The sequence below is a fragment of the Oncorhynchus mykiss genome, chromosome 12 (genome assembly GCF_013265735.2).
Source record: "Oncorhynchus mykiss isolate Arlee chromosome 12, USDA_OmykA_1.1, whole genome shotgun sequence".
In the NCBI taxonomy this organism is placed as follows: domain Eukaryota; kingdom Metazoa; phylum Chordata; class Actinopteri; order Salmoniformes; family Salmonidae; genus Oncorhynchus; species Oncorhynchus mykiss.
This window is the reverse complement of record NC_048576.1, coordinates 28,181,396-28,242,753: the sequence shown is the minus strand read 5'-3', so window position 1 is coordinate 28,242,753 and position 61,358 is coordinate 28,181,396. Positions and strand designations below refer to the sequence as shown.

Below are 61,358 nucleotides of genomic sequence, written 5' to 3'. Positions count from 1 at the left end.
TGCCTTTTACTGAGGAGTAGCTTCCGTCTGGCCACTACCTTAAAGGTGGAGTGCTGCAGAGATGGTTATCCTTCTGGAAGGTTCTCCAATCTCCACAGAGGAACTCTGGAGCTCTGTCAGAATGACCAACGGGTTCTTGGTCACCTCCCTGACTAAGGCCCTTCTCCTCCGATTGGTCAGTTTGGCCGGGTGGACAGTTCTTGGAAGAGTCTTGGTGGTTCCAAACTTCTTCCATTTAAGAATGATGGAGGCCACTGTGTTCTTAAGGACCTTCAATGCTGCAGAAATATTTTGGTACCCTTCCCCAGCACTGTGCCTTGACACAATCCTGTCTGGGAGCTCTACGGACAATTCCTCTGACCTCATGGCTTGGTTTTTGCTCTGACATGCACTGTCAACTGTGGGAGCTTATTTAGACAGGACATGAATTGGAAAGGCACACACCTATCGATTGAATATACCACAGGTGGACTCCAATCAAGTTGTAGAAACATTTCAAGGATAATCAATGGAAACAGGATGCACCTGAGCTCATTTTTGAGTCTCCAAGCAAAGGGTCTGAATATTTATGTAAATAAGGTATGTTTTTTTTTATTTTTTATGAATAAGTAAAAATGTCTAAAAACCTGTTTTAGCTTTGTCATTATGGGGTATTGTGTGAAGATTGATGAGGGAATTTTTTTTTTTAAATTTAAGAATAAGACTGTAACGTAAGAAAATGTGGGAAATGTCAAGGGGCCTGAATACTTTTCGAATGCACTGTATATATATTTTTTGATGTTGTTGGGGGAAACAAACTCAATATAATTTAAAATGACTAAAACCAAATTGAAACTGTGTAGAAATTATAATGGACCAACATGCATACCGTTCATTGACTGTGTCCAGCTCGCTAATAATCACGCAATGAAAGCTAGATAGTCAGGGAGCATCGAGATTATTTTTTTTTAAACAATAGAGAACTATTTTTTGCAAGTTTTGACAGCAAGGAAATGTTTTATAAATTCAGTGCAGCCCTCCGGACGTCGTTGAAGAACGAATGTGGCACCCTGGGCAAAATTTGTTTGATACCCCTGCTGTATATGGATCTAACAAATATTGTTTATCATGACGTCCAACACTAGGGCATGTTTAGTGATATTGAATATATCCAGTTACATACGTAAAGTACGTCAGTATTAATGTATACCATTTATGTACTAAGATTTTGCGTGTCAGAAACAACACATAGATAAGTGTCATCTGCCGTTCCAGAAAAATGTTAATACTTTGACATTCAAAGGATTGATAGTAACTCAATTTGCCTAAAACCACTAATCCAGGATCTGGTCCTAGATCTGTCCTAGATCTGATCTGTTCCTAGATATATCCTAGATCTGATTTGGTCCTAGGTCTGTTGTTAGGGGCAAGATCTGTGGCAACTTCTACCTCTACAGGGAATGGGGGGGAGTAGTCAGGGGTGAGGCATGCTCCTGTCTATTGAGATGGGGTCAGATCAAGATGTCACTTGCTGGGCCAAGCAGAGAGATTGGGCACTCATTTGAGTGGAACTGGAACTGCAGGAGAGGAGGGGGAGTGCATGGGTTCATGTGCGTGTGTGCAGGGAGACATAGTTGACGGTGTGGAGAAGTGAAAGAGAGAGCAACAACAATACTTCCAGAGACATCGTACATGCTGTAGCAGCAACAGAGGATAGAGAGAGATCCGACACCTGCACAAGCTGTATAGAGGGGCTAATGGCAAACATGCATAGACTCTGAGAGACACACACACAGACACTGTATTAGACTTTAAAATGTCAGCTTTGCCAATTGTTATGTAAATTAGATTCCTACTTGGGCACAGCTTAACAACACAGTAATAAACACTCCTATATATTCCCTCTGAGAAATCTGTTTGAGTTGGCTCCATATGCCCCAGTCTAAACCAACAGCCCTTTAAAAGCTCTAAACCGCCATCCGAGTACCAACTGTAATCTTCTCTCCTCCCTCCCTCACTCTGTGCCTTGACACACAAAACGGTGAAGTCCAGCTATCCTCCCATACCTGCCTTCTGCCCCACACACACACACACACACACACACACACACACACACACACACACACACACACACACACACACACATTGGCTTTCTCTCCCTTTCTTACACATAGGAAACTACTCTCCTACAGACTCCAATACCTGCTTACTCTGTCTCTCGCCTACTCTTCATTCTGTCCCTATTTTGTCTCGTTGTGTGTAGTATACAGAACTCCGATCCATCCCAGTCCACACTACCACCTGCCTCCTAACATATGACATTGTCGCAGGACGTCTTAAACAGTTGCATCATGATAAAGCTACTGACATGGAATTACATAGATTTAATAGTCTACTACCACACTAAAACCCAACCACAGGTCACAATCCTGTTTTGTCTCTTCCTGGTGCAGTTGAACTGAAGTGGTTTCTGAGGTCCTCTTGCTCTCATGTTACTAGCTACTGTCTTTAAGGAAATGTAGCTTCTTTTTTTTACAACCAAATCTCTGTTTTGATGTCAATGGCAAATTTATAGAAGGGTTCAAAGACTTTTTGTTTTTGTTTTGTGTGATTTCACTTGTTTTTGAGAAACTTACCCCAGCCATCATTTCCTCGTCCTCGTTGTGCAGTACTGGGGCTCTGAACAAATGTATATTTCATTTTGTGCGACTCAAGCCGTCAAGCCCCTATCCAGCTGTTCCATTTTCTATGTAGCCTGCTGCTAGAATGGGCGGAGAGATATCACTCGAGTTGTCTGTTTCATGTGTACAACATCTAAAGACCTGCATCACTATACTGAGAGCTTTTCTGTTTTTAAAAGGATGTATTTGGGTTTTTCGGAGCCCCCGTACTGCACATCGAGGATAACGAAAATGAATCGCTCTTTGGGGTAAGTTTCTCAAAAACAAGTGAAATCACCAAGTGTCTGGACATGCCATATACATTTTTTTTTAATGATTTGGTTGTAAAAAGCTAAATTGTCTTTTAAGCTCTACACATATTCTTCTTGTGGTGTGTGTGTGTGTGTGTGTGTGTGTGTGTGTGGTGTGTGTGTGTGTGTGTGTGTGTGTGTGTGTGTGTGTGTGTGTGTGTGTGAACCTTCAACACTGGCTTGGGTGAGAAGTGTGTACAGTATGTGTCACTTATGGTTGATTGTATGACTGTTTAGAAGTGACCCATTTGTATATAATACATATATGTGAAGCTTGGATAGATGGCCTTGTGTTGCGGATGTGGTAGTGTTTGTAAGATAATTAACGATAGCGAGTATCTGTATTTGGTGCAAACTACGCTATATTCTCACATGCTTAAGTGTTCCAATAAAGGACCATGAATGTACATAATTTGTGGTGTTGCTTCATTTCACTTGATTTTAAGGTGTAAGTGTGAAAAGTTATTTTATCATCAAGGTTTGTGATTAGCTAGCCTATCTGCAATTCAGTCACTGCATTACTAACTTGCGGGATTCCCATTTAACCTCTAGAGCGTTTCGTTTCTAAATGTCTGCGCAAGAGTGAATGTTTCATAGAGTTGTGAGATAGTACTTTTGCACATATAACACACTGTGGCTGAGGAATGGCACTACTCCCGATATAAGTGAACCCCAAACTAATGTAGTTCTCATCATATTTGCGCATTTCTGATGGTCAAACGTCCCTGTCTGTTGTTCGGGGCTTTCCCGGGTAAGGGGGCAGTAGCTCTTCGGCTGCATTAGATTCACAACTGTCAATGTCCATGCTAGCTGGGCCAGCAACAAATGTAGAATTACTCATGCTAGCATTGGATGTGCTCGTGGAAGCAGAACAACTTGTGTCGTCGACAGGTGCAGGTGTAGTACTGCTGGTCGAAGCAGTACTACCAGTAGAGCTGATGTGTGCTGGTTATCAAGAGGCAAAGTATTGACACATTTTTTAAATTGAGAGACGGGCTTAAAGTTAACTTGCTAGTTAAATAAAGGTTACATTTAATTATCACTTGTCTGACTGCTTGCATGATGACGAGTGTCTCACACGACTGGCCTATCTGGGTGACTGCCTGAATGATCTGAATCTAGGATTACAGGGACTCTGCAACCATATTCAATTTGCGGGACACTGTCTGCAATAACGAGAACAACACACAAGTCTTTCCATCATTGAACTCAAACTTACAGATAATGTCATGTGATATAGCAAAGCACCTGCGTGAGCTGGGTTTGCAATTACGCATGTACTTTCCCAAAACGGACGACACTAACAACTGGATTCGTTATCCCTTTCATGCCCTGCCTCCAGTCCCCTTACCGATATCTGAACAAGAAAGCCTCATTGAAATTGTAACAAGCGGTTCTATGAAAATGTCATTTAATCAGAAGCAACTGCCAGATTTCTGGATAGGGCTGCGCTCAGAGTATCCTGCCTTGGCAAATTGCGCTGTTAAGACACTGATGCCCTTTGCAACCATGTACCTATGTGAGAATGGATTCTCGGCCCTCCCTAGCATGAAAACTAAATACAGGCACCGACTGTGTGGAAAATGAATTAAGACTGAGACTCTCCCCAATACAACCCAATATTGCAGAGTTACGTGCATCCTTTCAAGCACACCCTTCTCATTAACCTTCGCCCCAGTCTGAGGGCCTGAGCACTCTTGCTCCGTTCGTCTTTCCCTTGATCCTGACTAGTCTCCCAGTCCCTGCCGCTGAAAAACTTCCCCACAGCATGATGCTGCCACCACCATGCTTCACCGTAGGGATGGTGCCAGGTTTCCTCCAGATGTAACGCTTGGCATTCAGGCCAAAGAGTTCAATCTTGGTTTCATCAGACCAGAGAATCTTGTTTCTCATGGTCTGAGTCCTTTAGGTGTCCTTTTTTCAAACTCCAAGCAGGCTGTCATGTGCCTTTTACTGAGGAGTAGCTTCCGTCTGGCCACTACCTTAAAGGTGGAGTGCTGCAGAGATGGTTATCCTTCTGGAAGGTTCTCCAATCTCCACAGAGGAACTCTGGAGCTCTGTCAGAATGACCAACGGGTTCTTGGTCACCTCCCTGACTAAGGCCCTTCTCCTCCGATTGGTCAGTTTGGCCGGGTGGACAGTTCTTGGAAGAGTCTTGGTGGTTCCAAACTTCTTCCATTTAAGAATGATGGAGGCCACTGTGTTCTTAAGGACCTTCAATGCTGCAGAAATATTTTGGTACCCTTCCCCAGCACTGTGCCTTGACACAATCCTGTCTGGGAGCTCTACGGACAATTCCTCTGACCTCATGGCTTGGTTTTTGCTCTGACATGCACTGTCAACTGTGGGAGCTTATTTAGACAGGACATGAATTGGAAAGGCACACACCTATCGATTGAATATACCACAGGTGGACTCCAATCAAGTTGTAGAAACATTTCAAGGATAATCAATGGAAACAGGATGCACCTGAGCTCATTTTTGAGTCTCCAAGCAAAGGGTCTGAATATTTATGTAAATAAGGTATGTTTTTTTTTATTTTTTATGAATAAGTAAAAATGTCTAAAAACCTGTTTTAGCTTTGTCATTATGGGGTATTGTGTGAAGATTGATGAGGGAATTTTTTTTTTTAAATTTAAGAATAAGACTGTAACGTAAGAAAATGTGGGAAATGTCAAGGGGCCTGAATACTTTTCGAATGCACTGTATATATATTTTTTGATGTTGTTGGGGGAAACAAACTCAATATAATTTAAAATGACTAAAACCAAATTGAAACTGTGTAGAAATTATAATGGACCAACATGCATACCGTTCATTGACTGTGTCCAGCTCGCTAATAATCACGCAATGAAAGCTAGATAGTCAGGGAGCATCGAGATTATTTTTTTTAAACAATAGAGAACTATTTTTTGCAAGTTTTGACAGCAAGGAAATGTTTTATAAATTCAGTGCAGCCCTCCGGACGTCGTTGAAGAACGAATGTGGCACCCTGGGCAAAATTTGTTTGATACCCCTGCTGTATATGGATCTAACAAATATTGTTTATCATGACGTCCAACACTAGGGCATGTTTAGTGATATTGAATATATCCAGTTACATACGTAAAGTACGTCAGTATTAATGTATACCATTTATGTACTAAGATTTTGCGTGTCAGAAACAACACATAGATAAGTGTCATCTGCCGTTCCAGAAAAATGTTAATACTTTGACATTCAAAGGATTGATAGTAACCCCAGTACATAACATCAGGCAAACCCAGTAACCCATGCATGTACAGTACCAGTCAAAAGTTTGGGCACACCTACTCATTCAAGGGTTTTTCTTTATTTGTACTATTTTCTACATTGTAAAATAATAGTAAAGACATCAAAACTATGAAATAACACATAGGGAATTATGTACTAACCAAAAAAGTATTGAACAAATCAAAATATATTTATTTATTCTTCAAAGACAGCTTTGCACACTCTTAACAAGCTTTTTTAAAAAACCTTTATTTAACTAGGCAAGTCAGTTAAGAACAAATTCTTATTTTCAATGACGGCCTAGGAACAGTGGGTTAACTGCCTGTTCAGGGGCAGAACGACAGATTTGTACCTAGCTCGAGGGTTTGAACTTGCAACCTTCTGGTTAGTAGTCCAACACTCTAACCACTAGGCTACCCTGCCGCCCGCTTCATGAGGGAGTCACCTGGAATGCATTTCAAATAACAGGTGTGCCTTGTTAAAAGTTAATGTGTGGAATTTCTTTCCTTCTTAATGCATTTGAGACTATCAGTTGTGTTGTGACATGGTTGCTACTGTTTGAGGAGAGTGCACAGTTTTGAACATGAAAAGTTATTAATAAACAAATTAGGCATATTTGGGCAGTCTTAATACCAAATTCTGAACAGCAATGCAATGGTTCATTGGATCAGTCTAAAACTTTGCACATACACTGCGGACATCTAGTGGCCAAAATCTAAATTGCAACTGGGCTGGAATAATACATTATGGCCTTTCTCTTGCATTTCAAAGATGATGGTACAAAAAAATACCTAAACATTGTTTGTTTTTTTCTTTGTATTATCTTTTAACAGATCTAATGTGTTATATTCTCCTACATTCCTTTCACATGTCCACTAACTTCCAAGTGTTTGCTTTCAAATGGTACCAAGAATATGCATATCCTTGCTTCAGGGCCTGAGCTACAGGCAGTTAGATTTGGGTATGTCATTTTAGGAGAAAATTGAAAAAAAAAGGGGCCGATCCTTATTAAGACATGGTCAGTCAATATGGAACATTTTGAAAGTACAGTCGCAAAAACCATCAAGCGCTATAAAGACACTGGCTCTCATGAGGACTGCTACAGGAAATGAAGACCCAGAGTTATCTCTGCTGCAGAGGATGAGTTCATTAGATTTACCAGCCTCAGAAATTGCATCACAAATAAATGCTTTACAGAGTTCAAGTAACAGACACATCTCACCATAAACTGTTTAGAGGAGATGTGAATCAGGCCTTCATGGTCGAATTGCTGCAAAAAAAACAACTAAAAGAACACCAATCAGAAGAAGAGACTTGCTTTGGCCAAGAAACACGAGCAATGGACATTAGACCAGTGGAAATCTGTCCTTTGGTCTGATGAGTCCAAAATTAGATTTTTGTGTCTTTGTGAGACACGGAGTAGGTGAATGGATGATCTCAGTATGTGTAGTCCTCACCGTGAAGCATGGTGGTGTGATGGTGTGGGAGTGCTTTGCTGGTGACACTGTCAGTGATTTATTTAGAATTCAAGGTACACTTAACCATCATGGCTACCACAGTATTCTGCAGCTATACAGTCGTGTCCAAAAGTTTTGAAAATGACACAAATATTAATTTTACAAAAGTCTGCTGCCTCAGTGTCTTTAGATATTTTTGTCAGATGTTACTATGGAATACTGAAGTATAATTACAAGCATTTCATAAGTGTCAAATGCTTTTATTGGCAATTACATGAAGTTGATGCAAAGAGTCAATATTTGCAGTGTTGACCTTTCTTTTTCAAGACCTCGGCAATCCGCCTTGGCATGCTGTTAATTAACTTCTGGGTCACATCCTGACTGATGCCAGCCCATTCTTGCATAATCAATGCTTGGAGTTTGCCCACCTGCCTCTTGAGGATTGACCACAAGTTCTCAATGGGATTAAGGTCTGGGGAGTTTCCTGGCCATGGACCCAAAATATTGATGTTTTGTTCCCCGAGGCATTTAGGTATCACTTTTGCCTTATGGCAAGGTGCTCCATCATGCTGGAAAAGGCATTGTTCATCACCAAACTGTTCCTGGATGGTTGAGAGAAGTGACTCTTGGTACCATTCTTTATTTATGGCTGTGTTCTTGGGCAAAATTGTGAGTGAGCCCACTCCCTTGGCTGAGAAGCAATCCCAGACATGAATGGTCTCAGGATGCTTTACTGTTGGCATGACAGAGGACTGATGGTAGCGCTCACCTTGTCTTTTCTGGACAAGCTTTTTTCCGGGTGCCCCAAACAATCAGAAAGGGGATTCATCAGAGAAAATTACTTTACCCCAGTCCTCAGCAGTCCAATCCCTGTACCTTTTGCAGAATATCAGTCTGTCCCTGATGTTTTTCCTGGAGAGAAGTGGCTTCTTTGCTTCCCTTCTTGACACCAGGCCATCCTCCAAAAGTCTTCACCTCACTGTGCGTGCAGATGCACTCACAACTGCCTGCTGCCATTCTTGAGTAAGCTCTGTACTGGTGGTGGCCAGATCATGCAGCTGAATCAACTTTAGGAGACGGTCCTGGCGCTTGCTGGACTTTCTTGGGCGCCCTGAAGCCTTCTTCACAACAATTGAACCGCTCTCCTTGAAGTTCTTGATGATCTGATAAATGGTTGATTTAGGTGCAATCTTATTGGCAGCAATATCCTTGCATGTGAAGCCCTTTTTGTGCAAAGCAATGATGATGGCACGTGTTTCCTTGCAGGTAACCATGGCTGACAGAGGAAGAACAATGATTCCAAGCACCACCCTCCTTTTGAAGCTTCCAGTCTGTTATTCAAACTCAATCACCATGACAGAGTGATCTCCAGCCTTGTCCTCGTCAACACTCATACCTGTGTTAACGAGAGAATCACTGTCATGATGTCAGCTGGTCCTTTTGTGGCATGTCTGAAATGCAGTGTAAATGTTTTTGGGGGATTCAGTTCATTTGCATGGCAAAAAGGGACTTTACAATTAATTGCAATTCATCTGATCACTCTTCATAACATTCTGGAGTATATTCAAATTGCCATCATTCAAACTGAGGCAGCAGACTTTGTGAAAACTCATATTTGTGTCATTCTCAAAACTTTTGGCCACGACTATATACCATCCCATCTGGTTTGCGATTAGTGGGACTATCATTTGTTTTTCAACAGGACAATGATCCAACACACCTCCAGGCTGACCAAAAAGGAGAGTGATGGAGTGCTGCATCAGATGACCTGGCTTCCACAATCACCTGAACTCAACCCAATTGAGATGAGTTGGACCGCAGTATGAAGGAAAAGCAGCCAACAAGTGCTCAGCATATATGGGAACTCCTTTAAGACTGTTGGAAAAGCATTCCAAGTGAAGCTGGTTGAGAGAATTCCAAGAGTGTGCAAAGCTGTCATCAAGGCAAAGGGTGGCTACTTTAAAGAATCCAAAATATATATTTTTTGGTTACCACATGATTCCATGTGTTATTTCATAGTTTGTCTTCACTATTATTCTACAATGTAGAAAATAGTAAAAATAAAGAAAAACCCTTGAATGAGTAGGTGTTTCTAAACTTTTGACTGGTACTGTATATTAACTGAATATGCTAGTCAACAACAACCATTGTTGATTTTTTGAATTTGTTTTACCTGTAGCCTAATCTGACTACTGTTATCATCAATCAAATGCATTCTAACAACTGATCGGCAATTGCAATAGAGCTTTGAGAATTTCCAATTGAATTTACTAAACATGGCCGTTAATAATTGCATAGTAACACAAGGCTACTACAACAATAAACTTATAGGCTATTTAATAAATTGGTTTGCCAGCTCCAGGTAAGCTACACAAGTGGCACAAATTGATTTGCAATAACTCCAGTGATATCGTCATTTCAACATCTTTATTGTATTAAATGGCAGTCTACAATGGCATATACAGCGCATTCAGAAAGTAGTCAGACCCCTCGATTTGTTCCACATTTTGTTACATTACAGCTTTATTCTAAAATTGATTCAATGTTTTTTACCTCATCAGTCTACTACACACAATATCTCATAATGACAAAGTGAATACCGCTTTTTAGAAATGTTTGCAAATTTATATATTTTTAAGTAGGTGTGTAGGTGTGTCCAAACTTTTGACTGGTACTGTACATGTAGGTATATTTGTCTGTTTGCTCATCTAACTGTACTTCGTTTAAAAAAAAAATTTTGTTTCTGACCCTTGAACTTGCTCCTCCAGTTGAGTTGTAAGGGGTGGAGGTCCATGTCTGAGACAGCACGCACACACCTGCTCAGAGACCTATAAAAGCTTCCTGGTGCTGTGCATCGGCCTCACTTAAAGAGCAGCACCACCCCAGGTAACAGACATCCAGCCTCACTGAAACTCTCGAAGGGAGGCATGGGGCATATAAAGAAAGCACAGGATATAGCCAACATTGGAAAATGGAGGAATTGAATGAATTGAATGTAAAGTTGCTGAAAGACAGCAGATATTATTTATTGGAAAGAAATTTAAGAATGAAATGTTTGCCATTTGAAATATGGATCATATTCATCAAAAGTAATTTAAAGGTTATTAATGTCTAACAGTGGCATTTTGTACTCTAAAGTTTGAGGATGAATGTTTGGTGTTAGATTCAAATGTGTTTGGTTGTGTGAAACATTGAATGTTAAGTTGCTTGCTTCTCAATATTTTTATCTGACACATCCCCCTCTCCCTTTTTATCTCATCTCCTCTCTCAGTCCCTCACCATAAAGTTTGTCGCTCTTGCACTGACTCTCTTGTTGGCAGTAGGTCAGTATTAGCGTAGTGGCCACCTTCACTGTGTGATTCCATCCACATGAACATGGCCTGTCTCAGTTTCATGCTTGCTATTGCTTGGTGAAAGAAACTTGGTGTACCTGGGGTGTAATCATTACTCCAAATGAAAACTAGCATTTCTATTGGAGAGATTCAGGTTGGTCCTTCCCTGTTTGCTGAACCTGTCCAATAGAAATGCTAGCTTTGCAAATATTTGGAGTAATGATTACACCTCATAGGACCCTGTCTTTCAAAGATAATTCGTAAAAATCCAAATAACGCCTAAGACAGCGCTACAGGGAGACAGGATGGACAGTTGATCGTCCTCGCAGTGGCAGACCACGTGTAACAACATCTGCACAGGATCGGTACATCCGAACATCACACCTGCAGGACAGGTACAGGATGGCAACAACAACTGCCCGAGTTACACCAGGAACGCACAATTCCTCCATCAGTGCTCAGACTGTCCACAATAGGCTGAGAGATGCTGGACTGAGGGCTTGTAGTCCTGTTGTAAGGCAGGTCCTCACCAGACATCACTGGCAACAACATTGCCTATGGGCACAAACCCACCGTCGCTGGATCAGACAGGACTGGCAAAAAGTGCTCTTCACTGACGAGTCACGGTTTTGTCTCACCGGGGGTTATGCTCTGATTCGTGTTTATCGTAGAAGGAATGAGCGTTACACTGAGGCCTGTACTCTGGAGTGAGATCGATTTGGAGGTGGGGGGGGGTCCGTCATGGTCTGGGGTGGTGTGTCATAGCATCATCGGACTGAGCTTGTCGTCATTGCAGGCAATCTCAACGCTGTGCGTTACAGGGAAGACATCCTCCTCCCTCATGTGGTACTCTTCCTGCAGGCTCATCCTGACATGACCCTCCAGCATGACAATGCCACCAGCCATACTGCTCGTTCTGTGGGTGATTTTCTGCAAGACATGTATGTCAGTGTTCAGCCATGGCCAGCGAAGAGCCCGGATCTCAATCCCATTGAGCACGTCTGGGACCTGTTGGATCGGAGGGTGAGGGCTAGGGCCATTCCCCCCAGAAATGTCTGTGAACTTGCAGGTGCCTTGGTGGAAGGACACATTATTCCGTTTCTGTTCGTCACGTCTGTGGAACTTGTTCAGTTTATGTCTCAGTTGTTGAATCTTATGTTCATACAAATATTTACATGTTAAGTTTGCTCACAATAAACGCAGTTGACAGTGAGAGGATGTTTCTTTTTTTGCTGAGTTCCTAACATCTTGCGCTCTACTCCAGAGATGACATCCTGTCAGTAAAATGCATAAGGTCTCCAAAATACTGGGGTGATGGTTTTCTTTGATCGTTTATCACAGATGGTAATTAAACATGTTTATTGTCAGGTTAATACAACAGTCCAAATAGTTAATGCCATCTCACTTCTCTATACAGTTGAAGTTGGAAGTTTACATACACTTAGGTTGGAGTCATTAAAACTTGTTTTTCAACCACTCCACAAATTTCTTGTTAACAAACTATAGTTTTGGCAAGTCAGTTAGGACATCTACTTTGTGCATGACACAAGTCATTTTTCCAACAATTGTTTACAGACAGATTTCACATATAATTCACTGTATCACAATTCCAGTGGGTCAGAAGTTTACATACACTAAATTGACTGTGCCTTTAAACAGCTTGGGAAATTCCAGAAAATGATGTCATGACTTTAGAAGCTTCTGATAGACTAATTGACATTAGTCAATTAGAGGTGTACCTGTGGATGTATTTCAAGGCCTACCTTCAAACTCACTGCCTCTTTGCTTGACATCATGGGAAAATCAAAAGAAATCAGCCAAGAACTCAGAAAACAATTTGTAGACCTCCACAAGTCTGGTTCATCCTTGGGAGCAATTTCCAAACGCCTGAAGGTACCAGGTTCACCTGTACAAACAATAGTACGCAAGCATAAACACCATGGGACCATGCAGCCGTCATACTGCTCAGGAAGGAGATGCGTTCTGTCTCCTAGAGATGAGCGTACTTTGGTGCGAAAAGTGCAAAACAATCCCAGAACAACACCAAAGGACCTTGTGAAGATGCTGGAGGAAACAGGTACAAAGGTATTTATATCCACAGTAAAAACGAGTCCTATATCGACATAACATGAAAGGCCGCTCAGCAAAGAAGAAGCCACTGCTCCAAAACCGCCATAAAAAAAGCCAGACTACGGTTTGCAACTAACTGCACATGGGGACAAAGATCATACTTTTTGGAGAAATGTCCTCTGGTCTGATGAAACAAAAATAGAACTCTTTGGCCACAATGACCATTGTTATGTTTGGAGGAAAAAGCGGGATGCTTGCAGACGAAGAACACCATCCCAACCGTGAAGCACGGGGGTGGCAGCATCATGTTGTGGGGGTGCTTTGCTGCAGGAGGGACTGGTGCACTTCATAAAATAGATGGCATCATGAGGGAGGAAAATTATGTGGATATATTGAAGCAACATCTCAAGACATCAGTCAGGAAGTTGAAGCTTGGTGGCAAATGGGTCTTCCAAATGGACAATGACCCCAAGCGTACTTCCAAAGTTGTGTAAAAAAACGGCTTAAGGACAACAAAGGCAAGGTATTGGAGTGGCCATCACAAAGCCCTGACCTAAGTTCTAAAGAAAATTTGTGGGCAGAACTGAAAAAGTGTGTGCAAGCAAGGAGGCCTACAGACCTGACTCAGTTACACCAGCTCTGTCAGGAGGAATGGGCCAAAATTCACCTAACTCATTGTGGGAAGCTTGTGGAAGGCTACCCGAAACATTTGACCCAAGTTCAACAATTTAAAGGCAATGTTACCAAATACTAATTGAGTGTAAACTTCTGACCCACTGGGAATCTGAAGAAAGAAAAAAAAGCTGAAATCACTCTACTATTATTCTGACATTTCACATTCTTAAAATAAAAGTGGTGATCCTAACTGACCTAAGACAGGGAATTTTTACTAGGATTAAATGTCAGGAATTGTGAAAAACTGTGTTTAAATGTATTTGGCTAAGGTGTATGTAAACTTCCAACTTCAACTGTAAGTATTTCAACATTCTGCTCATTCAAATTGGGCAGTTTTAAGTTCAATGAGTCATACTTCAGTGTGACTTTTAATAAGGCACTTAACATAACACTAGTGTATTTTTTTTGCCATTCAAATTATAAAATGTTCAACATAGAATCATGAAAATTAGAAATGAACATACTATAACATACTTACAAAATAACATGTCAAAGTTGTTATAATGATGTCAAAAGGGTATGAGAAGTATATTTTACAATAAATAAAAAGGCATACATAACAAACATGATATCCCTATGGGTTAACACACAACAGTAATGTGAAAACAAAAAATAAGTTATGGTGCCAGATTATCATTGCAGTTAACAACAGATGCGCTTTTGGTCAGCCTTTAAAAAGGTATTAAAGTATTTAGTCAGCTGTATAAATATAGGGATGCATAATATGAAAGACTTCTGTTTATTGTGTCACATACAGTGCATTCGGAAAGGTCAGACCCCTTGACTTCTTCAACATTTTGTTATGTTACAACCTTATTCTAAAACGGATAAAATAGTTTTCTCCTCATCAATCTACACACTACCCCACAATGACAAAAGCAAATTGATTATTTTTGCACAAAAATATTAAAATAAACTGATATATATTACATTTACATATGTATTCAGACCCTTTACTCAGTACTTTGTTGAAGCACCTTTGGCAGCGATTACAGCCTCAAGTCTTCTTGGTATGAAGCTACAAGTTTGGCACACCTGTGTTTTGAGAGTTTCTCCCATTCATCTTTCAAGCTCTGTCAGGTTGGATGGAGAGTGTCACTGCACAGCTATTTTCAGGTCTCTCCAGAGATGTTCAATTGGGTTCAAGTCTGGCCTCTGGCTGGGCCCCTCAAGGACATTCAGAGACTTGTCCCGTAGGCACTCCTGCGTTGTCTTGGCTGTGTGCTTAGGGTCGTTGTCCTGTTGGAAGGTGAACCTTTGCCCCAGTCTGAGGTCCTGAGCGTTCAGGAGCAGGTTTTCATCAAGGATCTCTCAAAACTTTGCACCGTTCATCTTTCCCTCGATCCTGACTAGTCTCTGCCATGCTTCCCCGTAGGGATGTTGCCAGGTTTCCTCCAGAGGTGACGCTTGGCATTCAGGCCAAAGAGTTCAGTCTTGGTTTCATTAGACCAGAGAATCTTGTTTCTCATGGTCTGAGAGTCCTTTAGGTGCCTTTTGTCAAACTCCAAGCGGGGTGTCAAGTGCCTTTTACTGAGGAGTGGCTTCCGTCTGGCCACTCTACCATAAAGGCCTGATTGTTGGAGTGCTGCAGAGATGGTTGTCCTTCTGGAAGGTTCTCTCAAATCTGGAGCTCTTTCACAGTGACCATCGGGTTCTTTGCCGGGCGGCCAGCTCTAGGAAGCCTTGGTAGTTCCAAACGTCTTCTATTTAAGAATGATGGAGGCCACTGTGTTCTTGGGGACCTTCAATGCTGCATACATGTTTTGGTACCTGAGCTCAATTTCGAGTCTCATAGCAAAGGGTCTGAATACTTAAATAACCTGTTTTCACTTTGTCATCATGGTGTGTGTCAATTGATGAGGAAACTTGTTTAATTGAATCTATTTTAGCATAGGGCTGTAACGTAACAAAATGCTGAAAAAGTCAAGGGATCTGAATACTTTCTGAATGCACTGTAGGTGAATAGTAATACGTCACCATGTCTGCTCTGTGTATATAGTTGATGTGAATCATATACCACCATCTCCTTCTTCCATTATGTGACGCTGAACAGAACACTATCAGTGTTCAGCTCCTCTTTCCCTTCATGTCTTCTCCTTTGTGTTTTTTGCTACTCCTTTCACTTGGCTGGGCAGAAGGGGCAGGTGTTGTTCTTGCTGGACTGTAGCCATACACTGATGCACTGAAACAGGCAAATCATCAGCTTTACATCAGCTAACGGTGCCTAACTACTTTAAGCATAGTTAGGGTTATAGCAAAGTATCATCTGATAGTGTCAATTTAGCAGACGCTATTATCCAAAGCGACTTAGTCATGCGTGTATACATATTACGTATGGGTGGCCCAGAGAATTTAACTCACAGTCCTGGCGTTGTAAGCCCTATTCTCTACCAACTGAGCCATACAGTTTTCAGTAATCTATACATTTTTAATTCAGTGTAGGACTTACATCCTTATGAACAGTGTGGGCGCAGCTCATGGGGTGCTGGCTGTCTACTTCCACGTGGTTCTGGCACATCAAGCACAGCTTACGATTAATGGGAGCCACAGGCTGGAGAGAGAGAGAAGCAGCACCTCAGAAATACATTAATTATGTACATAGTCACCCAAGCCTAAAATTCTCAATTGTGCCTTCTGCGGGTTGGTAGTGGTTTGTACCTGTGGGGGCCTTGTCTGGAAGACTTGAGTTACTGCAGGTCTCTGGGAGGGATTTGTGGGTCTCTGGATGGGGCCAGGAGGCCTCTGGATTGGGCCTGGAGGACGATGGATTGGGCCTGGAAGACCAGGAATGCCCCTGGCAGCAGAAAGAGGCCTGATGGGCCCTGGAGCCTGTGGAGGATAAAGGTTAGATTAAGGTTTAGACTGTGTTGGTGTGTGTGCACACTTAGTGTGTATGTGTCTCAGTGTGAGTTTGTGTGATTGTTTTACCGGTTTCTCACTCTGTGCCAGTCTCTGTGCCACCTGCTGTGTGACCTCGTCCATAGACATGCCAGCCATGGTGCCACGGGAATTCTTAATCTGCTGCAGCACTGACATGAGTTGAGTTCTGGAGAGAGAGAGAGAGAGAGGGACGGAGAGTAGAAAGAGACGAAGGTAAATGGAAAGAATGAGACTAGAATCATTATTTATTGATTGTAGTCTGCAAGATCTTTTACTGACTAGTAAATTCAGAGTAAGTGACAGACAGCTCACCTGTTGCACTGTGGAAATATGTCCCCCAGTCGCTTCAGCAGGTTGTCCAGTTTGCCAGCAGCAGGAGGGTTACTGAAAGGCAGGGGCTGGGCGGAGGCCACGGTGGTGGGCAGGGAAACAGGTGGGGTGGCTGGGTGGAGCGGTAAAGCAGAGGTAGGGGGAGTAGAGGAGGGGACAGGTGGGGGAGTTAATCTGGCTGGGGCTATGAAGGCAGCTGGGTGGTGCTGCTGGGGTTGGAAGGGCATCCCCACGGCGTTAGGAGGGCCCATCTGGAAATTTTGAAAAGGGGGGAGGGGTGGAGCGTACATCATCGGACTCATCACCAAGTCCACCTGCAGAGGAATGGTTCCATTAACAACAGATACTGTATCCACATTAATCACTGGCATCGACTCTCTTCGTCAGAATCAACTACACACATGTATCACACACAGACCGTGGGGACTTGGGGTAAGTGTGGTAATGTGACTCCAGGGAGGCTTTCCATCGGTTGGCCCTTTTGCAGCAGGTGAAGGTGCTCCTTGAACTGATTCTGAGAGAGAGAGAGAGAGAGAGAGAGACAATAATAAAGTCCCCACTAGTCATGTTCTTAAAGCCTACATTTATCCAGTGAGAAGCAGTGTTCTACCATCTATCTTGTCCCTCACCTGCAGTCCCGCCAAACTGCTGTGAACAACAGCCACATTGTTCTCCCACTCCAGCCTTTGTTGCATGTGCTGCTGAGAGGGGTCAAATCTGCAGACAGAGGAAACACCAATCACTGAAGCACAGCCTTTATGGAAGAAGCTACAATATGTAGGCTACATCCAGCTTCAGTCATAGGGTCATGCTCAGTATAGTACCTAAGTGTGTTGATGTATTGGTCAGCCTCTTTCAGCCAGTCGTCCACCTCAGACATGGTCACATCTCTCTGCATTTCCAGAGCTGCAATCTGTTGAACATAAATCAGAATACAAATCAGGGTTAATCCCTGACTGTCTTCAAATCAAACTCCATGGCGCCATGTGGATAGGTGAATCAGAGTGAACATTCAGTGTCATAGGGTTGTGATGGTTGACTGATGTAGAGATGATAAATATGGACAGAGACTGACCTCATCCCGTAGAGCTGTCTGGGTGGCCTCCTCTGACTCTTTCTGTAGCCGCTCCATCTCAGTGTTCAAGTCTGCTAGCTCCCGCTCCCACATAAGCCTATAGATGAGCACAGTAGGTGTGTTGTATAGCATTATATTGTGGACAAGATGTGTTGTGTAGCATGATAATGTATATGATACGTTGTTTATGGTTAGGTGAAGTGTAGGAGTGTGGCTCAGTAGTCTTACTTCTCCAGGTTCTGCTCCTCTATCAGCAAAGCCAGCTTCCTGGTGGTCTCCTTCAGCTCCTGAGACAGTCTGGTAGAGGGACAGACAGAGGAACATGGCTGACTGACAGGATATTTTGTCACAGTTCTGTTGGTGGCCACCACCTAGCCTACCGTCTGTACCACACCTCAAAGGGTTTTCCCCAATTTCTCATTTTCCACCTTCTTTTCAATATCTCTACCTGTTCCTCTCCTCCTCCATTTTGATTTTCTCCGCGCTGAGGTCTTGCTTCTTGACTGCAAAGTTCTTGCGGGTGGTCTTGCAGCAGTTCAGCTGAAGCTTCACACGCAGAGACTCAATTTTGTCCAGCAGCATCTGAAAATATTGTCACTAGCAGTTAATTAGACCAAAGATGTACAACATCTCAAGCTGATGAAAAGACAAGTAGGCCTATACGTAGCCTACAGCAGAGATGTGTGTTTGAACACAGACCTGCTGCTGGTGGATTCCTTCATCTTTTTTCTGAACCAGGCTGTCTACGAGGTTGCCATGATCAGCCTCCTCCTCCTGCTGCTGCTTCATCAGCTCCTCATATTGCAGGGCCAGGTGAGTGCTGTACTCATCCACTGACCGCTAGAGAGAGAGAGAGAGAGAGAGAGAGAGAGAGAGAGAGAGAGAAAGAGAGAGTGAAAGAAAGAAATAGGAAGGGAAGGAGGAAATGTTGGAGAAAGAGGGGAAAATGTAACCACAGAATAAGAATGAAAGAGGTTAACTTGTGTCATGCGCATGAACAGATATACATATATATATATATATTGTGTGTGAGTTACTACACTGATTCACCATACCCCAGTCATGCCCCCAGAGTGAACACATTACCATCAGTGACTCCCAATCCTGATCTGTGTTAACATCTTTGTCTGCTGTCCAGGCATCCGTCTGCAAGAGACAACACATAAGATGACTTTCTGTCACATGCCCACAATTGTCTGGGAAATTACTGCTGTCCTATACAAACTCATTCTACCTGGACGCCTTGCTTCTTCGAGTGAGTGCCATGATGTCCATCCCCTGAGGCCAGCTTTTCCAGCTCCCCTATAGATCCCGAGGTGCAGCCTGGATCTGACCATGGGTTGGACTGGTTGGACCAGGGGTTGTATTGCTGCTCAGTGTTTCCCGTGGCGGAGGTTTCGCTGGGGGGGGGGGACATAATTGTTTTTGCTAGGGTAAATAATTCGTTAGGTAGGCGTACTCAACTAATATAACAGCGTGTAATCACCCACTCCACATAACAAACATAAGCTCCCAAGATAACAGTCACCGGTCTTACCGCGCCATGTCCTCCTCGAGCGCCAATCCCCAGTCCATAACGTTAGTTAGCTAGTTTCTATGACTATAAATTGGAATTAAACAGCGGTAAACGTGTTGGGAAACTGAAGCTTAAATGACAAGGTGCATTATTAGTAATCAAAAACGGTAAATGAAGATGTTGAGTTGTGTGTTACCTCATCGACAAACCACGTTAGAAAATTATAAACATTACACGTTTGCTGACATACACTTCCGGGTAAGCTCACGAAGCGCAGCAGTGTTGCCATGTTCGTGATTTTCCTGTCTTTGGACAACTTTGAAAACAATGTCGCGGGTTAAAATGTATTGGTCGCGGGTTTTTGGACTATTTTAAAGTTGCACCGCGGCCGCCAAGGCATTTCTCTTAAAAATATATATAAATGTCACGTAAAACACAAATACTGCACGCAGAGAAGAATTAGGCCCGCTAATTATCAAAATCCAGAAAAGAGCCGTTAAATTATACAACCACCTTAAGGGAAGCAATTCCCAAACCTTCCTTAACAAAGCCATCACACACAGAGAAATAAACCTGGAGAGTAGCCCCCTAAGCAAGCTGGTCCTGGGCTCTGTTCACAAACACAAAAAAGACCCCACAGAGCCCCAGGACAGCAACCCAATTTGACCCAACCAAATCATGAGAAAACAAAAAGATAATTACTTGAGACATTGGAAATAATTTACAAAAAAACGGAGCTATTTGGCCCTGAACAGAGAGTACACAGTGGCAGAATACCTGACCACTGTGACTGATCCAAAATGAAGGAAATCTTTGACTACTGAGAAAGGCCACCGAAGGTAAATCAAATCAAATTGTATTTGTTACATGTGCCGAATACAACAGGTGTACTGTAGACCTTACCATGAAATGCTTACTTACAAGCCCTTAACCAACAATACAGTTCAATAAATAGAGTTAATAAAATATTAACAATAAATGTACATAACAATATCGATATATACAGCTATATACAGGGGGTACCGGTACCGAGTCAATGTTCGGGGGTACAGGTTAGTCAAGGTAATGTGTAAAGTGACTATGCATAGATAATAAACAGTGTGTAGCAGCAGTGTAAAAACAAAGTGGGGGGGGGGGGGGGCTTCCTAACCTCCTGCCAAATGTATGACCATATTAGAGACACATATTTCCCTCAGATTACAGACCCAGAAAGAATTTGAAAACAAATCCAATTTTGATAAACTTGCATATCTATTGTGTGAAATATCACCGTGTGCAATCACAGCAGAAAGATTTGTGACCTGTTGCCAAAAGAAAAGGGCAACCAGTGAAGAACAAACACCATTGTAAATACAACCTATATTTATCTTGATTTATCTTCCCTTTTGTACTTTTCCCCTTTCATACTACTATCTGCACATCATTACAACACTGTATAGAGACATAATATGAGATTTGAAATGTATTCATTATTTTGGAATTTTTGCAAGTGTAATGTTTACTGTAAATGTTTCATTGTTTATTTCACTTTTGTTTATTACCTATTTCACTTACTTTGGCAATGTAAACATATGTTTCCCATGCCAATAAAGCCCCTTAAATTGAATTGAGGGTGTGGAGTGGGAGGGAGGGCCGGAGTATGTGTGTGTGTGTGTGTGTGTGTGTGTGTGTGTTCTACAGTTATTGGCTGAGTCACGTGAGCGAGAAGAAAGAGAGCAGCAAGCACGCACGTTGACTACTTTTTACCAGTTGTAGGTAGGCTATTTACATTGTCATTATGGAGACACCTATTTCCTAAAACATTTATATTACACATATTAATACTCTAGAACTGATGCAGAGTTGGGGCGGCAGCGTAGCCTAGTGGTTAGAGCGTTGGACTAGTAACCGAAAGGTAACGGAGCTGACAAGGTACAACATCTGTCGTTCTGCCCCTGAACAAGGCAGTTAACCCACTGTTCCTAGGCCGTCATTGAAAATAAGAATTTGTTCTTAACTGACTTGTTAAGATAAAATAAAACATCAATAAATAATGTAGACAAAGCAGTGGAAATCGACTTTGAGCGCACCACCAGAGCACATTACATAAATCCGCTCATGGGGGTTTAAACTGCATTCTAATGTTGACCGCTTAAAGAAAACGGTATCAAGCTCGCGTCTAGGGCTTTCGAGTGGACATTTTTAATGGAAATTATGGAACTCCCTGGCGTGGTTATTTTTAAGTCCTCAATGACACTGGCATTAGGCTAAATGTGGAGTATTTTACATTTGTCTCGGTTGGTGATCAAGTAGCCTATTAATGTATATGTAGGCTACCATTTGATACAATAAATATGTTGAAATGATATCACTGGAGTCATAGCAAATCAATTTGTGCCACTTGCGTAGCCTACCGGGAGCTGGCAAACTAATTGAATAAATAGCCTATAACTTCAGTTTATTGTTGTTGTAGCCTTATTGCTTAAACAAGTTAAATCGACATCAATTGAATGCTCTGGCGAGTTTAATAAGGGCGCAATAGCTTGCAATAATTATTATTTTGAGGAAACTCGAATTTAGCTTCTAACGTCGTTACTATGATTTTCCTTCTTAATTGGCTCGATAACGTTATGGAAAAAGGCTTTATTGGATATATACGGCAACTCTTCTCTTGCTGTGACAAAAACAAATTGGGCTAGTTTTCAGGCCTTTTGGGCGGGTTTTGAATGGTCATTGGGCACATTTTATTTAGCTTGACCTGGCAACCCTGCTCTGCATTGTTACAACATTTGGGAGGCACATGGCGATGTGGTACAGAGCTAGATTTGTCCTCTACACGTTACTGGAGGCGTCCCACCCTTCATATGGAGCCTCCGACCACATTCTAGTCTACGCCTCCGCAATGGATTAGTTTACTGAGATGGGCGCAAATATACAGTACCAGTCAAAAGTTTGGACACACCTACTCATATTTAAGGTCGAGAGCCATGCGTCCCCAAAACACAACCCATCCAAGCCGCACTGCTACTTGACACAAGGGCTACTTAACCCGGAAGCCAGCCGTACCAATGTGTCGGAAGAAACACTGTGCACCTGGCGACCGTGTCAGCATGCACTGCGCCCGGGCGCCCGGCCCGCCACAGGAGTCGCTAGTGCGCGATGGGACAAGGACATCCCTACCTGCCAAACCCTCCCCTAACCCGGACGACGCTGGGTCAATTGTGTGCCGCCCCATGGGTCTCCCAGTCGCGGTCAGCTGCGACAGAGCCTGGACTCGAACCCAGAATCTCTAGTACTGCAAATAAAACAATCTCGGTCGATCAACAGCAAACAAATCGAATAATTGGGGTCTGCCCTAACACTTTTCAAAGCGCTGGTAGTGTGTTCAGATTTCGATCACCCGAAGCAAGCGCGGGTAAATACGTGCACAATCTCGGCATGTTTTTTAAATCTTGTGCGCATGCTTCAGGTGATATAAATCTGAACGCACTACCATCGTTTTGAAAAGTGAATGTAATTATACTTTCCTGTAAATATTCTCACATTACTACCACCAAAATGACCATCTGCACAGACAGACAACTGGTAAATACTGTTTTGCCACAGAAGCAGTATGTCCTGCCTCCTTTAATCCCTACATGACTGACAGCTGTATGTTCCAATTGTCATGATGTTGTAAATTATGTTTTTTTTGTCTGTTGGTTTGTCAGTTCTCTTGTATGGCCCCTGTATGGACACCTACATGTGATCTGTACTGGAGATAAACAACAACTAAAGTGTTTTATAAACTGGGTGGTTCGAACCCTGAATGCTGATTGGCTGACTGATATGACAAAACATGTATTTTTATTGCTCTAATTACGTTGGTAACCAGTTTATAATAGCAATAAGGCACCTTGGGGGTTTGTGGTATATGGTCAATATATCCTTGCTAAGGGCTGTATCCAGGCACTCCGTGATGCGTCGTGCATAAGAACAGCCCGTAGCCGTGGTATATTGGCTATATACCACATCCGCTTGGGTATTATTGCTTAAATACAATAAACATCCTGAAGAGAGAAGATTGTCGTGGACCTTCTCGCTTTAGCACCAGTTGATTTTGGCAGGCTTTTAAGACTGCTCCTAGAACATGACAACATAATATAGTGACTAGCTGGAATTCTCAGTGTATTTTACCGGACTAATTAGGCTGTCAATATTTCGGGACAGTGGATTTGAGTTGAATAGTCTGCTGTAGTTTGGGACCTGCTTCAAGTAATATCAGACAAGTTGTGGTCATGATCCAATATTTTCATAATATACTTTGAAATTAGCATTGCAGGAAGGAGTATTGGTGAAAATGTTTGTAGTCATCCTTATATAATGTGTCATGATTGAAATACAAACGTAATGCTTTTTCATCCATGTTGGCCTTATCTCCTACCATTAACTGCTTTCAGACCTCGTCATGCTGATCAGGGTGAAATTCAATGGTGAACGAAAATATGAGAAGATCATTGACCTGACACTTGAAAATCTTTTGATTGGAGGTATACTTTTAATTTGTGATTGGAAATAAATGTATTGTTTTCATACCAGTCGGTCTGATTACGCTTGCCATTACGATTGCAGTTCTATTTGTAGGTTGTTTTAATGTTTGTCACAGCTTTCCTGAAATTTGAGATCCCATTTACTAGTTTCAGAGGCAAATCTGTGTGATGGGTCTGGAACGGAAGTTGATTATATTATATATTATATTATGAGGAGGTGGTGACACGACCAGACCTTGGTGTTTTCAAGCTCACGCTGACCAATGATGCTAAAGGTATATGCTGGTTTTCAAGTCTTGGTTACTTGTGGCATCACTTTCAATATAACCATACATTTGACATGCCTGTATTGACATCTTTGTGTATTTGAGATGTCTCTGGCAGTACTGTGATGGGTGGTTCAGACCATGAGTCAGTTGATACGATCATATTGAGCGAGGATGGAAGCCCCTCACGAAAGCGTCAAAGATATGATGACGAAGCAAAACATTTACGTTTGTAATTCATTCTTCAATTCAAGTGGCATCAAATGGATTTTTCACTGCTGTTTTTTTTTTTTTTACAACTAATAGAGAGCATACTGAAGAAAAAGCCTGGTGGAGAGGTTGTCATCAAGGAATACTCCAAAACTAACTGACTGCACCAGACTAAAGGTATCTGCTGAATGTTAAAAATGACTACTGTATTAGTGTCTCAGTCACATAATTAGTTAGGCTACTGCTGACCATCCACTGCTATTGGTAGAAGATTTTTCTTGTATCAAACTTGATGGGCATGATACTGATTAAAAAAATCACTCCTAATATTAAGCTGACTGGGGACCAATGCTGCTTGTGGAGATTCTGATTGCCGCCTAAACATAACATTATATTCTTGTCAGGACATCACCACCGCATGAGAGAAACATTTGCACAAGGCATCATCTCCTTGTTCCTATACCTGAAGGATTCCTACACGACAAATGGATATGTAAGTATACATTACAACTGATAAAGGGCATCTGCTTTTCATTCTTCTATCTGAGCAAATGGGACTTGATTATTAGTTTTTTCTTTCAAGATTAGTAACCATGTTAATTTTCTTAAGGAACATTACTACGACCCTAATAGTGGAGAAGGGTACCTCTCGTATAGAATCAAAACCATTCAGATGAATTTGGCTTCATCAGAGAAACGGCCCACTCAACTATACTCTGGAGGGCCAACTGCTTAGAGGGAGTCCAGTCCATCCACTTTGGCTACCCTGAGGGAAGACCAGTGCAGAGAGGCCATTTATCTTATGAAGCATTCTTCTGATGAAGAAACAGTCAAACAGAAGATGAAATTGACCTTTGAGTACAGGAAGATGACCTACGACCCGAGTAAATGCTCCACCATCCTAACCGAATTTCCACGCTTTCTTGATGTGAAGGGTTTGATGTGTTTAATGTCCAGATGCCAGTTCAAGTTGACCAGTAATAGTAGTTCAATGAATGTGTAGGCTGGGGATTTACTCAAACTCTGTTTTGGAGGTTAAAGTGGAATGTTTTTGTCTTATTTGTTTCAGATTGAACCTGATTTTGTGCTGCTGTTTGGAGAGGGAACATCATTCAAGTTTTTGGAGAGGTGGCCAACTACATTCAAGCAAAATATCATCCTTCTAAGCAAGACCCTAAGCAAAGCAGAATCTGCAGTTGATGAGGGAGCTGAGGGATGAGGGAGCTGACACGAATGCTGATGGTTACCGAAACACCACTTCATGATACATTATCCTCGTTGTATGCGCTACGAGGCAAAACATAATTTCTTTAAAAAGCAACTGAAGAGTTTTAAGAATTTCACTATGACCTTAGCCAAGAAACAACAAAATTACATAGCATATAATTGGGAAGCGTTCAGCCAGGGTAGACTAGCTATAGGTCCAGGATGGACTAGCTATATGTCCAGGGTAGACTAGCTATAGGTCCAGGAAAGATGTCAAGGCTCAATCACCTGAAAGAAGGCCATGAGATTGCTACCAAGTTGAATGTCTCAGTGCACACACACACGTTTTGTCAGTTAAATGGGTAAAGCACCATGGTACAGAATATCCTCTTGATTTGGCCATATGTGGTGAAGTAGTCATTGAAGTGCCAGTATTGTACAAAATTAAGGCTATTGTTCTGAAAGAGGAACATTTTTTTTTTGGTTAGGTCAGCTCTTGAAATCTTATGTTTTGTTGATCATTTGCATGCATTTGAAGTTGTTTTGAAGCCAAGTCCACCATGCAAGGTATTTCATGTAAATGACATCATGTACCACAAACCTTTTGATTTGTCAAATGGAGCAAGGGATTTTTTTGACTACATTGCCCCCACCTGTCACTTGATAACAGTTTAAGCCAGGGCTGATACTTATGGTTAGGTTGTGAAAAACATATTTGTTTTTAATGTAAATGTCAGCATTTTCCAACAAACCTATTGATTTGCTCATGTCATATGGAGCAAGGGATTCTTTTGACTAGATTCTACTCTCACTTGATAACAGTTTAAGCCAGGGCTGGGACTTATGGTTTGGTCATAATGAACATATTTGAATCTTGAAACAGCTTTGATTGAGTTTATTGTGAAATTCCTAGTGCCTTTATAAAATCTAATTTCCATTTACATGGGGGAAGAGTAAATACATTAACACTGAATAAAGTAAACACATTTTTACTCTAATACTCAAATAGTGTCACTACAACACTTAAAGTGTTGAATACCTCAGTGTTCATTTTGATCAACACCGGCCAGTGTAGTGCAGTGTTAACTTTTTGCACTCCTCTGTGTTAAAACACTAGAAATGTAACACTTTGATCAGTGTACTTTTTACTCTGTGTAGAGTGGGACCATATATACTCGCTGACAGTGTTACATTTAACACTTAAAGTGTTGATTTAACACTTTCAAATTTACTGTGTAGGTAGACACCAACACCATAATAGGGAGGAGACGACTGGTTCATAAATGTGACCTGAACAACATTTGAAAACCATACCCCTTCAATACAATGGTTTAAAATACATGGGGGGTTCATAGGTGCTCTGCTGTGATAGGCTAAAATAAATGTTGTTTAGTGATCACCAGAGAGGAGAAAGGAAGGAGGGAAGGCAGGAACGAAGATATGAGATGTAGAGGAGCTGACACTGACTGCTTTGCTTTCTGTTGTTTCCTGTTTCCCTGGTGACCAAGCCATATCTGATGATGTCATGGCTGCGAGGGTGTGTGAGAGACACTGATATCGTAACTACTGTCCTTTTACTAGGTCATAATATAAGCTTCCTACACCCCACCCAGACCCCTCCCTCTTCAAGTATAGACTTAACATACACTTCCCACCTTTTTAAAATCCTAACTCCTCCTTACAGCTGTACAGGACCCCACCTCCATCCCACCTCTCCTAATATCTTCCCAGGACCCCACCATAGTGCCCTCCGTATGAACTGTGAGGCAGGAGCGTGAAGCCAGTGTAAATGTTGCTGACTTGACAGAGCCAGGAGAAGCCAAACAGTCTTCAGAACTTTGCCGCAGTCAGAGAGAGCATCAGGACATGTTTCCGTTTTTCAGGAATACACTATTTTCAAACTAGCTTGTTTACCATTAAAAACAAATGTGGGGAGTCCATTCAGGTGTCTTTTTACCCCTGCTCCGTTAGTTCACAAACATTACATTCAACCACAGCTAGAGGGAAATCAGTCAGACCGTTATGCCTCGTGTTCCTATGGTAAACATGTCAAAACATGTTAGTGTATATTTTGGCTGAAAACAAGGTGTTTACGAGGGCATAGTGTCATTCTATTCAGGGGTTACATGGTTTTAGTGGGTAGGCGGTCATTGTAAATAAGAACGTTCTTGACTGACTTGCCTAGTTAAAGGTGAAATAAAATAAAAATCCTTTATTGTATTGTGATTAATGGATTATTAGTTTAGTCAGACAGCTCCCCCATTTTTAGCTGCAAGTTGATCCAGTTACGGTTTGTGGGTCTCCAGCCATGTCAGAGTTGATGACTCCCTTGTTTAGCTGGTCAGAGTAGGTGAGACCATTCCCCTCACTTGAGTTACTGTCTGTATGCCATCTAAGAATGAAAAGTGATACCTCTCCCTGGTGTGAGCAGTCCTATTCAGGTAATGTTCTGATTCCAGACACTGTAACCCAGTGGTGAGAGCACTATCACACTCCTACATCTCACCTTAGAAGTCTCCTCATAGTTATTGCCCCCTCCCCCCCAGCCAGTTACTGCCTAAGCTCATATTGAGCAGTTCAGTGGGCACTCAAGCTGAACAAACCGTTGGCAGGCGAGAGAGGTGTCACACCTCCACTGGATCCCTCGGGAGGTTTCTTGTTCTGTCCCTGCCTGTTAAACTAACCTTATACTGGCACTCAATATCAATAAGACATTAAACGCAGAAAATGTTAAAATTAAACTGAACTTTATTTCATAATCAAAATATACAAAAATACTGAGCTCTGGAAAGGACATCTTACTGCATCTTTCCCATTATCGCAGCATATTCTAGCAACATCTTTTCCCAACGTATTACCAAACGGAGTGTAGTTTAAGCAGTATCTAAATGGACCGTTTCCCATTGCTATGTCACCATGTCCATTGTTCAAATTTTTAACAAAACATGATTGTACAGACTTTGGTCACCATGTTTCGTTATGATTGTGTGCATCTGTGCAGTGAGTAGGAGTTCTTTGGTCCAGTTCGGTCTTGGAAGTTCAGGTCGCTCCTGTTTGTTCAAGTTAAGACATAGCGTTTCAGTCTTAAGTGATTGGCTGAGAAAGGGAGCGTACTCAGGTGTAGGGTGACTGAGCATTGTCATGTTTTAGGGGTTGTTGTTCAGGATCTGCCTAGGTCGCCCGTATCCAGTCATGCCAGCCTGAGATGCCCCCTTGTTGGTGCCCATCTGCAGGCCAATGACACTCCTTCCCTCATTCAGCTGGTCCTCTGAGAACTCGCGTTTGTTCTCCACTGACTTCCTGCACAGACAAAGTCATGTCCATTTTTTTAATCAAAATGTTATCCTTTACCTAAATGGGAGTATGCAGAGAACTACGAGCTCCGTAACGACAGTACTGTTTCTACAGAGAAAAGGACAGAGGCGCCAACTTACTTATGGAACCAGTTGGGGTCGCCGCGGTAAGTCCCATCGTCCCTGGTGACAGCCAGACTTCCCAGGGTCATCAGGGTCCTCTGGACAGCAGCCAGGTCTTTCCCTACAGACAATTAATACACAGTACTGCACATCAGATATGTTTAATAAGTTCAGCTACTGTATAGCAGAACAGTGAATGTAGCCATCATGACTAGACAGGGTGACTAAGCAACAATAATTTTTAAAAACATATCCATCTGTATAGCATGCTAGTTGAGCCGAGAAGAGAAGTGATGTGTATGACGTGTGTGTGCACAGCTGATCGCAGCTGGCTGGACGTACCCTCCCAGAGGTCAACTGTCTGGAACATGTCAGTCTTGGTGATGCCATACTTCTCAGCCGCATTGAGGAATTGTGAGATCTGCTCCATCTGTTTGAAGGCCATGCCTGAGCTCTGGATCTTCCTGATGGGCTTGTTCCCACTGGACAAGCTGTTGATCAGTTCACACAGCACCTGAAGAGAGCGAGAGGTGTGAGAAATGTACTACCTGTTCAAGACTGTCTTAGATTTTGTCTCCCAGTCACACAGGCACTCACACATCCGTCCTTGAGCCAGTTCTGCCAGCCGGTCTTGCCTGCCTCAGGTTGGCCCACTCCAGCGCCACACTGGGCAATGATCCACTCAGTCAACCTCTCTTCCAGATCCTGGTCATACTTTTTATCAATTTTACTCTGTACCTCACGGCTCAGACCGTAGGAGGGACCTTTGTTTGCCATTGCTGTTCCTACAGGGAGAGTGATATCGTTTCAGATAAGGCAAGCAAACATTGGTTTGTTCTGTTGCATATTGTATTGACATTTAAAGTTACATAGAAGCTAACCAAAGTATAGAAAACAGTGAAAGATCTGGCTTAACCCTTAAGGCTTTAAAAACAAATATTAAAAAACAATTCAAAAGGCATCATATTTATTTTATCCATAACTACATTGGCAGCTTAAAACTGTGGCTCACCTAGGTTAAAAGACATCCTACTGACAAATATTTGGGCACACCTATTTAAAATGGCAGGCGACCTAATTACCAGGGTTAAAAATCAGCTGTCAATTAGCCACATAATTAGAGTTTGGCTAAGAGAAACAATTAAAACACAGGTGTGGTCATTAGTCCAAGAGTTTCTAATGGACAAATTCAGGTAGGTCCCGCCCAGTTTAGTTCAATTTGCTTCTGTTTAAGAAACGTTTAGCAACATAATTGACATAATGAATACACCCCACATAAACACAATTTACTGTAGAGGTTTGAGATGATGTATAAGTAAACTTAGAACCGTTGGGCGGTGTTTACTCAGGCAGCTCAATTCTGATCTTTTCTTTTTTGTAATTGGGTTAGGCAGATCACATCCAACTTTTAAGGTGAATTCACCGCCACCTGCTATACTGGAGTGTGAGGCCAGTCATAGCCTACGTACATGAAATTCTCTTCATTTCTCCTGTTCGTTTAAGTAAGTAAAATAGAACACTAGACACCACTTCCCTCCCCCCACTACACCACCCCAGCCAGCTTCTCTAACCCTTTTACACAATCTCTCCCTATCTTCATCATACAGCTCACAAAATATCAAGACATGCTCCACCGTTTCCTCCGCTAAACACTCATCACACAGACCTGTTTCATGCCTCACTATCAACCACAATGTGGATTCTGATATTTCTTCCACTAATTGGTCTTTTGACCAATCAGATCAGCTCTAATCTGATTTGAAATGATTTGATGTGATTGGTCAAAAGACCAGTTAGGCTGCATTTACACAGGCAGGCTCAAATCAGATCAGCTCTGAAAAATATCTGATGTGATTGGTCAAAATTGGGCTGCCTGTGTAAATGCAGCCTTAGTGGAAAAAATATCAGAATTGGGCTGATTGAATTAATAAATAGACAAAACACAAACAAATCTATACTTTGAGTTAATATGATGAACCAGAATGTCTGTAGGTGAGGAGCCTCTTCCTCACATAGAAAATTCCATGAATACTGTGATAGATTGTCTATATGTGTAACAGCGGCAGCTTAACTCTTTCGCGTTTTGTCTTGGCTCAACAGACCCACTTAATAGACGGAACAGTGCTCACATTCATGTCCCTGGCCTGTCCAAGCCCTCCAAACTGGCAATACGTCAACACAAGTACAGTAGGTCCGCAAATGTGACTGCAGTCCTATGATATAGATCTGAACTCTGATCTGATCTTGAGTTCGGGGTTCAGAACTTATAACAGAGAGCCTAAATGCCTCCTAACTTGAAGAATACTATGCCAGGGGGCAGTGGTGTAAAGTACTTAAATATAAATACTTTAAGTACTACTTAAGTCATTTTTTGCGGTATCTGTACTTTACTATTTATATTTTTGCCAACCTTTCCTTCACTACATGTCTGGGATAGGGTTTGGCCTGGGGTAGGCTGTCATTGTAAAAAATGATTTGTTCTTAACTGACTTGCCTAGTTAAATAATGGTTAAATAAAGAAAACAATGTACTTTTTACTCCATACATTTTCCCTGACACCCAAAAGAACTCGTTACATTTTGACAGGAAAATGGTCCAATTCACACACTTATCAAGAGAACATCACTGGTCATTGCTACTGGCTCTGATCTGGCAGACTCACTAAACACAAATGCTTTGTTTGTAAATTATGTCTGAGTGTTGGAGTGTGCCCCTGGCTATCCGTTAAACTGTTTGGTTTGCATAATATGAGACATTTGAAATGATTTATACTTTTACTTTTGTACTTATGTATATTTAAAACCAAATACTTTTAGACTTTTACTCAAGTAGTATATTACTGGGTGACATTCACTTTTACTTGAGTCATTTTATATTAAGGTATCTTTACTTTTGCTCAAGCATGACAATTTAGTATTTTTTCCACCACTGCCAGGGGGGCACATGTAGATCAGAGCATGCAAATGGCCAAATGGACCACCAGATGGAGACTTCAAATTTAGACCCAATTCTTGCACAGTATAATCAAAAAGTCTCAACACCTGTGCTGCGATCTAGAACCATAACTATCACAGAACCTCTCAGAGCTGGGGGTCAAATGTTGATGTCATCTCTCTGTGAGCCTGCTGCTCTCATTGACATTCTAGCTGCTTCCTGTCCTCCTCCACAGCCACACTCTGCTGTCTACATCCTGTTTGGCATAGTCCTCCCAGCTGGCTCTCCTCTGTCACGTCCTTCCTTTCTCACTGAGGTAGCTGTTAGAGTAAACTTTCACAGACCTGCTCACACTCTTCGGTATATTAGAGCCCATCAAAGTCCCCTGCAAGTGGAAAACCATATGGCCCAATGTATAATATGCAATGTAAGTAAATGCACAGGGAATTATGCTAGCTAGATGAGATTGTTGGAACAAATGTATACATCCAAAATTACCTTATGATCTTACTGTATGAGTCAAAGTCTGGCATAGTGAATATTTCCCCCTAACAGGACATTGCTCAGAAGCCACTCAACATGTACCGCACTGACTGTTTATTTGAGCAATATGAGATGGAAGGAAGTTCCATGCAATAAGGGCTCTATATAATACTGTAAGTTTTCTTGAATTTGTTCTTGATTTGGGGACTGTGAAAGACCCCTGGTGGCATGTCCGGCGGGACAAGTGTGTGTGTCAGAGCTGTGTGTAAGTTGACTATGCAAACAATTTGGGATTTTCAACACAGGGTTTCTTATAAAAAAGTAGAAGTGATGCAGTCAGTCTCTCCTCAACTCTTAGCCAAGAGAGACTGGCATGCAAAGTATTTATGTCAGCCCTCTGATTACAATTAAGAGCAAACAAACAACAAACAAAGAAAATTAGAATTAAAAACAGGTTCAGCCCCTGGTTCGACCATGATCTTGCAGTTACACTCCACCTCAGGAATTGCATTTGACGAAAGGCTCGGCACACGGATACTCAGGTTGACTGGCTATTGTTCAGGTAAATGAGAAATAAGTGCACTCAGGCTATCCAGAAGGCCAAAGTTAGTTAATTTAAGGAGCAGTTCTCTCTCTGTGGGTCTAACTGCAAGACATTCTGGAAAACGGTTAAAGACCAGGAGAATAAACCTTCTTCCTCACAGCTGCCCATGTCTCTTAATGTTTAGGATGTGGTTGTTACTGACAAGAAGCACATGGCTGAGCTCTTTAATCACCACTTCATTAAGTCAGGATTCCTATTTGACTCAGCCATGCCTCCCTGCCCGTCCAACATTTCCTCATCTCCCACCCCTTCTAATGTGACTATCCCCAATGCTTCTCCCTCTTTTTCTCCAGCCCCGCTGCAAAGTTTCTCCCTGCAGGCAGTCACTGAGTTGCGAAAGGAGCTCCTTAAACCTGACCCCAAAAAACTCTGGGTGAGATGGTTTAGACCCTTTCTACTTTAAGGTTGCTGCCCCTAACATTGCCAAGCCTGTCTTTCCTTTCTGGGGAGGTTCCCATTGCTTGGAAGGCAGCCACGGTTCGTCCTTTATTTAAAAGGGGAGTTTAAGCTGATCCTAACTGTTTTGGGCCTATTTCTATTTTGCCCTGTTTATCAAAAGTGTTGGAAAAACCTGTCAATAATCAACTGTCTGGCTTTCTTGATCTGATATAGTATTCTCTCGGGTATGCAATCTGGTTTCCGCTTAGGTTATGAATGTGTCACTGCAACCTTAAAGGTCACCATTGCAACCTTAAAGGTCACCAAGGTCACCAATGATGTCACCATTGCCCTTGATTCTAAGCAATATTGTGCTGCTATTTTTATTTACTTCGCCAAAGCTTTTGATACAGTAGACCATTCCATTCTTGTGGGTCGGCTAAGGAGTATTGGTGTCTCTAAGAGGTCTTTGGGCTGGTTTTCTAACTACCTCTCTCAAAGAGTGCAGTGTATAAAGTCAGAAAATCTGCTGTCTCAGCCACTGCCTGTCACCAAGGGAGTACCCCAAGTCTCAATCCCCACGCTCTTCTCAATTTACATCAACAACATAGCTCAGGCAGTAGGAAGCTCTCTCATCCATTTATATGCAGATGATACACTCTTATACTCAGCTGGCCCCTTCTCAGATTTTGTGTTAAATGCTCTACAACAAAGCTTTCTTAGTGTCCAACAAGCTTTCTCTACTCTTAACCTTGTTCTGAACACCTCCAAAACAAAGGTAATGTGGTTTGGTAAGATGAATGTCCTTCATCCCACAGGTGTGATTACTACCTCTGAGGGTTTAGAGCTTGAGGTAGTCACCTCATACAAGTACTTGGGAGTATGGCCATACGGTGCACTGTCCTTCTCTCAGCACGTATCAAAGCTGCAGGCTAAAGTTAAATCTCGACTTGGTTTCTCTATCGTAATCGCTCCTCTTTCACCCCAGCTGCCAAACTAACCCTGATTCAGATGACCATCTTACCCAAGCTAGATTACGGAGACATCATTTATAGATTGGCAGGTAAGGGTGCTCTCGAGCGGCTAGATGTTCTTTACCATTCAGCCATCAGATTTGCCACCAATGCTACTTATAGGAAACATCACTGCACTCTATACTCTGTAAACTGGTCATCTCTGTATACCCGTCACAAGACCTACTGGTTGATGCTTATTTATAAAACCCTCTTAGACCTCACTCCCCCCTCTCTGAGATATTTACTGCAGCCCTCATTCTCCACATACAACAGTCACATTCTGTTAAAGGTCCCCAAAGTACACATATCCCTGGGTCGCTCCTCTTTTCAGTTCACTGCAGCTAGTGACAGGAACGAGCTGCAAAAAACACTCAAACTGGACAGTTTTATCTCCATCTCTTCATTCAAAGACTCAACCATGAACACTGTTACTGACGGTTGTGGCTGCTTTGTGTGATGTATTGTTGTCTCTACCTTCTTGCCCTTTGTGCTGTTGTCTGTGCCCAATAATGTTTGTACACTTTTGTGCTGCTGCCATGTTCTGTGCTACCATGTTGTTGTTATGTTGCTACCATGCTGTGTTGTCATATGTTGCTGCCTTGCTATGTTGTTGTCTTAGGTCTCTCTTTATGTAGTGTTGTCTCTCTTATCGTGATGTGTGTTTTGTCCTATATTTACATTGTATTTATTTTTTATAATCATAGCCCCTCAGGAGGCCTTTTGCCTTTTGGTAGGCCATCACTGTAAATAAGAATTTTTTCTTAACTGACTTGCCTAGTTAAATAAAGATAAACATAAAAATAAAAAAAGCCATTGAATGTCATTGAGAAAATAGAAAGGTCTCAATGTTTTTTTTCACTAACATCCTTTCTGAATCGAGAAGTAATCCAAGAAGTAATAATGATCAAGTTTTTCAAAAGTCTCGTGTCGGATTACAATAATTTAGCTGGTAACGTTACGTAACTGATTACATTTAAAGTCATCAGATTACATGTAATCAGTTACTTCCCAACCTTGCGCGTGCGACACACACACACAAACAGATAGATTGTGTCTAGAGATGGAGATTCAGATTTGGCATGCTTGCATAGTATTTTTGCGATCCATTGTGTTATAATTCTGTTTTGGCCCAGCAACACGTATTTCAATTCTTTCTCAGAGGGTTTTTGTCAATGTTTCTCAATATGCATGGTTGCGTGCACTGCTATGTTTGTGTCAGTTGTTAGCACTTGTTTATGTTGTTCAGCTCTAACACGGAGAAAGCTTTACTTCCTAAACCTAATACATCAACTGTCATCCAGTAGTTAATGACTCCTAGACCAGAGCTATTAGAGCTACTGTAATACATCATAGTTCCATGTCAGTATCTTTCCTCACCCACAGTAGAGCAGACTACGGTTCTTACTACATATGTTATATGGAATGTGGCGGAGGGACCTGTTGTTCTCTATCTACCAGCCAAGTTATTGTAGGGGAGAGTGGGGTAAGTTGAGCCAAAGAGGTAAGTTGAGCCACCCGTGTTTCTAGGAAATCAAACACAAAATTAATAATTTGACCAAATATTTAGGAAGAGGTCATCATTTCATGGAGTCTGTGAACTAAGAAACCACATGGAAAAAGCAAGTTAAGTCCAAAAAACCAGATTTTCAAGTCAAATGAATTTATTATGCTAAAAGGTTTCATGATGCTTGTATCTAAACCAAAGTAGATAATTTTAAGATTGTTCAATATATCAGTTGGGGTCTCTATAAGCTTCAATATGAGGTACTAAACCTAGAATGAATGTGCATCCTTATAGCTGTATGGGTTAATATAGTCAAAATGTTTGCCTTGGGATAAGTTGAGCAATGGTTGAGCCAATGGCAATTTGATCAAATGTAAGTGTTTTCTTCCCAGTTGCAATGCAAGGCATTATCGCTGTGATATGAGGTAACAACAGGGCCTAGCCTTTTAACCTTTTAATGGCATCAGACCGAGGCTTTGCATCTGTCCTCATGCTCCTAGACCTTAGTGCTGCTTTTGATACCATCGATCACCACATTCTTTTGGAGAGATTGGAAACCCAAATTGGTCTACACGGACAAGTTCTCGCCTGGTTTAGATATTAACTGTCGGAAAGATATCAGTTTGTCTCTGTGAATGGTTTGTCCTCTGACAAATCAACTATAAATTTCGGTGTTCCTCAAGGTTCCGTTTTAGGACCACTATTGTTTTCACTATATATTTTACCTCTTGGGGATGTCATTCGAAAACATAATGTTAACTTTCACTGCTATGCGGATGACACACAGCTGTACATTTCAATGAAACATGGTGAAGCCCCAAAATTGCCCTCGCTAGAAGTCTGTGTTTCAGACATAAGGAAGTGGATGGCGGCAAACGTTCTACTTTTAAACTTTTAAAACAAAGATGCTTGTTCTAGGTCCCAAGAAATAAAGAGATCTTCTGTTGAATCTGACAATTAATCTTAATGGTTGTACAGTCGTCTCAAAATAAACTGTGAAGGACCTCGGCGTTACTCTGGACCCCGATCTCTCTTTTGACGAACATATCAAGACTGTTTCAAGGACAGCTTTTTTCCATCTACGTAACATTGCAAAAATCTGAAACTTTTTGTCCGAAAATAATGTACCTTGTCAGCTCGGGGATATGAACTTGCAACCTTTCGGTTACTAGTCCAACGCTCTAACCACTAGGCTACCCTGGCTTACTGGGGTTCTTTCATGCCGTCCCTAGGAGGGGGTGTCACTTGAGTGGGTTGAGTCACTGATGTGATCTTCCTGTCGGGGTTGGCTTGTGCTGTGGCGGAGATCTTTGTGGGCTATACTCGGCCTTGTTTCAGGATGGTCAGTTGGTGGTTGAATATATCCCTCTAGTGGTGTGGGGGCTGTGCTTTGGCAAAGTGGGTGGGGTTATATCCTTCCTGTTTGGCCCTGTCTGGGGGTATCATCGGATGGGGCCACAGTGTCTCCTGACCCCTCCTGTCTCAGCCTCCAGTATTTATGCTGCAGTAGTTTATGTGTCGGGGGGCTAGGGTCAGTTTGTTATATCTGGAGTACTTCTCCTGTCTTATCCGGTGTCCTGTGTGAATTTAAGTATGCTCTCTCTAATTCTCTTTCTGTCTTTCTTTCTCTCTCTCGGAGGACCTGAGCCCTAGGACCATGCCTCAGGACTACCTGGCATGATGACTCCTTGCTGTCCCCAGTCCACCTGGCCATGCTGCTGCTCCAGTTTCAACTGTTCTGCCTGCGGCTATGGAATCCTGACCTGTTCACCGGACGTGCTACCTGTCCCAGACTTGCTGTTTTCAACTCTCTAGAGACAGCAGGAGTGGTACAGATACTCTTAATGATCGGCTATGAAAAGCCAACTGACATTTACTCCTGAGGTGCTGACTTGCTGCACCCTCGACAACTACTGTGATTATTATTATTTGACCATGCTGGTCATTTATGAACATTTGAACATCTTGGCCATGTTCTGTTATAATCTCCACCCGGCACAGCCAGAAGAGGACTGGCCACCCCTCATAGCCTGGTTCCTCTCGGTTTCTTCCTAGGTTGTCCTTTCTAGGGAGTTTTTCCTAGCCACCGTGCTTCTACACCTGCATTGCTTGCTGTTTGGGGTTTTAGGCTGGGTTTCTGTACAGCACTTTGAAATATCAGCTGATGTACGAAGGGCTATGTAAATTAATTTGATTTGATTTGATTTAGCCTATTTGAAAAGTGTTTTAAAAAGTACAAAGTGTTTGTTAGGTGTGTTAAAATATGCTTAAAATGATAAACAGACAAAAAAGCGATTGGGATTGAGTTGAATTGTCTTTGGGAAATAAAGATATACATGGTTTTAAAAAGGTAGCGATAACATTTAATTCAGTACAGAAATTTGTAAGCGGCATAACTTACCCTGTCCTGCAGTTCAACTTAACTTACCCTGTCCTGCAGTTCAACTTACCCCATACCGGTCGGTGTAAGTTGTGCCAAGTGACCCGTTTTTTGGGGACAAACTATGTTTTCAAAATTGTAATGTTTACATGAATTCTCATTATTTCCAGGGCTACACAACATCCTGAAATATATGTAGATATCTTGGTTAGAAAAAAATACTATATTTCCCTTGAAGGCGTGATGCTGAATGTAAAAAAATGGCTCAGCTTACCCCCCTCTCTCCTCTATGTCACAACCAGAAACAGTTTGTAACAACAACCCTTGTAAATACCATCATAAATACCAGATTTTGCTCTAACCAATCTGAAGGGCTGTTTTATAATCTGAGGATCTGCCTCCAAGCACTGTGTTAGCATGCCCAGAGAGAATCCCCCCCTCAGTACAGAGCACATCACTCGCTGGATCAGGCCTTATCTGAACATGGAGGCTCTTGATTGGGTATATGAGGACTGTTATGGGTCAGCAAGGGACAGGGGCCATAAGATCACTACGTATATTACACTAACCTTTCCCAACCTCACTCTAGCCTTATATCAAGTGTCTAACAGGCTCGATAACCTGTGAAAAAAACTTAGGTTAAACCTGTCTGTGTGCTGCGTCACAGAACCTGAATACATCCATGTGTGATTGAGAGTTTATAGATCTGTTTACTGCCCTTTTCCCCAGGAATGGAACAAAGGAAGGAGAGGGGGGGGGATAAGCATAGTCTACTATTGTTTTTAAATGTTTTATTAAGCTTGTATTTATTCAGGGGAACCCACTGAGACCAGGGTCTCATTTACAATGGTGCGCTGAGGAATACAAATAAAATAAACTGCAAGTTCCAGAATCAACACTTCAGCTTCAAATACAATTATTTTTATTCAATCCGAACAGTTGCAATTCTCCTTAAATTTCATTCAACATTAAAGTCCTAAACTGCCCTAGGGGCAGTTAACCATCCCTTGGTATGTCATATTTTTGTATTTCAACAGTGAAGTGAGGAAGGTCGGAAGCTTGTGTAGTAGAGCTTTGTAAACAAAAAGGGAGTAGTGAAGGGATCTACGGGACATCAACGAGGACCAGCCAACTGTTTGATACAGGAGGCAGTGATGCGTATTAAAACTGTCACCTGTGATAAAGCAAAGGGCGCTTTGGTAGACGATATCCAAAGGTTTAAGAGTAGTGGCTGCTGCATTCCGATAAATTATGTCACCATAGTCAAGAACTGATAGGAAAGTTGACTGTACAATCTGCTTCCTGCTGTTTAGGAAGAGGCATTATCTATTTCTATAAAATAAGCCTACTTTAATCTCAGTTTCTTAGCTAGCACATCTGTTTTTACATGTCAAATGATTGTCAATCCAAAAACCCTGATATGTATAGGAGTGAACCTGCTTGATGTGCATGGAGGGGAAGGAGTGGGGCAGGATAGACCTGTTGGCTCCCGACAGCTGCTCTTCTGAGGATCAGGCCTGCTGCTACAGGTCCAGACCAGATCTCCCTTAATCAGCCTGTGAAGTCATCTTGACTTCCTATTACCCAATATGTGCTCTGTGCCCTCACTAATACATTACTCATTTTCTACTGTTACAGATTACATTATTACAGAGATGTGAAACATCGTGTGATAGCTACTGGGGTTACTTCACAAAATATCCATCATGCAGTGTTCCGAAAGCAAATGGTCCATGTAAATGTGACGTCACAGTTATCAGGCCGTCCGCTGAAACATCCTCTGTTATATTGACCCCTGGACATACCAGCATAGGTCACATAATCCCTCACATCTACACAGTTTGACACCATAGCTGCACTGAAGACTGATACCAGAGGATGGACAGGGAATGAGGAGGCACAATGCATTACAAAACACTCTCTGACCGCACGTTGAGATACCTCTATCTCCATCTCAAAGATACAGCACATACATCATGATGAAAGAAAGTACCCCTATATTACTTAATGAATTTGTCTTGCATGGAGCTAGCAGTTTTAAACAGGGGTGTAGCCAGTTTTTGTGTGAGAGATCGCTGAGAGCAGGACTTGATAAGAAGCAGGATCTGATAGTGAACAGGATCCATCTGATAGAGCCTCTCTGGGCAGAGTGAAGAGAGAACGGAGCCTTACAGAGAGACTTTTAGGAAAACCTAAAAGCCACAGCGTCATTCATTGAGGCTTCTTAACATTTTATGAAATTAATAAATTAGTTAGACGCCATGCAGTGACTGAGTGTGAGAGGGCAGGTGTGTGTGTGTGTGTTTAGTGTGTGTGTGTTTGTGTGTGTGTGTGTGTAATTAAGAGACTGAATATAAAATAGGTCAGGTTATCCCCCATGTCAATTTGTCTACACCCTTTTCGCCCTCACTCTCATCCATGTTATCCTAAAAGAGACTTTTCAAAAGAATAGAACACTGTCAGTAGCAACTTTCCAGGCATGCCAGAGAAACTACTAGACACCATTTTGACACTGTCTGACACACCAGGGCACAGTTTTTCAGAAAGTATCTATTCAGATCGATTATTGGATAGGATTAAGTGCAAATAAATAAATAGAATGAGAGTCCCCATTCAAGTCAATGATTTGTCCATTATATTAATTATATTTCTATACGTTTCATCCTAAACGATGGTCGAATTCCAGATAGATAACTTTTGAAAAACTTGGCACTGGAAATTCAACCGTATGAATAACAGGTAGAGCCTGATAGTAACAAAGTGCACTCCAACAGAGATAAAGGTGTTAAGAAGTAGCCAGGCATGTACTTACAGTGTTTAGTTGGGAGCAGCTGTAGTTGTTGAGATGAGTTCAGGTGGCTTCGGACCTGTGTTTCTGTGAGGTGGTGTGAAAGAGTTCCTCTCTTCCCCTTTACAACAGAGTACAGAGTCTGCTCTCAGGGAGTGCCAGCTTAAAAAGAACAAACACGCTCTCTGAAATTACTTCACCACAAGAGAAAAAGCAAGTGAGAGAGAGAGGGGAGGAGAGGAAAGGAAAGAAGGGGAGGGAGGAAACCACAGCCTTAAAAGGATATGGGCTTTTTTCCTCTCGATTTTTCTAGAGCTTCTAGTCTTCTTATTTCATTCTATGACACACCCTTTTTTTCTTTCTCTCTTTATCCCCCTGTTAGTGTACCTCCTTATTTGGGAGCAGGACAGAGAGAATGAGGAACCACTGCCAAAGGGCTTGGTTTGGTCAGCTATAGGAATTCTCCAAATATCTTCCTCTACCACTTTGTCTAGAGAACATAAGGAGGGACCCACAGAGCGCAGACGTCAATTCAACGTCTATTCCATGTTGGTTCAATGTAATTTCACTGAAATTACGTGGAAAGAACGTTGATTCAACCAGTGCGTGCTCTGTGGGGAGGGAGAGAGGGAGGGCGAAAGTAGAGAGTACGATGGTTTAAGGGGACCAGGGGGAGGGAGATGCTTTCAGTAATTAGAGAGGATAAGGAAGGAGGCACTGCCATAGGGAAGTTGAATTTATTGCCTCTATATTAATTGTCTGTTGTTTGTTATTTATTACGTTGTTTGTTTTACAAACATAAAAATAAAATGTCTGGGAGCCATGAAATCACTTTTGTTCCATGAGATAAGTACAGTAAGATAAGTATGTGAGGGCATGAGTGAATGAGAGGAAGTAGAATGCGAGTGCGTCAGCCAAAGTGCAAGTAATGCTGATTTGTTTTGCTTTGTTGGGTGTTCAGTTAAATTCCTCATCCTTTTTTGTTTTTTACATTTTCCTCTTGGCTCTAAAGAACATACACCCCCTCACATATAAACACACCCATGCCAATGGTACATGACACCATTACATTGACAGCAAAAGCGGGGCATGCCATAGCTTGAGAGGCCATCGAGGTTAAACATTGACATCACAGATGACATCACTGAGAGGAGTCAGCATTAGAATGAAGTAACTGTCTGACCCCAAAGGTCGTTCCAATGAAAGGTATTGGGTAATGTTGTATCAGTGTCATATTAGCCTCTAGGCTATTCTGTTTATGGGTGCCAGGTTGTGTTGTGTCTTTATTGTCAGTTGTTCTCCATCCAAGGGCACCAGACTGGACTCGTTACCCCTGGCAACAAGGATATCTCTTTAGCCACCAGACCTTGGGATACTGAACTTGTAAACCTTAGACACACATAGCTATTGAATCTGCAGGGTTTAGTCTCCACTAAAGCACAACATGGTTTAATGTCCTAAACTGAATTGGTCCAATGAAAATGCCCAGCTAGAGGAGAGAAGCGGTCCCAGAGCATACCAATGTGTGTATGAGACCTGAGTCAGGGAGAAGATAGTGAACAGTCCTTTCACACACACAGTTATTTTGAGCTGGTGGTAAAAGAGGGTTTCTGCAAGTTAATGATTCAGTTTAATGATGAACATTTTACACAGTATATCATAATAAATCACCACAAACTTTTAGCCTAAAAACACAGCAATCGCTTTGGTGATGACGGTGAAACTAAACAATATTAATAGTTGGATTCTGCTTCAGTGAGAAAACCTTTTTTATAAAAAAAAAAAATACATAGATTGCTTTTTTAAGGAGAATGATCAGAGTTGACTACCATTTTCATGTGCTTTTAACTGTTCAGTACAGTTGTATGTCTCATTGGATGTACAATATGTCTGTCTATGGGTTTCCACCTCCACACAGCTGTCTTCCAGAGAGCAGCTCCACGTACGTCTGGCTGCCTCTGTCCAGCAGGACCAGGGCGGTCTGTCTTCCGAGTCCTCCCCGTCATCCTCCCACGTGGACACCACCATCTCCCCGTTCCTCATCAGCCGCAGCTTGTTAATAGTTTACTCCATGTGTAACTCTGTGTTGTCTGTTCACACTGCTATGCCTTATCTTGGCCAGGTCGCAGTTGCAAATGAGAACTTGTTCTCAACTAGCCTACCTGGTTAAATAAAGGTGAAATAAAAAAAAATATATAAAAATTGTGGTTCAGCCTCTGGTCCGCCGCACACACTTGGAGTGAGAGGAAGCAGAGGGATGGAGTTAATGAAATGGATGAATGCATGTCCAGGATAGGACTATTATTGAGTGTATTGTCTGTGGAACATGTGTAGTGGGTTTAAGGTTGGTGTGTATGCATACCCAGGGCAGGGTTTTAGCAGTTTCCGTGGTTGAGGGAGATCTCGGTGTAGGGAATCGGCACGTTACTGGTGAAGGGGCCGAAGCAGTGGCTTTTGGGACTCATGGTGGCCGTGAATGCCACCCGCATTCCTCCTGGAGAGAGAAAGAGAGAGAGAGAGTCAGTTTTTCAGTCAGACAGAGATTACAGTTTGGGCACAAACTGGTCGTATCAACTTTAATTCCACGCCATCTAAAGAAAAAGGCTATGTGATGTTGAGTCAACGTGGAAAGGAATTTTTATCACCCAACTTTAAATTCCAATGACATGGTTAATGTTTTGTTAATTTCATATTGAGTTCACGTTGAACTACGTGAGCTCAATCAAATGTAAATCAAAATTAGACATTAAACTGACATCAGGCGTATATTATTAGCAGCCCTGGTCTCTGTTAGCAGAGAGGTTATCCATAGAATTAGAATGAGGTCACTCCTCCCTGGTCTGTCTGTGTACCAGATATAATGTTTCTATAATGTTGGTACCTGTGACCTCCTGGATGCTATTGCCCAGCTGGGACAGGCTGTGTCACAGGGTCATCATCCTGGTGGACACCTGCTCCTCCAGTTCATGGAGCATACCCGCTGGCGCTTAAACGCACACTAACAGTCCCAGCGGCCGCACGGCAGCACACCCTCCCATGCCACTGACCACAGGCAGGGAGAGGAGAGAGAGGTGGGGGGACAAGGGTAGAGAGAGGAGGGTTAAGGACATGTATAGTGATGCAACGTAGCTGACTCATTCATGTTAACAAATGTGTTGTTTTGTACTCCTTTGTTAACGTTACAGTGATTTCAATTCAGGTTGGCATTTATTATCATGAATCTTGCCCTGGAGGCAGCTCTGCAGAGTGGTGACTAGCTGGCACAGCCACAGATTCATACAATCTTTTTAAAACTTAACCCTAACCTTAACCACACTGCTAACCTTAACCAAACATTTTTGTTTTCAGGAATTTTTGCGATATATCAAATTTAGACTTTGCAACTGGCCCATCTAACAGAAATCGCTCGGTTCTACCTTCAGGGCAAGATTCATGACAATAAAGGTCAGACTGCGAGCAATTTCAGTACTAATATTGTACAGTGTGTATTGTAAAGGCTTAGAGTTCAGAGATTCTCATAGGTATGAAGATGATGATGATGAATGCTCTACCTGCTGCTTCCCTCAGGAGGGAGGTATGGACTGTCACACTGAGATACAGTGCCCCAAGAGGAACAGAGTGGACACCCAAACTAGGTGTGAAGGCAGGATCCAGACCGGAAGGAGACGGACAGCACTGGGAAATCTGAGGGGATAAATATCAATTTTATAGCCCTGGAATACAATGTGAATTTCCTTATAATATAGAGTAGAATGGCCACTAACACAGCATCCATGTACAACGCAACAAAAACAGTATGACAAGTAATGTTCAGCAACATTTGAATTAATCAATTGAGACAGGTAAAAGTCAATTTAATTTATACCATACATTATCCACTTCTGATTATGGGCATTACTTTCCATCATTTCATATATTTTACTCACCCAGTGTCCATTTGTATTTGGTGTCGTAAGGGTATTAATAATTGTATTGTGCAGTCATAGTCCATCTCCTCACTCCACATCAGTAGTCCAGATAGATATCTCTCTGACAGAGATGAACTAGCTAAACAACAGCTCTAAGTACTGTACATACTGTTTTGATTTCAATCTCATATGTCTGTCATCACTGTACTGACTGTGTCAGCAAGAACAAACCAATCACCTGGTCCACGCCCAAGTCCTCTAGCCCTCACCCCTGTAAAAGATAGGCAGCAGCAGCAAACTCCAGTGCTCAAACACTCCAACACTAACAGGAACCAACGCTAACAGACACACAGAGAGACAGGATGTACAGTACCAGCAAAGCCAACACTCAGCTTCTTCCAGGTGAGTTTTATTGTAGGTGGACTACCCTATGGGGGTAGGGAGAGGGGGGATCTTCCCCGACACACCCCGACACTGCCAGCACAATTCCCCAAACTCTCCCCCACACACAATTCCAATTCCAGGTCCCTGGGCAGGACACCCACACTAGGTGTGAAGGCAGGATCCTGCAGGGTCCACCCAGATTATCAACCCAAGTGTGTAATGTGTACATACAGCGACTGTAGCAATCCGTGTGTATTATTAGGTCACTGGTGTCAGGTGGACCGATGGCATCAGTAAGGTTGTTTATTCTTCCTGGTTGTGTCTCTGCCCCAGTGTTCAATAGGAGACTGATAATACCTGATCAATGGGAGGCTTAGTTTGGGTGATTGTCCTTCCCCCTTCCCTGTCCTCCTCGGTCATTGTGTGTTGACATACGGTAGGTAGTGAACCTGCCAGTGAAGGTGTCATGGTGTGTGTGAGCAGGTAATCTCTCCATTGATTTTTCATCTCCTTTCTCACGGGCCATTGTCATAATCAGTGTCACCACATCCGATTCACATCAAAACGGTTCTGAGTGACACATTGTTCTGAGATTGGGATCTTCTGAAAGCTGGCACAGCCTGCGCTAGTACAAGAGTGCTTGTTCTGGGGCAAATCCAAAGTTATGGACACCAAGCTCTCTGCGCTATAATCCCCTTACCATTAACTGAGAACACAGGACAAGCAGACGAGTTGCGTCACAGGAGGTTGGTTGGTGATGTCTTCTATAACCACCAGAGCAAAAGCTCCAACACAGCTTTGATATCAGCTTCATCTCAGCCTGAGAAGGTAGTACATATTGTTAATATTCCTCTATCACATGGTTTAGTCTTGTGGTTTTCCAATCACTAATCTGTATATCTGATCTTTCTTGCTGGCACTGACCACAGGTCAAATAGTTCTCTGTGAACCCAAGAGTGACTTTGTTGGTGTCACCTTTCAAGGTGTAACAACAATGTGAGGTTGTGACACACTGTATAGGTCATCAAGGTGTAACAACAATGTGAAGTTGTGACACACTGTGTAGGTCATCAAGGTGTAACAACAATGTGAAGTTGTGACACACTGTGTAGGTCATCAAGGTGTAACAACAATGTGAAGTTGTGACACACTGTGTAGGTCATCAAGGTGTAACAACAATGTGAAGTTGTGACACACTGTGTAGGCCTGGTGCCTGGCCGGCTGCTGTTGTTATGGAAGACACAAGGCTGCAGTGAGTGTTTTGAGTCTGTAAGTAGGCTTGTTCTGGTTCATACTCAGGGTTAAATTTCAGCATATTGTGCCTAGTTTTGAGTATCTTAGGCATACTTATATGGTTAACACTTGCCACTTTATAATTTAATTATATTGCTAGAACAATATAAAAGACCCATCTTTGACATCTATCTAAAATAAACAAAAACAATTAACGCTTAAAGATTTTGTGAATAATAATGAATCACTCTGGCCATGGTTGTGCCATTATGAGTTTTTGTAACTGAAACAGAGACAATAATGGAGCAATCAGTCTGATATTTCTCATCACTGCAATGTATTGTTGGAAGGTTGAAACCATTGCCACACATTATACATACATGACAGTAGGTCTACAGTTCCACTGTGGGTGGGTGGGTATGCAGCCACCCTGAGATGGTCACATCTACTTTTCTCTTCCGTCAGCCAGCAACCTGTATGTACTTCTACATGTTACTACTTCTACACTATAAGGGAAGGGCTGTGTTCATACATGTTTTAAATCAAATCCATTTCCATTCAACATACACAGAGTATACCACACATTAGGAACACCTATCTAATATTGAGTTGCACCCCCCCTCTTGTCCTCAGAACAGCCTCACTTCGTTGGGGCATGGACTCTACAAGGTGTCGAAAGCATTCCACAGGGATGCTGGCCCATGTTGACTCCAATGCTTCCCACAGTTGTGTAAAGTTGGCTGGATGTCCTTTGGGTGGTAGACCATTTTTTGACCCAAACCGGTGCACCTGGAACCTACTACCATACCCTGTTCAAAGACACTTAAATATTTTGTCTTGCCCATTCACCCTCTGAATGGCACACAATTCATGTCTCAATTGTCTCAAGGCTAAAAAAGTATTCTTTAACCGGTCTTCTCCCCTTCAATTAAATGGATTTAACAAATGACATCAATAAGTGATTGTAGCTTTCACCTGGTCAGTTTATGTCATGGAAAGAGAAGGTGTTTTGTATACTCAGTGTATTTTACCAATGATTAGTTGAAACCCCAAGTCTGGTGAACATTATTAGAGTAATATGCCGTTAACAATATTTTGAATCCCACAGGCCTTGTTGAGCAGGTGATAGAGCTAATACAAGCAGAATCTGGGACAAAGTTAGAGAGAGAGAGAGAGAGAGAGAGAGAGAGAGAGAGAGAGAGAGAGAGACATGATGATGAGTAAGCTCCTAGCGGTCAGTCGGTGGTGTAGATCAGGAAGCTGCTGAAGTTGTTGTAGTGGCTCTGTCATCACAGAAGAAGCAAGGGGGCAGGCAGGCGGACACGATATCCCCAGGCTGGACCAGGGCCAGCACGGTGCTGGCTGTGTCCTCCTGGTCCTTGTGGTTCTTCTCCTGCAGTGTGGCCAGGCTCTGGCCATTAAGTTACAGGCTGCCAGCAGGGCCCCCGGGGAGCCTGCATCGCTCCACACCATCAGGGCCAGACTGTAGACCCCAGAGAGGTGTGCGGTGAACACCTCTGAGGACACGTTGTGAGCCTGGCCCAGGTTGATGAACACGTGCTCGTATGCAACTATGATTTTTCCTCACTGGACCCACGTACCAACGCCAGTGTGTCAACGCCACCAAGAACACTACGGCTTTCTAGACAGGAGAGAGAGAGGGAGGGAGAGGAAGGAGGGTAGAAAAATGGTCAGAGATATACAGTGCCTTGCGAAAGTATTCGGCCCCCTTGAACTTTGCGACCTTTTGCCACATTTCAGGCTTCAAACATAAAGATATAAAACTGTATTTTTTTGTGAAGAATCAACAACAAGTGGGACACAATCATGAAGTGGAACGACATTTACTGGATATTTCAAACTTTTTTAACAAATCAAAAACTGAAAAATTGGGCGTGCAAAATTATTCAGCCCCTTTACTTTCAGTGCAGCAAACTCTCTCCAGAAGTTCAGAAAGGATCTCTGAATGATCCAATGTTGACCTAAATGACTAATGATGATAAATACAATCCACCTGTGTGTAATCAAGTCTCCGTATAAATGCACCTGCACTGTGATAGTCTCAGAGGTCTGTCAAAAGCTCAGAGAGCATCATGAAGAACAAGGAACACACCAGGCAGGTCCGAGATACTGTTGTGAAGAAGTTTAAAGCCGGATTTGGATACAAAAAGATTTCCCAAGCTTTAAACATCCCAAGGAGCACTGTGCAAGCGATAATATTGAAATGGAAGGAGTATCAGACCACTGCAAATCTACCAAGACCTGGCCGTCCCTCTGAACGTTCAGCTCATACAAGGAGAAGACTGATCAGAGATGCAGCCAAGAGGCCCATGATCACTCTGGATGAACTGCAGAGATCTACAGCTGAGGTGGGAGACTCTGTCCATAGGACAACAATCAGTCGTATATTGTACAAATCTGGCCTTTATGGAAGAGTGGCAAGAAGAAAGCCATTTCTTAAAGATATCCATAAAAAGTGTTGTTTAAAGTTTGCCACAAGCCACCTGGGAGACACACCAAACATGTGGAAGAAGGTGCTCTGGTCAGATGAAACCAAAATTGAACTTTTTGGAAACAATGCAAAACTTTATGTTTGGCGTAAAAGCAACACAGCTGAACACACCATCCCCACTGTCAAACATGGTGGTGGCAGCATCATGGTTTGGGCCTGCTTTTCTTCTGCAGGGACAGGGAAGATGGTTAAAATTGATGGGAAGATGGATGGAGCCAAATACAGGACCATTCTGGAAGAAAACCTGATGGAGTCTGCAAAAGACCTGAGACTGGGACGGAGATTTGTCTTCCAACAAGACAATGATCCAAAACATAAAGCAAAATCTACAATGGAATGGTTCAAAAATAAACATATCCAGGTGTTAGAATGGCCAAGTCAAAGTCCAGACCTGAATCCAATCGAGAATCTGTGGAAAGAACTGAAAACTGCTGTTCACAAATGCTCTCCATCCAACCTCACTGAGCTCGAGCTGTTTTGCAAGGAGGAATGGGAAAAAATTTCAGTCTCTCGATGTGCGAAACTGATAGAGACATACCCCAAGCGACTTACAGCTGTAATCGCAGCAAAAGGTGGCGCTACAAAGTATTAACTTAAGGGGGCTGAATAATTTTGCACGCCCAATTTTTCAGTTTTTGATTTGTTAAAAAAGTTTGAAATATCCAGTAAATGTCGTTCCACTTCATGATTGTGTCCCACTTGTTGTTGATTCTTCACAAAAAAATACAGTTTTATATCTTTATGTTTGAAGCCTGAAATGTGGCAAAAGGTCGCAAAGTTCAAGGGGGCCGAATACTTTCGCAAGGCACTGTACAGGGAAGAATGAGTTGAGTAGGACCTGAGAAACTATAAAGGGTCATATTTCAGTAGTTAAGTTCCCACTGAGCACACAGTGGTTGAATCAACATGGTTTCTATGTCATTTCAACTCAATTACATTGAACCAATTTCGAATAGACGTTGAATTGTGCCCAGTGGGTTATTTATTATTTCTACTAGAGCAGTTACAATAGGGTCTAGTCACATTTATAGGGACTTGGATCGTCAATAATCTGATAGTAAAACACTCAGATAGGACTAACCTTTAATGTCAATCAGTGCAGTCGGGGCTGTATCCAGGTGTTTCTCTAGTTGGGTCAGAGTAGTGTCAAAATATTTATGCAGCTGCCCTACCAGTCTCTGCATCACACAGCAGCCACAGGATGCTGGGTCTGTCATACACACTATACACACTATACACACACATCCTCATTGAGACTCAAACAGACTATTAAACACTGAAATATAGACTCTTCCTCTGTACTGTCTCTCTCTCACAGTGTTCTGGTGGTGCAGGGTTGTCCCGGGCCGTTCCAGGAGTAGGTTCACTTCCCCGGTCCCACATGTCCCAGGGCCGTCCTAAACACACACAGCAGCACGATACCTGAGAAAGGACAAAACACAACACAGATACACCCTCACATACAAGGACGGCACTGTCATGTGCTTTCAGAGCGCTACAGTGAATTGAACTGTTCTGAACATCACCAAAGCACACTTCCACTGAACATGGCTGAGGATGTCACATGGAACTTTATACTTCACTTTATAGCCTTGCTGCACCCCACCTGCCATTGTATGGGACTTAGCAGAGGATTCAGACTTTGTAAGGGTATTAGGTACAGATACTGTGTTTTTGGGTGTGCAGTACCCCATGGAATTTTACTAATCCCTGCTACGTTGATATCATTTGATAAAGTATGTGTGTGTGTATGTGTGTGTGTGCGCATGCATGCATGCGTGTGAGAAAAATACTCTTTCACATGGTCTGAATTGCTGCTCAGTGATTTATTTGAACATGTACATACTCTTATAGCTTTTCAGAATAGAGGGAGACACAGCTAAACTATACAAAACACAACAGACCGTGATCAGTAGGGACAGAACAACCCAATAGGAGACAATGCAGTGCAGTCAGGAGGCTCCCAGTCCTCCAACAGAACAATTCATTTAGTCATTCCTCACTGGAGGAATGTCCTCATCGGTCTCTTATTCTCTCTTCATTTCTAAAGCACAGGCAAAGCGCTACACTGTACAGATACAGTGGAAATCTCTTCTCATTCATTCACCATTCATTAATCTATTACATCATCTATCCATTTGTTTATTCATTCATTCATCCATTCAACTATCTCTATTTACAATATACAGTTATTATAGCAGAGCAGATAAAAGCTAAGGACATCAGTAGAGAAGGCTGGGTGAAAGCAGTGTATAAATCTAGGGCATTAGTGTTAGTAGCAACCTCAATGATAAGGCAAAATGTGTGGTAGTAGTAGTAGAGAACTAAGTGAGTTCCTGCAGTAATAGGAGTGATGACTGAGGCTGTAGGAGGCATTTGGCCTGCCTATTAATCATTTCATGTGTTGTATATGTTCTGTCTAGGGATGTTTTAACTTGTTTTGTACACTAGAGGGCACAAAATGTTGGGTCATGGATTACTGGTCACAAAAATATAAACGCAACATGCAACAACTTCAAAGATTTCACTGAGTTACAATATTACAGAAATCAGTTAATTTAAATAAATAAATTAGGCCATAATCTATGGATTTCACATGTTTGGGAATACTTTACACCTACCTACATGTACATACCTCAATTACCTCGACTAACCTGTACCCCTGCACATTGACTCGGTACCGGTACCCCCTCTATATAGAGCCTCGTTACTGTTAACTTTTCAAAAACGTTTTGTTTATTTGGTAAATATTTTCTTAACTCTTATTTTTCTTAACTGCATTGTTGGTTAAGGGTTTGTAATTAATAATTTCATGGTAAGGTCTACTACACCTGTTGTATTTGACGCATGTGACAAATAACATTTGATTTGATAGATATGCATCGGTTGGTCACAGACACCTTAAAAAAAGTAAGGGCATGGATCAGAAAACCAGTCAGTATCTGGTGTGTCCACCATTTGCCTCATGCCGCCCGACACATCTCCTTTGCATAGAGTTGACCAGAATGTTGATTGCGGCCTGTGGAATGTTGTCCCACTCCTCTTCAATGGCTGTGCAAAGTTGCTGGATATTGGCGAGAACTGGAACACACTGTTGTACACGTAGATCCAGAGCATCTCAAACATGCTCAATGGGTGACATGTCTGGTGAGTATGCAGGCCATCGAAGAACTGGGACATTTTCAGCTTCCAAGAATTGTGTACAGATCCTTATGACATCAGGCTGAAACATGAGGTGATGGCAGCGGATGAATGGCACGACAATGGGCCTCAGGATCTCATCACGGTATCTCTGTGCATTCAAATTGACATAGATAAAATGCAATTGTGTTTGTTACCTGTAGCTTATGCCTAACCATACCATAACCCCACTGCCGCCATGGGGCACTCTGTTCACAAAGTTGACATCAGAAAATGGCTCGCCCACACGACCCCATACACGTGGTATGCGGTTGTGAGGCCGGTTGGATGTACTGCCAAGTTTTCTAAAACGACACTGAAGGTGGCTTATGGCAGAGAAATGAACATTAAATTCCCTGGCTACAGCTCTGGAGCATGTTCTTTCAAAACTTGAGACATCTGTGGTATTGTGTTGTGTGACAAAACTGCACATTTTAGAGTGGCCTTGTACTGTCCCCAGTACAAGGTCCACCTTTGTAATGATCTTTCTATTTAATAAGCTTATTGATATGCCACACCTGTCAGGTGTATGGATTATCTTGGCAAAGGAGAAATGCTGCATGGCTGCGCCCCTGTCCATAGATTAGGGCCTAATTAATTTATTTAAATTGACTGATGTCCTTCTATGAACTTGTTGCATGATGCGTTTATATTTCTGTTCAGTATATATTATACACAACACATAAACAAGTAAAAACGCTTCTAGTGAAGCTGGGAGGGATAGGATCAGGGGTTGGAGCGCTTGGGAAGGTGAATATATCTAAATATTATTCACGTTTTTATTGACATAGAATTTGGTCACTGTTTTGTTTTCTATCCAGGTTTACTCCTCACCCTTACACCTCCCCTCTCCATCATAACAACCACCACCCCAACATGCAACGTTAAAGGATATATAATACTTTGACTCAGTGACTGACCAGCCCATCCAACCTGCGCAGTATGTGCATTAATATACATTAACACAAGTTCTCACTTAAATTACACTATTTAGCGGGGGTCTTTGGGGTAAATAGTGGGATCTGACTGAGCATATCTCTCTCTCTCCCTCTGTCCTGCCTATGCTTCCTTGACCTTATCCTCATAGGTGCCCTTGCCCTTGTAGGCACCCACATAGCCACTGGCATCTGGAATGTCTACTCGCCCGGCCTTGCCCTTCCCCTTGCCCGACTCGTCAAACCGCTCCTTGTGTGCCCCTGTGAATTTGGTGGTGTCTGTCAGTCTGTCCACCGCCGCTGCCTTGTCCACTTTCTATGAGCAGGAAAAGAGAAAGGGAGAATGAGAGATGAGGATACAAAGTAAGAGCTTACCCACCAAACAGATATGCACACACACAGCGGACACACAAACACACGCTCTCTCTGAGACTGTAATATTATCAGGCTGTGTGCTGCTGACAGGTAGACACTCACAGTGACGCCAGCGTTGGCAGGCTCCCTCCCTGCTATGAGGCCGTAGATCTGCTGCACCGCCTCCTCCTGGCACTTCCCTTTAAAACGCTTCGGGGCCAACTCTGACAGGGCCTGGCTGAACTGCTCAAATGCGATCACACGAGCTGTCTTCGCCCTAAAATACACAGAAAAACGTTTTGAGAGAGTTTTACCTTTACTCATGTAAGGTATGATATGGTATTCTGAGGGCCTCTGGCCGTATTCCCTCTTTCCTAGAAAGATGACTGCGGTTCTGTCAGTGTGGAGGTTTGAAACTGGACCGAGTCTCACTTGACTTTAGTGAAGACAATGTCCACATCAGTGGCAGTGACGTTCTTGCCGTCGATGACCCGGCAGTCCTTGCAGAGTTTGGCAAAGTTCTTCCCGTTCATCTCCTTCCCAGTAGCCTTGGTGTCCCCATGAATGGCAAACTTCTTGAAGGACGTCTCCACCTCTGCTACTGATACGGAGCCCTCTGCCATTCTGCCCTATAGATAGAGAGATGGAGATAGAGAGAGAGGTAAAACACTAAGGATGGGATGCAAGAGAAAGGCATACAGTCGAGACTGCTGTAGTTTCTGAAACTACACTGCCATAATGTTGAAATAACATTGGGAGGACACCGAGTCCACGGAGACAGGAAATGAGGAGGTATTGGGAGAGATTTGGTCACTAAGGCGATACATTCAGCACACCACATCCTCTGGGCATTTTATTTATATATATACAGTGGGGAGAACAAGTATTTGATACACTGCCGATTTTGCAGGTTTTCCTACTCACAAAGCATGTAGAGGTCTGTAATTTTTATCATAGGTACACTTCAGAAAATCACATTGTATGATTTTTAAGTAATTCATTTGCATTTTATTGCAAGGCATAAGTATTTGATACATCAGAAAAGCAGAACTTAATATTTGGTACAGAAACTTTGTTTGCAATTACAGAGATCATACGTTTCCTGTAGTTCTTGACCAGGTTTGCACACACTGCAACAGGTATTTTGGCCCACTCCTCCATACAGACCATCTCCAGATCCTTCAGGTTTCGGGGCTGTCGCTGGGCAATACGGACTTTCAACTCCCTCCAAAGATTTTCTATTGGGTTCAGGTCTGGAGACTGGCTAGGCCACTCCAGGACCTTGAGATGCTTCTTACGGAGCCACTCCTTAGTTGCCCTGGCTGTGTGTTTTGGATCGTTGTCATGCTGGAAGACAAAGCCACGACCCATCTTCAATGCTCTTACTGAGGGAAGGAGGTTGTTGGCCAAGATCTCGCGATACATGGCCCCATCCATCCTGAGGCCATATATATACGGACAATTCCTTCGACCTCATGGCTTGGGTTTTGCTCTGACATGCACTGTCAACTGTTGGACCTTATATGGATAGGTGTGTGCCTTCCCAAATGTCCAATCAATTGAATTTACCACAGGTGGACTTCAAGTTGTAGAAACATCTCAAGAATCATCAATGGAAACAGGATGTACCTGAGCTCAATTTCGAGTGTCATAGCAAATGGTCTGAATACTTATGTAAATAAGGTATTCCTGTTTTTAATTTTAAATAAATTTGCAAAACTTTCTAAAAACATGTTTCCACTTTGGCTTTATGGGGTACTGTGTGTAGATTGATGAGTAAATTGTTTTATTTCATCCATTTTTAAAATAAGGCTGGAAAAAGTAAAGGGGTCTGAATACTTTCTGAATGCACTGTATACTGTAGCACATATCTCAGTCATAGTCAGTACATTTTTCCTCAAAAAGTAGCTATCAGCAAAGTCAGTGCTAGTACAAAAAGTTCAAGAAAGGCAAGGGTGTTAGTTGTTATTGCTTCTTAAGAGGGGGCGAGGGGAGGGGGGTGCTGTGAGATTAATCAAGTAAAGGAATCGATCAATAAAGTAATGAAGGCTTGGATCAAATAGATTAATTCAGCACACTTGCATTAATTATTAACAGACCAGAGAAAGACACTGGGCCATACAGCATCTGATACTCAAAATGTAAAGAAACATTAACATATGTAAATTCATATTTAACATACATTCCACAAGTTAAACACAAACATCATGCAATAGTGCCCCATGATATATGTACAGTACATTCAACTATAGTATGATGCAGCACAAAATAAAAGTACACCAAAAAGAGGACAATGAGCGTAATAAATTATGTCAAATAGATGGCTTAGCTCATTTCTATGATTTGGTGACATTTATTGTGTTTTGACCTCTATCTTACTGGTCAATACATAGACTAAAGTACAGGATAACTTTAAGTGTAGACATGTTTACCTGTTAGATGAAGGAATTCTGAGTGACGATGATGTTGGGGATGCCTGTGCTGATGCTGCGTGTCTTCCTCCTAGCCCTGCCACTCACACCACCTTCACAATGATGATAGCGATGTACAGAGAAGAGAGGGAGATGGAGAGCAGAAGGTGGGGAGGAAAAGAGCGAGCACAGACCAGCACAAGCCATGACATCATTTGCTGCCTCTCTCGTGAGCATGCGTTCTTGTTTACTCCCCTCTTTCTCTCAACCCTACCCCCTCCCTTTCTCCTCCTTCTTGGCTCCTTCCCCCTCCATCCTTTATGATTGGCTCACAGCTGGTGCTGCAACGCCCTATCCTCTGTCTGTCCAGAGACTAAAGGCTTTTTGTATTAACGAACATGAAGAAAAGGCTATAAATGAGGACAGCATTATACATGAACAGTTAACATCTGAAAGAATTCCATGATATGGATTTCATGTTTATATCTATTTGCGACCACAAAATGTTTTGTCTAATATTCTGTGCATGTCTTTAATATGAAGCATAGTACATTTTTTTACTCACTCATTCATAACCCTTCCCTCATGTGTGACACATCTTAGAAACAAATTGACATTATCATTGAAGAAGTGAAACCCATCAGTTCTACAAGAAAGGATGTTGATGGAAACACAGTAGTGGCTAATCTGGTACTAGCACCACTAATATTGTGTCAATAATGTTCTATTCTAGAGAATTTACAGCATAACCACACATGGAGTGTTTAACTGATATTGTGACACAGAGGGCATGTTTTCCCACCAGAGGAACTTGCAGGGATTTGACTTTGTCCTTTAGGATATGTTTACTGTAAGGCCCTGTCCCCATGTTGTGTGGGTATACAGCAACGACTGTATATGGTGTACACATGGTGGTGTAGTGTCCTATCTCTTATACGGAGAAGAAGCAGGACAGGCTGTTTCGACATCATCAGCCATCATGAAACCTACTACTGCTGTGTCAACAAAAATGCTGTACCAACTTGCCTTTTGAATATACTGCAATTTTAAGTTGTATCCCTGTTTACAATCAATGTTCCATTACATGCTTTCAATGAATGGCAAGTTCATCATGATGATCAAATCAAATTCAAATCATATTTGTCACATGCGCCGAATACAACTGGTATTCACCTTACAGTGAAATGCTTACTTACAAGCCCCTAACCAACAATACAGTTAAGAAAATACCTAAAAAAGTAAAAAATAAAAAAGTAAAAAATAATTAGAGAACAGCAGTAAAATAACAATTGCAAGGCTATATACAGGAGGCACCGGTTAGTCAAGATGACTGAGGTAACATGTACATGTAGATAGTGTTATTAAAGTGACTATGCATAGATAATAACAGAGAGTAGCAGCAGCGTGGGGGGGGGGGGGGGGGTTCAATGCAAATAGTCTGGGTAGCCATTTGATTAGATGTTCAGGAGTCTTATGGCTTGAGGTTAGAAGCTGTTAAAAAGCCTCTTGGTCTTAGACTTGGCGCTCCGGTACAGCTTGCTGTCCGGTAGCAGAGAGAACAGTCTAGGACTATGATCACAGACATTTCGCCAAGAGAACCAACCAAGAGTGTATGTTGTTGGGTGGTATGTGGGTTCATTCCTCTATGGTCACATTCACTTCCCAGTTTCATGCAGGTTGTCTTTTCTGTTTACACTAAAACACAGCCTCACCTTTAAATACCAGTGGAAGGGGACTGCACTCTTGCTTTAGTCTCACTCCCATTTAATACAGGTCAGTGGGGTGTGATTCTATACTTCTACTGACTGGTTATCTCCTTGTGTCTCAGTCTGACCCAGCAGGACCATGGCTGAGCCGAACTTTCCCCTGCCTCCAGATGGCTACACCTGTCTTCTGTGTGCCGATGTGCTGCAAGACCCTGTCACCATCTCCTGTGGAGACACCTACTGCCTGGAGTGCATCAAGGTCTACTGGGACCAGTATGACCACCTGGGGGTGTACAACTGTCCCCAATGCCGGGCCACCTTCACCCCTCGCCCCGTACTTAGGCGCAACGTGCCCAATGTGACCCAGGTGCGCCGGCAGCTGCCCGAGCTACAACCCTTCCCTTACCTCCAGAGGGATTCGCTGTGTGACTTCTGTGTGGGACGCCGCAGTAAGGCTGTCAAGTCCTGCCTGATGTGCCTGGCCTACTACTGCGAGACACACATCAAGCCCCACTACGAGTCTGCCACCTTCAAGAGGCACAAGCTGGTTGATGAGACGGGTCACCTGGACAGGAAGATCTGTCCGCAGCACGAGAAGGGCCTGGAGCTGTTCTGTCGCTCTGACCAGATGTGTATCTGTGTGCTGTGTACCGTCAGGGAGCACCGCAGCCACAACATCATCTCTGCTGAGGAGGAGCGCGCTGAGAAACAGGCACGACTGCTCTTACACACTGGAACAACCTACCCTCACTAATTGCTCTAACAGTACATGACAACTGCAATGATACAGCTTAACTCATTTGAAACTTCTAAAGACAACGGGGTATTATGGCCCCTCAGTTTACTAACCACCTCTTCCTCTCCTTTAACAGAAAAACCTGTTGGTGACCCAGTCTGAGGTCCAGCACATCATTCAGGAGCGGATGAAGGAACTGCAGGAGTTGAGACACAATGTTGACGTTCTCAAGGTTAGGTCCATTTCCATTTCCTAGGTCAATTTCTGGTACTTTTTATGAGACTACATCCCTTCAATTTAGCACCATAATATCATTCATTATTCCTTTTTTGGACCATATATTGCCATAGATGCACTAAATCAATCATTACAATTGTGTTTGCAATGTTTTGATTTTAATTATATAATAACACAATGATAATTGTGTAATTTGCAGTATCTCCCTCCCCTAACCTCAGAGCAATGCCCAGCGGGCGATGTCAGACAGTGATAAGATCTTCAGTGAGATGCTACAGGCGGTGGAGCGCTGGCATGTTGAAGTGAGCCAGCTGATAAAGGCCAACATGCAGGCAGCCATGTCACAGGCCGAGGGATATGTGGAGCGGCTGGAGCAGGAGATTCTGGAGCTGCAGCGCAGAGACGTCGAGCTGCGCCAGATCCTCGACACAGAGGACAACATCCACTTCCTACAGGTACTGGACTGGAGGGGGAAGAGACATTGGGCTGAGACAAGAACCAGGATCCGTTCTGATAATAGACTGGTAGAAATATGAATCCAGCATTTGCATTACAATACTGATACATTTATTTTGTGCTGTGTAGAACTTCCCCACACTGTGTGTTCCTCCTGAGCCCATGGTTCCCAAAGTCCTAATCAACCCTCAGTTCTCCTTCGGAGAGGTCACCAAGACTGTCACCGGCATGAAGGAGCATCTAGATGACATCTGTAAGAAGGAGCTGAGCAAAATCTCCAAGTTAGGTTAGTCTATTAATGTGACTAAAATGCCTCCAACATAGCTTTTGTACAGCAAGAGTTTAGTATTGCGATAACCAACTGTAATTTTACATTTACAGTAAGTGATATCCCTGTATACATACTTTCACCAAGAGGTGGCGACAAACGATTCAAAGGTACATATTTATAAAGTTTACATTGGTTTATTATCTGTGAAAAAATATGTTTGTAATCCAAATTTCTCTGGTGATAGAATCCATATTTTGTTCTAATACAGCTCCCACCAGGGCAGATTTTCAGGAACCCAAAACTAGAGCAGACTTCTTGAGATGTGAGTGGTCTGTTCTTGTCTGTTCTTTATACCAACTCAAATCATATAATTTTCTGATAATGCCAATAAATATAATTTTTTTTCAGATTCTTGTCCGCTCACCTTTGACCCCAACACAGCCTACAAAGAGCTGGTTCTGTCTGAGGGGAACCACAAAGTGATGCGGAAGAAGACAGTCAAGTTTTACCCGGATCACCCCGAACGCTTCGATGGCTTCTCCCAGATTCTATGCAAGGAGTGCCTGGGTGGGTTCAGGTACTACTGGGAAGCAGAGTGGAGCGGGGAGTTCTCCATCGGAGTGGCCTATAAGAGCATCAGCCGCAAGGGTAAGAACTCTTACAGTCTGCTGGGCTACAACGACAAGTCCTGGAGCCTGCTCTGCTCTGACTCGGGCTACTCCGCATGGCACAACAAGATGGACAAAGACCTGCCAGAGGCCCCGCGGGCCACACGGATTGGAGTGTACCTGGACTACGCTGCCAACACGGTTGCCTTCTACTCTGTGTCAGAGGCCATGGAGCTGATTCACAAATTCAAGGCCCAGTTCTCTGAGCCTCTGTATGCAGGCTTTGGAGTGGGCTCCTCTGTGTCCCTCTGCCAACTAAAGGAGAACCTCCAACCTTACTGAGCACAGTGACAACAGACTGAGGGGAATCTATTCAATGTAAATAGGACTATGTAAACTACACAATGCTAATGTTGCACACAATCATTATGAATCATTTAAATTCAATGGACTTCAATAAAAATATAAAACTGCATGAGTGAAGTTAATAATGATTCATAATGAGAATATGCCTTTGACTTCAGTACTGTGACGTGATTTTTGTAAAAATGTTTACCTATGTTGGAAATGTGTCAAAGAAATTATCTTGACCAATCTGAGAAAAAATAAACATTTGTGATGAATTATCCATCTCTCCAGACAATTTTATAACATGACATGTTCATTGCAAGACAATATCTGTCAAAGGTTATCTTTCAAAACTGTGCAAGTTAAGAAATATGCATATCCTCCAGCTATAGTATCTGCTATATACACTACTGTTCAAAAGTTTGGGGTTCCTTAAAAATGGCCTTGTTTTTAAAAGAAAAGCAATTTTTTGTTGATTAAAATAACATCAAACGGATCAGAAATAAAGTGTAGACATTGTTAATGTTGTAAATTACTATTGTAGCTGGAAACGGCTGATTTTTAATGGAATATCTACATAGGCGTACAGAGGCCCATTATCAGCAACCATCACTCCTGTGTTCCAATGGCATGTTGTTATAGCTAATCCAAGTTTATCATTTTAAAAGGCTAATTGATCATTAGAAAACCCTTTTGCAATTATGTTAGCACAGCTGAAAACTGTTATGCAGATTAAAGAAATAATAAAACTGGCTTTCTTTAGACTAGTTGAGTATCTGGAGCATCAGCATTTTGGGTTCGATTACAGGATAAAAATGGCCAGGAACAAAGTACTTTCTTCTGAAACTC

At 42.4% G+C, this 61,358-nt stretch overlaps 4 protein-coding genes, 1 long non-coding RNA gene and 1 pseudogene across 9 annotated transcripts; 2 read left to right on the top strand and 4 right to left on the bottom strand.

The window, feature by feature from the left end:
• Positions 1 to 15,451: 15,451 nt before the first annotated feature.
• Positions 15,452 to 19,819, bottom strand: rnf214 (ring finger protein 214). Its single transcript, XM_021623292.2, has 16 exons — positions 19,734 to 19,819; positions 19,559 to 19,621; positions 19,256 to 19,421; positions 19,108 to 19,167; positions 18,721 to 18,861; positions 18,470 to 18,603; positions 18,250 to 18,318; positions 18,022 to 18,118; positions 17,771 to 17,859; positions 17,576 to 17,663; positions 17,365 to 17,460; positions 16,929 to 17,260; positions 16,665 to 16,782; positions 16,395 to 16,565; positions 16,186 to 16,287; positions 15,452 to 15,918 (listed from the first exon to the last, which is right to left on the bottom strand). The coding sequence occupies exons 2-16, from the start codon at positions 19,594 to 19,596 to the stop codon at positions 15,856 to 15,858; spliced, it is 1,764 nt and encodes a 587-aa protein (XP_021478967.1). The 5' UTR covers positions 19,597 to 19,621; positions 19,734 to 19,819; the 3' UTR covers positions 15,452 to 15,855.
• A 1,365-nt stretch (positions 19,820 to 21,184) lies between these two features.
• Positions 21,185 to 27,940, top strand: LOC110537339. Of its 3 annotated transcripts, XR_002475604.2 has the most exons (6): positions 21,185 to 21,292; positions 23,956 to 24,045; positions 24,618 to 24,698; positions 24,926 to 25,014; positions 25,132 to 25,405; positions 25,591 to 27,940. It is a non-coding gene; the product is annotated as an uncharacterized LOC110537339 (long non-coding RNA). The 3 variants fall into 3 exon arrangements; XR_005034934.1 differs by lacking the exon at positions 25,132 to 25,405; XR_005034935.1 differs by lacking the exon at positions 25,132 to 25,405 and having other exon boundaries at positions 21,196 to 21,288.
• Positions 27,941 to 28,457: 517 nt separating this feature from the next.
• On the bottom strand, positions 28,458 to 41,438 carry LOC110537338 (transgelin-2). 3 transcript variants are annotated; one of them, XM_021623291.2, is made up of 5 exons: positions 41,255 to 41,438; positions 29,741 to 29,928; positions 29,486 to 29,657; positions 29,162 to 29,264; positions 28,458 to 29,027 (listed from the first exon to the last, which is right to left on the bottom strand). In XM_021623291.2, exons 2-5 carry the CDS (start codon positions 29,918 to 29,920, stop codon positions 28,874 to 28,876), a joined length of 609 nt encoding a protein of 202 aa, XP_021478966.1. In that variant the 5' UTR covers positions 29,921 to 29,928; positions 41,255 to 41,438; the 3' UTR covers positions 28,458 to 28,873. The 3 variants fall into 3 exon arrangements, with proteins under 3 accessions (XP_021478966.1, XP_036793209.1, XP_036793210.1); XM_036937314.1 differs by lacking the exon at positions 41,255 to 41,438 and adding an exon at positions 30,156 to 30,295; XM_036937315.1 differs by lacking the exon at positions 41,255 to 41,438 and adding an exon at positions 30,025 to 30,045.
• Positions 41,439 to 47,566: 6,128 nt separating this feature from the next.
• Positions 47,567 to 50,880, bottom strand: LOC110536835 (annotated as a pseudogene).
• A 1,687-nt stretch (positions 50,881 to 52,567) lies between these two features.
• LOC110537336 (tubulin polymerization-promoting protein family member 3) lies at positions 52,568 to 56,379 on the bottom strand. Its single transcript, XM_021623289.2, has 4 exons — positions 56,169 to 56,379; positions 54,169 to 54,365; positions 53,860 to 54,013; positions 52,568 to 53,698 (listed from the first exon to the last, which is right to left on the bottom strand). Exons 2-4 carry the CDS (start codon positions 54,357 to 54,359, stop codon positions 53,507 to 53,509), a joined length of 537 nt encoding a protein of 178 aa, XP_021478964.2. The 5' UTR covers positions 54,360 to 54,365; positions 56,169 to 56,379; the 3' UTR covers positions 52,568 to 53,506.
• Positions 56,380 to 57,883: 1,504 nt separating this feature from the next.
• LOC110537335 (tripartite motif-containing protein 16-like) lies at positions 57,884 to 60,787 on the top strand. Its single transcript, XM_021623288.2, has 7 exons — positions 57,884 to 58,565; positions 58,726 to 58,821; positions 59,048 to 59,281; positions 59,412 to 59,568; positions 59,664 to 59,720; positions 59,822 to 59,875; positions 59,962 to 60,787. The coding sequence occupies exons 1-7, from the start codon at positions 57,993 to 57,995 to the stop codon at positions 60,501 to 60,503; spliced, it is 1,713 nt and encodes a 570-aa protein (XP_021478963.1). The 5' UTR covers positions 57,884 to 57,992; the 3' UTR covers positions 60,504 to 60,787.
• Positions 60,788 to 61,358: the final 571 nt, after the last annotated feature.

Bases quoted from the DNA above. Each gene is read 5' to 3' on its own strand.
- rnf214 (XM_021623292.2), bottom strand. From the start codon at position 19,596: ATGGACTGGGGATTGGCGCTCGAGGAGGACATGGCGCG. The intron at 16,566-16,664 runs GTAAAACAATCA...TATCCTCCACAG, and splicing joins TGGCACAGAGTGAGAAACCG to GCTCCAGGGCCCATCAGGCC. The intron at 16,288-16,394 runs GTACAAACCACT...CTCTCTCTCCAG, and splicing joins TCCAGACAAGGCCCCCACAG to CCTGTGGCTCCCATTAATCG.
- LOC110537338 (XM_036937314.1), bottom strand. The intron at 29,658-29,740 runs GTGAGTGCCTGT...CGCTCTCTTCAG, and splicing joins ACTGGCTCAAGGACGGATGT to GTGCTGTGTGAACTGATCAA. The intron at 29,028-29,161 runs GTAAGTTGGCGC...TTGTCTGTGCAG, and splicing joins GACCCCAACTGGTTCCATAA to GAAGTCAGTGGAGAACAAAC.
- LOC110537336 (XM_021623289.2), bottom strand. From the start codon at position 54,359: ATGGCAGAGGGCTCCGTATCAGTAGCAGAGGTGGAGACGTCCTTCAAG. The intron at 54,014-54,168 runs GTGAGACTCGGT...TGTGTATTTTAG, and splicing joins ATTGTCTTCACTAAAGTCAA to GGCGAAGACAGCTCGTGTGA. The intron at 53,699-53,859 runs GTGAGTGTCTAC...TCCTGCTCATAG, and splicing joins CTGCCAACGCTGGCGTCACT to AAAGTGGACAAGGCAGCGGC.
- LOC110537335 (XM_021623288.2), top strand. From the start codon at position 57,993: ATGGCTGAGCCGAACTTTCCCCTGCCTCCAGATGGCTACACCTGTCTT. The intron at 58,566-58,725 runs GCACGACTGCTC...CTCCTTTAACAG, and splicing joins AGGAGCGCGCTGAGAAACAG to AAAAACCTGTTGGTGACCCA. The intron at 59,569-59,663 runs GTTAGTCTATTA...TTACATTTACAG, and splicing joins GAGCAAAATCTCCAAGTTAG to TAAGTGATATCCCTGTATAC.